Source organism: Melozone crissalis, unplaced genomic scaffold, assembly GCF_028551555.1.
Source record: "Melozone crissalis strain CALT ecotype California unplaced genomic scaffold, PUWL_Pcris_2 ptg000050l_1, whole genome shotgun sequence".
NCBI lineage: Eukaryota > Metazoa > Chordata > Aves > Passeriformes > Passerellidae > Melozone > Melozone crissalis.
In genome coordinates, this window is record NW_026535828.1 from 1,824,373 (window position 1) to 1,894,507 (window position 70,135).

The following is a 70,135-nucleotide window of genomic DNA, read 5'->3' on the forward strand; positions in this document are numbered from 1 at the left end:
AGCTTGCAATCGAATGTTCATGTGAATAGAAAAGGCAGGAGAGTGGTCAGGTACTGTTTTCTCTCAGTTGGCAAGCTGCGCACACAATCGCAGTGTTGTACTGCTTGTTTCATCACCTTTGCGAAGTTGCCGCTCTCTCCGGCTCCCGGAGACGAAGAAGCTGCTTCTTCGCGCAAAAACGATTCTACCGCTCATAGTGCTCTGCGGTGTGCGCCTTCTGCCGAAAGAGGCACGGGAGCTGTGCTTAGCTCTGCAGAGCACCGTACCTTCGTCTTTAGCCTCTCTTCTCGTCTACATCTTAGCAAAAAGCTTTTCCAATCTGTCTGGCATGGAGAAACTGTGCAAGCATAGAAAACATCTCCCATCGTGTTCTAGAGGCTGCACTGAGGTCTGCGGAGTGTTCTGCAGAAGAGAAAGAAAGTTGTCCAAAACAGCTTGCAATCGAATGTTCATGTGATTATAAAAGGCAGGAGAGTGGTCAGGTACTGTTTTCTCTCAGTTGGCAAGCTGCGCACACAATCGCAGTGTTGTACAGCTTGTTTCATCACCTTTGCGAAGCTGCCGCTCTCTCCGGCTCCCGGAGACGAAGAAGCTGCTTCTTCGCGCAAAAACGATTCTACCGCTCATAGTGCTCTGCGGTGTGCGGCTTCTGCCGAAAGAGGCACGGGAGCGGTGCTTAGCTCTGCAGAGCACCGTACCTTCGTCTTTAGCCTCTCTTCTCGTCTACATCTTAGCAAAAAGCTTTTCCACTCTGTCTGGCAAAGAGAAACTGTTCCAGCACAGAAAACACCTCCCATCGTGTTCTAGAGACTGCACGCAGGTCTGCCGAGTGTTTTGCAAGAAGAGAAAGAAAGTTGTCCAAAACAGCTTGCAATCGAATGTTCATGTGATTACAAAAGGCAGGAGAGTGGTCAGGTACTGTTTTCTCTCAGTTGGCAAGCTGCGCACACAATCGCAGTGTTGTACAGCTTGTTTCATCACCTTTGCGAAGTTGCCGCTCTCTCTGGCTCCCGGAGACGAAGAAGCTGCTTCTTCGCGCAAAGACGATTCTGCCGCTCACAGTGCTCTGCGGTGTGCGCCTTCTGCCGAAAGACGCCCGGGAGTGGTGCTTAGCTCTGCAGAGCACCGTACCTTCGTCTTTAGCCTCTCTTCTCGTCTTCATCTTAGCAAAAAGCTTTTCCACTCTGTCTGGCAAGGAGAAACTGTGCCAGCACAAAAATCATCTCCCATCCTGTTCTAGAGGCTGCACGGAGGTCTGCCGAGTGTTTTGCAAGAAGAGAAAGAAAGTTGTCCATAACAGCTTGCAATCGAATGTTCATGTGATTACAAAAGTCAGGAGAGTGGTCAGGTACTGTTTTCTCTCAGTTGGCAAGCTGCACACACAATCGCAGTGTTGTACAGCTTGTTTCATCACCTTTGCGAAGTTGCCGCTCTCTCCGGCTCCCGGAGACGAAGAAGCGGCTCCTTCGCGCAAAGAGGATTCTGCCGCTCACAGTGCTCTGCGGTGTGCGCCTTCTGCCGAAAGAGGCCCGGGAGCTGTGCTTAGCTCTGCGGAGCACCGTACCTTCGTCTTTAGCCTCTCTTCTCGTTACATCTTAGCAAAAAGCTTTTCCACTCTGTCTGGCAAGGAGAAACTGTGCCAGCACAAAAAACATCTCCCATCGTGTTCTAGAGGCTGCACGGAGGTCTGCCGAGTGTTTTGCAAGAAGAGAAAGAAAGTTGTCCAAAACAACTTGCAATCCAATGTTCATGTGATTACAAAAGTCAGGAGAGCGGTCAGGTACTGTTTTCTCTCAGTTGGCAAGCTGCGCACACAATCGCAGTGTTGTACAGCTTGTTTCATCACCTTTGCGAAGTTGCCGCTCTCTCCGGCTCCCGGAGACGAAGAAGCTGCTTCTTCGCGCAAAGACGATTCTGCCGCTCATAGTGCTCTGCGGTGTGCGCCTTCTGCCGAAAGAGGCCCGGGAGCGGTGCTTAGCTCTGCAGAGCACCGTACCTTCGTCTTTAGCCTCTCTTCTCATCTACATCTTAGCAAAAAGCTTTTCCACTCTGTCTGGCAAGGAGAAATTGTACCAGCACAAAAAAAATCTCCCATCGTGTTCTAGAGGCTGCACGCAGGTCAGCCGAGTGTTTTGCAGGAAGAGAAAGAAAGTTGTCCAAAACAGCTTGCAATCGAATATTTATGTGAATAGAAAAGGCAGGAGAGTGGTCAGGTACTGTTTTCTCTCAGTTGGCAAGCTGCGCACACAATCGCAGTGTTGTACAGCTTGTTTCATCACCTTTGCGAAGCTGCCGCTCTCTCCGGCTCCCGGAGACGAAGAAGCTGCTTCTTCGCGCAAAGACGATTCTGCCGCTCATAGTGCTCTGCGGTGTGCGCCTTCTGCCGAAAGAGGCCCGGGAGCGGTGCTTAGCTCTGCAGAGCACCGTACCTTCGTCTTTAGCCTCTCTTCTCGTCTACATCTTAGCAAAAAGCTTTTCCACTCTGTCTGGCATGGAGAAACTGTGCAAGCATAGAAAACATCTCCCATCGTGTTCTAGAGGCTGCACTGAGGTCTGCGGAGTGTTCTGCAGAAGAGAAAGAAAGTTGTCCAAAACAGCTTGCAATCGAATGTTCATGTAATTATAAAAGGCAGGAGAGTGGTCAGGTACTGTTTTCTCTCAGTTGGCAAGCTGCGCACACAATCGCAGTGTTGTACAGCTTGTTTCATCACCTTTGCGAAATTGCCGCTCTCTCCGGCTCCCGGAGACGAAGAAGCTGCTTCTTCGCGCAAAGACGATTCTGCCGCTCACAGTGCTCTGCGGTGTGCGGCTTCTGCCGAAAGACGCCCGGGAGCTGTGCTTAGCTCTGCAGAGCACCGTACCTTCGTCTTTAGCCTCTCTTCTCGTCTACATCTTAGCAAAAAGCTTTTCCACTCTGTCTGGCAAGGAGAAACTGTTCCAGCACAGAAAACACCTCCCATCGTGTTCTAGAGACTGCACGCAGGTCTGCCGAGTGTTTTGCAAGAAGAGAAAGAAAGTTGTCCAAAACAACTTGCAATCCAATGTTCATGTTATTACAAAAGTCAGGAGAGCGGTCAGGTACTGTTTTCTCTCAGTTGGCAAGCTGCGCACACAATCGCAGTGTTGTACAGCTTGTTTCATCACCTTTGCCAAGTTGCCGTTTTCTCCGGCTCCCGGAGACGAAGAAGCTGCTTCTTCGCGCAAAGACGATTCTGCCACTCACAGTGCTCTGCAGTGTGTGTCTTCTGCCGAAAGAGGCCCGGGAGCTGTGCTTATCTCTGCAGAGCACCGTACCTTCGTCTTTAGCCTCTCTTCTCGTCTACATCTTAGCAAAAAGCTTTTCCACTCTGTCTGGCAAGGAGAAACTGTGCCAGCACAAAAAACATCTCCCATCGTGTTCTAGAGGCTGCACGGAGGTCTGCCGAGTGTTTTGCAAGAAGAGAAAGAAAGTTGTCCAAAACAGCTTGCAATCGAATATTCATGTGATTATAAAAGGCAGGAGAGTGGTCAGGTACTGTTTTCTCTCAGTTGGCAAGCTGCGCACACAATCGCAGTGTTGTACAGCTTGTTTCATCACCTTTGCGAAGCTGCCGCTCTCTCCGGCTCCCGGAGACGAAGAAGCTGCTTCTTCGCGCAAAAATGATTCTACCGCTCATAGTGCTCTGCGGTGTGCGGCTTCTGCCGAAAGAGGCACGGGAGCGGTGCTTAGCTCTGCAGAGCACCGTACCTTCGTCTTTAGCCTCTCTTCTCGTCTACATCTTAGCAAAAAGCTTTTCCACTCTGTCTGGCAAAGAGAAACTGTTCCAGCACAGAAAACACCTCCCATCGTGTTCTAGAGACTGCACGCAGGTCTGCCGAGTGTTTTGCAAGAAGAGAAAGAAAGTTGTCCAAAACAGCTTGCAATCGAATGTTCATGTGATTACAAAAGGCAGGAGAGTGGTCAGGTACTGTTTTCTCTCACTTGGCAAGCTGCGCACACAATCGCAGTGTTGTACAGCTTGTTTCATCACCTTTGCGAAGTTGCCGCTCTCTCTGGCTCCCGGAGACGAAGAAGCTGCTTCTTCGCGCAAAGACGATTCTGCCGCTCACAGTGCTCTGCGGTGTGCGCCTTCTGCCGAAAGACGCCCGGGAGCGGTGCTTAGCTCTGCAGAGCACCGTACCTTCGTCTTTAGCCTCTCTTCTCGTCTTCATCTTAGCAAAAAGCTTTTCCACTCTGTCTGGCAAGGAGAAACTGTGCCAGCACAAAAATCATCTCCCATCGTGTTCTAGAGGCTGCACGGAGGTCTGCCGAGTGTTTTGCAAGAAGAGAAAGAAAGTTGTCCAAAACAACTTGCAATCCAATGTTCATGTGATTACAAAAGTCAGGAGAGTGGTCAGGTACTGTTTTCTCTCAGTTGGCAAGCTGCGCACACAATCGCAGTGTTGTACAGCTTGTTTCATCACCTTTGCGAAGTTGCCGCTCTCTCCGGCTCCCGGAGACGAAGAAGCTGCTTCTTCGCGCAAAGAAGCTTCTGCCGCTCATAGTGCTCTGCGGTGTGCGCCTTCTGCCGAAAGAGGCCCGGGAGCGGTGCTTAGCTCTGCAGAGCACCGTACCTTCGTCTTTAGCCTCTCTTCTCATCTACATCTTAGCAAAAAGCTTTTCCACTCTGTCTGGCAAGGAGAAACTGTACCAGCACAAAAATCATCTCCCATCGTGTTCTAGAGGCTGCACGCAGGTCAGCCGAGTGTTTTGCAGGAAGAGAAAGAAAGTTGTCCAAAACAGCTTGCAATCGAATATTTATGTGAATAGAAAAGGCAGGAGAGTGGTCAGGTACTGTTTTCTCTCAGTTGGCAAGCTGCGCACACAATCGCAGTGTTGTACAGCTTGTTTCATCACCTTTGCGAAGCTGCCGCTCTCTCCGGCTCCCGGAGACGAAGAAGCTGCTTCTTCGCGCAAAGACGATTCTGCCGCTCATAGTGCTCTGCGGTGTGCGCCTTCTGCCGAAAGAGGACCGGGAGCGGTGCTTAGCTCTGCAGAGCACCGTACCTTCGTCTTTAGCCTCTCTTCTCGTCTACATCTTAGCAAAAAGCTTTTCCACTCTGTCTGGCATGGAGAAACTGTGCAAGCATAGAAAACATCTCCCATCGTGTTCTAGAGGCTGCACTGAGGTCTGCGGAGTGTTCTGCAGAAGAGAAAGAAAGTTGTCCAAAACAGCTTGCAATCGAATGTTCATGTGATTATAAAAGGCAGGAGAGTGGTCAGGTACTGTTTTCTCTCAGTTGGCAAGCTGCGCACACAATCGCAGTGTTGTACAGCTTGTTTCATCACCTTTGCGAAGTTGCCGCTCTCTCCGGCTCCCGGAGACGAAGAAGCTGCTTCTTCGCGCAAAGACGATTCTGCCGCTCACAGTGCTCTGCGGTGTGCGCCTTCTGCCGAAAGACGCCCGGGAGCTGTGCTTAGCTCTGCAGAGCACCGTACCTTCGTCTTTAGCCTCTCTTCTCGTCTACATCTTAGCAAAAAGCTTTTCCACTCTGTCTGGCAAGGAGAAACTGTTCCAGCACAGAAAACACCTCCCATCGTGTTCTAGAGACTGCACGCAGGTCTGCCGAGTGTTTTGCAAGAAGAGAAAGAAAGTTGTCCAAAACAGCTTGCAATCGAATGTTCATGTGATTACAAAAGGCAGGAGAGTGGTCAGGTACTGTTTTCTCTCAGTTGGCAAGCTGCGCACACAATCGCAGTGTTGTACAGCTTGTTTCATCACCTTTGCGAAGTTGCCGCTCTCTCCGGCTCCCGGAGACGAAGAAGCTGCTTCTTCGCGCAAAGACGATTCTGCCGCTCACAGTGCTCTGCGGTGTGCGCCTTCTGCCGAAAGACGCCCGGGAGCGGTGCTTAGCTCTGCAGAGCACCGTACCTTCGTCTTTAGCCTCTCTTCTCGTCTACATCTTAGCAAAAAGCTTTTCCACTCTGTCTGGCAAGGAGAAACTGTGCCAGCACAAAAATCATCTCCCATCGTGTTCTAGAGGCTGCACGGAGGTCTGCCGAGTGTTTTGCAAGAAGAGAAAGAAAGTTGTCCAAAACAGCTTGCAATCGAATGTTCATGTGATTACAAAAGGCAGGAGAGTGGTCAGGTACTGTTTACTCTCAGTTGGCAAGCTGCACACACAATCGCAGTGTTGTACAGCTTGTTTCATCACCTTTGCGAAGTTGCCGCTCTCTCCGGCTCCCGGAGACGAAGAAGCGGCTCCTTCGCGCAAAGACGATTCTGCTGCTCATAGTGCTCTGCGGTGTGCGCCTTCTGCCGAAAGAGGCCCGGGAGCTGTGCTTAGCTCTGCGGAGCACCGTACCTTCGTCTTTAGCCTCTCTTCTCGTTACATCTTAGCAAAAAGCTTTTCCACTCTGTCTGGCAAGGAGAAACTGTGCCAGCACAAAAAACATCTCCCATCGTGTTCTAGAGGCTGCACGGAGGTCTGCCGAGTGTTTTGCAGGAAGAGAAAGAAAGTTGTCCAAAACAACTTGCAATCCAATGTTCATGATATTACAAAAGGCAGGAGAGCGGTCAGGTACTGTTTTCTCTCAGTTGGCAAGCTGCGCACACAATCGCAGTGTTGTACAGCTTGTTTCATCACCTTTGCGAAGTTGCCGCTCTCTCCGGCTCCCGGAGACGAAGAAGCTGCTTCTTCGCGCAAAGACGATTCTGCCGCTCACAGTGCTCTGCGGTGTGCACCTTCTGCCGAAAGACGCCCGGGAGCGGTGCTTAGCTCTGCAGAGCACCGTACCTTCGTCTTTAGCCTCTCTTCTCGTCTACATCTTAGCAAAAAGCTTCTCCACTCTGTCTGGCAAGGAGAAACTGTGCCAGCACAAAAATCATCTCCCATCGTGTTCTAGAGGCTGCACGGAGGTCTGCCGAGTGTTTTGCAAGAAGAGAAAGAAAGTTGTCCAAAACAGCTTGCAATCGAATGTTCATGTGATTACAAAAGGCAGGAGAGTGGTCAGGTACTGTTTTCTCTCAGTTGGCAAGCTGCACACACAATCGCAGTGTTGTACAGCTTGTTTCATCACCTTTGCGAAGTTGCCGCTCTCTCCGGCTCCCGGAGACGAATAAGCGGCTCCTTCGCGCAAAGACGATTCTGCCGCTCATAGTGCTCTGCGGTGTGCGCCTTCTGCCGAAAGAGGCCCGGGAGCTGTGCTTAGCTCTGCGGAGCACCGAACCTTCGTCTTTAGCCTCTCTTCTCGTTACATCTTAGCAAAAAGCTTTTCCACTCTGTCTGGCAAGGAGAAACTGTGCCAGCACAAAAAACATCTCCCATCGTGTTCTAGAGGCTGCACGGAGGTCTGCCGAGTGTTTTGCAAGAAGAGAAAGAAAGTTGTCCAAAACAACTTGCAATCCAATGTTCATGTTATTACAAAAGTCAGGAGAGCGGTCAGGTACTGTTTTCTCTCAGTTGGCAAGCTGCGCACACAATCGCAGTGTTGTACAGCTTGTTTCATCACCTTTGCCAAGTTGCCGTTTTCTCCGGCTCCCGGAGACGAAGAAGCTGCTTCTTCGCGCAAAGACGATTCTGCCACTCACAGTGCTCTGCAGTGTGTGTCTTCTGCCGAAAGAGGCCCGGGAGCTGTGCTTATCTCTGCAGAGCACCGTACCTTCGTCTTTAGCCTCTCTTCTCGTCTACATCTTAGCAAAAAGCTTTTCCACTCTGTCTGGCAAGGAGAAACTGTGCCAGCACAAAAAACATCTCCCATCGTGTTCTAGAGGCTGCACGGAGGTCTGCCGAGTGTTTTGCAAGAAGAGAAAGAAAGTTGTCCAAAACAGCTTGCAATCGAATATTCATGTGATTACAAAAGGCAGGAGAGTGGTCAGGTACTGTTTTCTCTCAGTTGGCAAGCTGCACACACAATCGCAGTGTTGTACAGCTTGTTTCATCACCTTTGCGAAGTTGCCGCTCTCTCCGGCTCCCCGAGACGAAGAAGCTGCTTCTTCGCGCAAAGACGATTCTGCCGCTCACAGTGCTCTGCGGTGTGTGTCTTCTGCAGAAAGAGGTCCGGGAGCTGTGCTTAGCTCTGCGGAGCACCGTACCTTCGTCTTTAGCCTCTCTTCTCGTCTACATCTTAGCAAAAAGCTTTTCCACTCTGTCTGGCAAGGAGAAACTGTGCCAGCACAAAAAATATCTGCCATAGTCTTCTAGAGGCTGCACGGAGGTCTGCCGAGTGTTTTGCAAGAAGAGAAAGAAAGTTGTCCAAAACAGCTTGCAATCGAATGTTCATGTGAATAGAAAAGGCAGGAGAGTGGTCAGGTACTGTTTTCTCTCAGTTGGCAAGCTGCGCACACAATCGCAGTGTTGTACTGCTTGTTTCATCACCTTTGCGAAGTTGCCGCTCTCTCCGGCTCCCGGAGACGAAGAAGCTGCTTCTTCGCGCAAAGACGATTCTGCCGCTCATAGTGCTCTGCGGTGTGCGCCTTCTGCCGATAGAGGTCCGGGAGCGGTGCTTAGCTCTGCAGAGCACCGTACTTTGTCTTTAGCCTCTCTTCTCGTCTACATCTTAGCAAAAAGCTTTTCCACTCTGTCTGGCAAGGAGAAACTGTGCCAGCACAGAAAACATCTCCCATCGTGTTCTAAAGGCTGCACGGAGGTCTGCCGAGTGTTTTGCAAGAAGAGAAAGAAAGTTGTCCAAAACAGCTTGCAATCGAATGTTCATGTGAATAGAAAAGGCAGGAGAGTGGTCAGGTACTGTTTTCTCTCAGTTGGCAAGCTGCGCACACAATCGCAGTGTTATACAGCTTGTTTCATCACCTTTGCGAAGTTGCCGCTCTCTCCGGCTCCCGGAGACGAAGAAGCGGCTCCTTCGCGCAAAGACGATTCTGCCGCTCATAGTGCTCTGCGGTGTGCGCCTTCTGCCGAAAGACGCCCGGGAGCGGTGCTTAGCTCTGCAGAGCACTGTACCTTCGTCTTTAGCCTCTCTTCTCGTCTACATCTTAGCAAAAAGCTTTTCCACTCTGTCTGGCAAGGAGAAACTGTGCCAGCACAGAAAACATCTCCCATCGTGTTCTAGAAGCTGCACGGAGGTCTGCCGAGTGTTTTGCAAGAAGAGAAAGAAAGTTGTCCGAAACAGCAGGCAATCGAATGTTCATGTAAATAGAAAAGGCAGTAGAGTGGTCAGGTACTGTTTTCTCTCAGTTGGCAAGCTGCGCACACAATCGCAGTGTTGTACAGCTTGTTTCATCACCTTTGCCAAGTTGCCGATTTCTCCGGCTCCCGGAGACGAAGAAGCTGCTTCTTCGCGCAAAGACGATTCTGCCGCTCACAGTGCTCTGCGGTGTGCGCCTTCTGCCGAAAGACGCCCGGGAGCGGTGCTTAGCTCTGCAGAGCACCGTACCTTCGTCTTTAGCCTCTCTTCTCGTCTACATCTTAGCAAAAAGCTTCTCCACTCTGTCTGGCAAGGAGAAACTGTGCCAGCACAAAAATCATCTCCCATCGTGTTCTAGAGGCTGCACGGAGGTCTGCCGAGTGTTTTGCAAGAAGAGAAAGAAAGTTGTCCAAAACAGCTTGCAATCGAATGTTCATGTGATTACAAAAGGCAGGAGAGTGGTCAGGTACTGTTTTCTCTCAGTTGGCAAGCTGCACACACAATCGCAGTGTTGTAAAGCTTGTTTCATCACCTTTGCGAAGTTGCCGCTCTCTCCGGCTCCCGGAGACGAATAAGCGGCTCCTTCGCGCAAAGACGATTCTGCCGCTCATAGTGCTCTGCGGTGTGCGCCTTCTGCCGAAAGAGGCCCGGGAGCTGTGCTTAGCTCTGCGGAGCACCGAACCTTCGTCTTTAGCCTCTCTTCTCGTTACATCTTAGCAAAAAGCTTTTCCACTCTGTCTGGCAAGGAGAAACTGTGCCAGCACAAAAAACATCTCCCATCGTGTTCTAGAGGCTGCACGGAGGTCTGCCGAGTGTTTTGCAAGAAGAGAAAGAAAGTTGTCCAAAACAACTTGCAATCCAATGTTCATGTTATTACAAAAGTCAGGAGAGCGGTCAGGTACTGTTTTCTCTCAGTTGGCAAGCTGCGCACACAATCGCAGTGTTGTACAGCTTGTTTCATCACCTTTGCCAAGTTGCCGTTTTCTCCGGCTCCCGGAGACGAAGAAGCTGCTTCTTCGCGCAAAGACGATTCTGCCACTCACAGTGCTCTGCAGTGTGTGTCTTCTGCCGAAAGAGGCCCGGGAGCTGTGCTTATCTCTGCAGAGCACCGTACCTTCGTCTTTAGCCTCTCTTCTCGTCTACATCTTAGCAAAAAGCTTTTCCACTCTGTCTGGCAAGGAGAAACTGTGCCAGCACAAAAAATATCTGCCATAGTCTTCTAGAGGCTGCACGGAGGTCTGCCGAGTGTTTTGCAAGAAGAGAAAGAAAGTTGTCCAAAACAGCTTGCAATCGAATGTTCATGTGAATAGAAAAGGCAGGAGAGTGGTCAGGTACTGTTTTCTCTCAGTTGGCAAGCTGCGCACACAATCGCAGTGTTGTACTGCTTGTTTCATCACCTTTGCGAAGTTGCCGCTCTCTCCGGCTCCCGGAGACGAAGAAGCTGCTTCTTCGCGCAAAGACGATTCTGCCGCTCATAGTGCTCTGCGGTGTGCGCCTTCTGCCGATAGAGGTCCGGGAGCGGTGCTTAGCTCTGCAGAGCACCGTACTTTGTCTTTAGCCTCTCTTCTCGTCTACATCTTAGCAAAAAGCTTTTCCACTCTGTCTGGCAAGGAGAAACTGTGCCAGCACAGAAAACATCTCCCATCGTGTTCTAAAGGCTGCACGGAGGTCTGCCGAGTGTTTTGCAAGAAGAGAAAGAAAGTTGTCCAAAACAGCTTGCAATCGAATGTTCATGTGAATAGAAAAGGCAGGAGAGTGGTCAGGTACTGTTTTCTCTCAGTTGGCAAGCTGCGCACACAATCGCAGTGTTATACAGCTTGTTTCATCACCTTTGCGAAGTTGCCGCTCTCTCCGGCTCCCGGAGACGAAGAAGCGGCTCCTTCGCGCAAAGACGATTCTGCCGCTCATAGTGCTCTGCGGTGTGCGCCTTCTGCCGAAAGACGCCCGGGAGCGGTGCTTAGCTCTGCAGAGCACTGTACCTTCGTCTTTAGCCTCTCTTCTCGTCTACATCTTAGCAAAAAGCTTTTCCACTCTGTCTGGCAAGGAGAAACTGTGCCAGCACAGAAAACATCTCCCATCGTGTTCTAGAAGCTGCACGGAGGTCTGCCGAGTGTTTTGCAAGAAGAGAAAGAAAGTTGTCCGAAACAGCAGGCAATCGAATGTTCATGTAAATAGAAAAGGCAGTAGAGTGGTCAGGTACTGTTTTCTCTCAGTTGGCAAGCTGCGCACACAATCGCAGTGTTGTACAGCTTGTTTCATCACCTTTGCCAAGTTGCCGATTTCTCCGGCTCCCGGAGACGAAGAAGCTGCTTCTTCGCGCAAAGACGATTCTGCCACTCACAGTGCTCTGCAGTGTGTGTCTTCTGCCGAAAGAGGCCCGGGAGCTGTGCTTATCTCTGCAGAGCACCGTACCTTCGTCTTTAGCCTCTCTTCTCGTCTACATCTTAGCAAAAAGCTTTTCCACTCTGTCTGGCAAGGAGAAACTCTGCCAGCACAAAAACATCTCCCATCGTCTTCTCGAGGCTGCACGGAGGTCTGCCGAGTGTTTGGCAAGAAGAGAAAGAAAGTTGTCCAAAACAGCTTGCAATCGAATGTTCATGTGAATAGAAAAGGCAGGAGAGTGGTCAGGTACTGTTTTCTCTCAGTTGGCAAGCTGCGCACACAATCGCAGTGTTGTACAGCTTGTTTCATCACCTTTGCCAAGTTGCCGCTCTCTCCGGCTCCCGGAGACGAAGAAGCTGCTTCTTCGCGCAAAGACGATTCTGCCGCTCATAGTGCTCTGCGGTGTGCGCCTTCTGCCGAAAGAGGCCCGGGAGCGGTGCTTAGCTCTGCAGAGCACCGTACCTTCGTCTTTAGCCTCTCTTCTCGTCTACATCTTAGCAAAAAGCTTTTCCACTCTGTCTGGCATGGAGAAACTGTGCAAGCATAGAAAACATCTCCCATCGTGTTCTAGAGGCTGCACTGAGGTCTGCTGAGTGTTCTGCAAGAAGAGAAAGAAAGTTGTCCAAAACAGCTTGCAATCGAATATTCATGTGATTACAAAAGGCAGGAGAGTGGTCAGGTACTGTTTTCTCTCAGTTGGCAAGCTGCGCACACAATCGCAGTGTTGTACAGCTTGTTTCATCACCTTTGCGAAGTTGCCGCTCTCTCCGGCTCCCGGAGACGAAGAAGCTGCTTCTTCGCGCAAAGACGATTCTGCCGCTCACAGTGCTCTGCGGTGTGCGGCTTCTGCCGAAAGAGGTCCGGGAGGGGTGCACAGCTCTCCAGAGCACCGTACCTTCGTCTTTAGCCTCTCTTCTCGTCTACATCTTAGCAAAAAGCTTTTCCACTCTGTCTGGCAAGGAGAAACTGTGCCAGCACAGAAAACATCTCCCATCGTCTTCTAGAAGCTGCACGGAGGTCTGCCGAGTGTTTTGCAAGAAGAGAAAGAAAGTTGTCCAAAACAGCTTGCAATCGAATGTTCATGTGAATAGAAAATGCAGGAGAGTGGTCAGGTACTGTTTTCTCTCACTTGGAAAGCTGCGCACACAATCGCAGTGTTGTACAGCTTGTTTCATCACCTTTGCGAAGTTGCCGCTCTCTCCGGCTCCCGGAGACGAAGAAGCTGCTTCTTTGCGCAAAGACGATTCTGCCGCTCACAGTGCTCTGCGGTGTGCGCCTTCTGCCGAAAGAGGTCCGGTAGCGGTGCTAAGCTCTCCCTAGCACCGTACCTTCGTCTTTAGCCTCTCTTCTCGTCTACATCTTAGCAAAAAGCTTTTCCACTCTGTCTGGCAAGGAGAAACTGTGGCAGCACGCAAAACATCTCCCATCGTGTTCTAGAAGCTGCACGGAGGTCTGCCGAGTGTTTTGCAAGAAGAGAAAGGAAGTTGTCCAAAACAGCTTGCAATCGAATGTTCATGTGAATAGAAAAGGCAGGAGAGTGGTCAGGTACTGTTTTCTCTCAGTTGGCAAGCTGCGCACACAATCGCAGTGTTGTAGAGCTTGTTTCATCACCTTTGCGAAGCTGCCGCTCTCTCCGGCTCCCGCAGACGAAGAAGCTGCTCCTTCGCGCAAAGACGATTCTGCCGCTCACAGTGCTCTGCGGTGTGCGCCTTCTGCCGAAAGAGGTCCGGGAGCGGTGCTAAGCTCTGCAGAGCACCGTACCTTCGTCTTTAGCCTCTCTTCTCGTCTACATCTTAGCAAAAAGCTTTTCCACTCTGTCTGGCAAGGAGAAACTGTGCCAGCACAGAAAACATCTCCCATCGTGTTCTAGAAGCTGCACGGAAGTCTGCAGAGTGTTTTGCAAGAAGAGAAAGAAAGTTGTCCAAAACAGCTTGCAATCGAATGTTCATGTGAATAAAAAAGGCAGGAGAGTGGTCAGGTACTGTTTTCTCTCAGTTGGCAAGCAGCGCACACAATCGCAGTGTTGTACAGCTTGTTTCATCACCTTTGCGAAGCTGCCGCTCTCTCCGGCTCCCGGAGACGAAGAAGCTGCTTCTTCGCGCAAACACGATTCTGCCGCTCACAGTGCTCTGCGGTGTGCGCCTTCTGCCGAAAGAGGCCTGGGAGCGGTGCTAAGCTCTGCAGAGCACCGTACCTTCGTCTTTAGCCTCTCTTCTAGTCTACATCTTAGCAAAAAGCTTTTCCACTCTGTCTGGCAAGGAGAAACTTTGCCAGCGCAAAAAACATCTCCCATCGTGTTCTAGAGGCTGCACGGAGGTCTGGCGAGTGTTTTGCAAGAAGAGAAAGAAAGTTGTCCAAAACAGCTTGCAATCGAATGTTCATGTGAATAGAAAAGGCAAGAGAGTGGTCAGGTACTGTTTTCTCTCAGTCGGCAAGCTGCGCACACAATCGCAGTGTTGTACAGCTTGTTTCATCACCTTTGCGAAGCTGCCGCTCTCTCCGGCTCCCGCAGATGAAGAAGCTGCTTCTTCGCGCAAAGACGATTCTAGCGCTCACAGTGCTCTGCGGTGTGCGCCTTCTGCCGAAAGAGGTCCGGGAGCTGTGCTTAGCTCTGCAGAGCACCGTACCTTCGTCTTTAGCCTCTCTTCTCGTCTACATCTTAGCAAAAAGCTTTTCCACTCTGTCTGGCTAGGAGAAACTGTGCCAGCACAAAAAACATCTCCCATCGTGTACTAGAGGCTGCACGGAGGTCTGCCGAGTGTTTTGCAAGAAGAGAAAGAAAGTTCTCCAAAACAGCTTGCAATCGAATGTTCAAGTGAATAGAAAAGGCAGGAGAGTGGTCAGGTACTGTTTTCTCTCAGTTGGTAAGCTGCGCACACAATCGCAGTGTTGTACAGCTTGTTTCATCACCTTTGCGAAGCTGCCGCTCTCTCCGGCTCCCGCAGACGAAGAAGCTGCTTCTTCGCGCAAAGACGATTCTGCCGCTCACAGTGCTCTGCGGTGTGCGTCTTCAGCCGAAAGAGGCCCGGGAGCTGTGCTTAGCTCTGCAGAGCACCGTACCTTCGTCTTTAGCCTCTCTTCTCGTCTACATCTTAGCAAAAAGCTTTTCCACTCTGTCTGGCAAGGAGATACTGTGCCAGCACAAAAAACATCTCCCATCGTCTTCTAGAGGCTGCACGGAGGTCTGCCGAGTGTTTTGCAAGAAGAGAAAGAAAGTTGTCAAAACAGCTTGCAATCGAATATTCATGTGATTACAAAAGGCAGGAGAGTGGTCAGGTACTGTTTTCTCTCAGTTGGCAAGCTGCGCACACAATCGCAGTGTTGTACAGCTTGTTTCATCACCTTTGCGAAGTTGCCGCTCTCTCCGGCTCCCGGAGACGAAGAAGCTGCTTCTTCGCGCAAAGACGATTCTGCCGCTCACAGTGCTCTGTAGTGTGTGTCTTCTGCCGAAAGAGGCCCGGGAGCTGTGCTTAGCTCTGCAGAGCACCGTACCTTCGTCTTTAGCCTCTCTTCTCGTCTACATCTTAGCAAAAAGCTTTTCCACTCTGTCTGGCAAGGAGAAACTGTGCCAGCACAAAAACATCTCCCATCGTCTTCTCGAGGCTGCACGGAGGTCTGCCGAGTGTTTTGCAAGAAGAGAAAGAAAGTTGTCCAAAACAGCTTGCAATCGAATGTTCATGTGAATAGAAAAGGCAGGAGAGTGGTCAGGTACTGTTTTCTCTCAGTTGGCAAGCTGCGCACACAATCGCAGTGTTGTACAGCTTGTTTCATCACCTTTGCCAAGTTGCCGCTCTCTCCGGCTCCCGGAGACGAAGAAGCTGCTTCTTCGCACAAAGACGATTCTGCCGCTCATAGTGCTCTGCGGTGTGCGCCTTCTGCCTAAAGAGGCCCGGGAGCGGTGCTTAGCTCTGCAGAGCACCGTACCTTCGTCTTTAGCCTCTCTTCTCGTCTACATCTTAGCAAAAAGCTTTTCCACTCTGTCTGGCATGGAGAAACTGTGCAAGCATAGAAAACATCTCCCATCGTGTTCTAGAGGCTGCACTGAGGTCTGCTGAGTGTTCTGCAAGAAGAGAAAGAAAGTTGTCCAAAACAGCTTGCAATCGAATATTCATGTGATTACAAAAGGCAGGAGAGTGGTCAGGTACTGTTTTCTCTCAGTTGGCAAGCTGCGCACACAATCGCAGTGTTGTACAGCTTGTTTCATCACCTTTGCGAAGTTGCCGCTCTCTCCGGCTCCCGGAGACGAAGAAGCTGCTTCTTCGCGCAAAGACGATTCTGCCGCTCACAGTGCTCTGCGGTGTGCGGCTTCTGCCGAAAGAGGTCCGGGAGGGGTGCACAGCTCTCCAGAGCACCGTACCTTCGTCTTTAGCCTCTCTTCTCGTCAACATCTTAGCAAAAAGCTTTTCCACTCTGTCTGGCAAGGAGAAACTGTGCCAGCACAGAAAACATCTCCCATCGTCTTCTAGAAGCTGCACGGAGGTCTGCCGAGTGTTTTGCAAGAAGAGAAAGAAAGTTGTCCAAAACAGCTTGCAATCGAATGTTCATGTGAATAGAAAATGCAGGAGAGTGGTCAGGTACTGTTTTCTCTCACTTGGCAAGCTGCGCACACAATCGCAGTGTTGTACAGCTTGTTTCATCACCTTTGCGAAGTTGCCGCTCTCTCCGGCTCCCGGAGACGAAGAAGCTGCTTCTTTGCGCAAAGACGATTCTGCCGCTCACAGTGCTCTGCGGTGTGCGCCTTCTGCCGAAAGAGGTCCGGTAGCGGTGCTAAGCTCTCCCTAGCACCGTACCTTCGTCTTTAGCCTCTCTTCTCGTCTACATCTTAGCAAAAAGCTTTTCCACTCTGTCTGGCAAGGAGAAACTGTGCCAGCACGCAAAACATCTCCCATCGTGTTCTAGAAGCTGCACGGAGGTCTGCCGAGTGTTTTGCAAGAAGAGAAAGAAAGTTGTCCAAAACAGCTTGCAATCGAATGTTCATGTGAATAGAAAAGGCAGGAGAGTGGTCAGGTACTGTTTTCTCTCAGTTGGCAAGCTGCGCACACAATCGCAGTGTTGTACAGCTTGTTTCATCACCTTTGCGAAGCTGCCGCTCTCTCCGGCTCCCGCAGACGAAGAAGCTGCTCCTTCGCGCAAAGACGATTCTGCCGCTCACAGTGCTCTGCGGTGTGCGCCTTCTGCCGAAAGAGGTCCGGGAGCGGTGCTAAGCTCTGCAGAGCACCGTACCTTCGTCTTTAGCCTCTCTTCTCGTCTACATCTTAGCAAAAAGCTTTTCCACTCTGTCTGGCAAGGAGAAACTGTGCCAGCACAGAAAACATCTCCCATCGTGTTCTAGAAGCTGCACGGAAGTCTGCCGAGTGTTTTGCAAGAAGAGAAAGAAAGTTGTCCAAAACAGCTTGCAATCGAATGTTCATGTGAATAAAAAAGGCAGGAGAGTGGTCAGGTACTGTTTTCTCTCAGTTGGCAAGCAGCGCACACAATCGCAGTGTTGTACAGCTTGTTTCATCACCTTTGCGAAGCTGCCGCTCTCTCCGGCTCCCGGAGACGAAGAAGCTGCTTCTTCGCGCAAACACGATTCTGCCGCTCACAGTGCTCTGCGGTGTGCGCCTTCTGCCGAAAGAGGCCTGGGAGCGGTGCTAAGCTCTGCAGAGCACCGTACCTTCGTCTTTAGCCTCTCTTCTCGTCTACATCTTAGCAAAAAGCTTTTCCACTCTGTCTGGCAAGGAGAAACTTTGCCAGCGCAAAAAACATCTCCCATCGTGTTCTAGAGGCTGCACGGAGGTCTGGCGAGTGTTTTGCAAGAAGAGAAAGAAAGTTGTCCAAAACAGCTTGCAATCGAATGTTCATGTGAATAGAAAAGGCAAGAGAGTGGTCAGGTACTGTTTTCTCTCAGTCGGCAAGCTGCGCACACAATCGCAGTGTTGTACAGCTTGTTTCATCACCTTTGCGAAGCTGCCGCTCTCTCCGGCTCCCGCAGATGAAGAAGCTGCTTCTTCGCGCAAAGACGATTCTAGCGCTCACAGTGCTCTGCGGTGTGCGCCTTCTGCCGAAAGAGGTCCGGGAGCTGTGCTTAGCTCTGGAGAGCACCGTACCTTCGTCTTTAGCCTCTCTTCTCGTCTACATCTTAGCAAAAAGCTTTTCCACTCTGTCTGGCTAGGAGAAAATGTGCCAGCACAAAAAACATCTCCCATCGTGTACTAGAGGCTGCACGGAGGTCTGCCGAGTGTTTTGCAAGAAGAGAAAGAAAGTTCTCCAAAACAGCTTGCAATCGAATGTTCAAGTGAATAGAAAAGGCAGGAGAGTGGTCAGGTACTGTTTTCTCTCAGTTGGTAAGCTGCGCACACAATCGCAGTGTTGTACAGCTTGTTTCATCACCTTTGCGAAGCTGCCGCTCTCTCCGGCTCCCGCAGACGAAGAAGCTGCTTCTTCGCGCAAAGACGATTCTGCCGCTCACAGTGCTCTGCGGTGTGCGTCTTCAGCCGAAAGAGGCCCGGGAGCTGTGCTTAGCTCTGCAGAGCACCGTACCTTCGTCTTTAGCCTCTCTTCTCGTCTACATCTTAGCAAAAATCTTTTCCACTCTGTCTGGCAAGGAGAAACTGTGCCAGCACAGAAAACATCTCCCATCGTCTTCTAGAAGCTGCACGGAGGTCTGCCGAGTGTTTTGCAAGAAGAGAAAGAAAGTTGTCCAAAACAGCTTGCAATCGAATGTTCATGTGATTACAAAAGGCAGGAGAGTGGTCAGGTACTGTTTTCTCTCAGTTGGCAAGCTGCGCACACAATCGCAGTGTTGTACAGCTTGTTTCATCACCTTTGCCAAGTTGCCGCTCTCTCCGGCTCCCGGAGACGAAGAAGCTGCTTCTTCGCGCAAAGACGATTCTGCCGCTCATAGTGCTCTGCAGTGTGTGTCTTCTGCCAAAAGAGGCCCGGGAGCTGTGCTTAGCTCTGCAGAGCACCGTACCTTCGTCTTTAGCCTCTCTTCTCGTCTACATCTTAGCAAAAAGCTTTTCCACTCTGTCTGGCAAGGAGAAACTGTGCCAGCACAGAAAACACCTCCCATCGTGTTCTAGAGGCTGCACGCAGGTCTGCCGAGTGTTTTGCAAGAAGAGAAAGAAAGTTGTCCACAACAGCTTGCAATCGAATGTTCATGTGAATAGAAAAGGCAGGAGAGTGGTCAGGTACTGTTTTCTCTCAGTTGGCAAGCTGCGCACACAATCGCAGTGTTGTACAGCTTGTTTCATCACCATTGCGAAGTTGCCGCTCTCTCCGGCTCCCGGAGACGAAGAAGCTGCTTCTTTGCGCAAAGACGATTCTGCCGCTCATAGTGCTCTGCGGTGTGCGCCTTCTGCCGAAAGAGGCCCGGGAGCGGTCCTTAGCTCTGCAGAGCACCGTACCTTCGTCTTTTGCCTCTCTTCTCGTCTACATCTTTGCAAAAAGCTTTTCCACTCTGTCTGGCAAGGAGAAACTGTGCCAGCACAGAAAACACCTCCCATCGTGTTCTAGAGGCTGCACGCAGGTCTGCCGAGTGTTTTGCAAGAAGAGAAAGAAAGTTGTCCAAAACAGCTTGCAATCGAATGTTCATGTGATTACAAAGGCAGGAGAGTGGTCAGGTACTATTTTCTCTCAGTTGGCAAGCTGCGCACACAATCGCAGTGTTGTACAGCTTGTTTCATCACCTTTGCGAAGTTGCCGCTCTCTCCGGCTCCCGGAGACGAAGAAGCTGCTTCTTCGCGCAAAGACGATTCTGCCGCTCACAGTGCTCTGCAGTGTGCGCCTTCTGCCGAAAGAGGCCCGGGGGCTGTGCTTATCTCTGCAGAGCACCGTACCTTCGTCTTTAGCCTCTCTTCTCGTCTACATCTTAGCAAAAAGCTTTTCCACTCTGTCTGGCAAGGAGAAACTGTGCCAGCACAGAAAACATCTCCCATCGTCTTCTAGAAGCTGCACGGAGGTCTGTCGAGTGTTTTGCAAGAAGAGAAAGAAAGTTGTCCAAAACAGCTTGCAATCGAATGTTCATGTGAATAGAAAATGCAGGAGAGTGGTCAGGTACTGTTTTCTCTCACTTGGAAAGCTGCGCACACAATCGCAGTGTTGTACAGCTTGTTTCATCACCTTTGCGAAGTTGCCGCTCTCTCCGGCTCCCGGAGACGAAGAAGCTGCTTCTTTGCGCAAAGACGATTCTGCCGCTCACAGTGCTCTGCGGTGTGCGCCTTCTGCCGAAAGAGGTCCGGTAGCGGTGCTAAGCTCTCCCTAGCACCGTACCTTCGTCTTCAGCCTCTCTTCTCGTCTACATCTTAGCAAAAAGCTTTTCCACTCTGTCTGGCAAGGAGAAACTGTGCCAGCACGCAAAACATCTCCCATCGTGTTCTAGAAGCTGCACGGAGGTCTGCCGAGTGTTTTGCAAGAAGAGAAAGAAAGTTGTCCAAAACAGCTTGCAATCGAATGTTCATGTGAATAGAAAAGGCAGGAGAGTGGTCAGGTACTGTTTTCTCTCAGTTGGCAAGCTGCGCACACAATCGCAGTGTTGTACAGCTTGTTTCATCACCTTTGCGAAGCTGCCGCTCTCTCCGGCTCCCGCAGACGAAGAAGCTGCTCCTTCGCGCAAAGACGATTCTGCCGCTCACAGTGCTCTGCGGTGTGCGCCTTCTGCCGAAAGAGGTCCGGGAGCGGTGCTAAGCTCTGCAGAGCACCGTACCTTCGTCTTTAGCCTCTCTTCTCGTCTACATCTTAGCAAAAAGCTTTTCCACTCTGTCTGGCAAGGAGAAACTGTGCCAGCACAGAAAACATCTCCCATCGTGTTCTAGAAGCTGCACGGAAGTCTGCAGAGTGTTTTGCAAGAAGAGAAAGAAAGTTGTCCAAAACAGCTTGCAATCGAATGTTCATGTGAATAAAAAAGGCAGGAGAGTGGTCAGGTACTGTTTTCTCTCAGTTGGCAAGCAGCGCACACAATCGCAGTGTTGTACAGCTTGTTTCATCACCTTTGCGAAGCTGCCGCTCTCTCCGGCTCCCGGAGACGAAGAAGCTGCTTCTTCGCGCAAACACGATTCTGCCGCTCACAGTGCTCTGCGGTGTGCGCCTTCTGCCGAAAGAGGCCTGGGAGCGGTGCTAAGCTCTGCAGAGCACCGTACCTTCGTCTTTAGCCTCTCTTCTCGTCTACATCTTAGCAAAAAGCTTTTCCACTCTGTCTGGCAAGGAGAAACTTTGCCAGCGCAAAAAACATCTCCCATCGTGTTCTAGAGGCTGCACGGAGGTCTGGCGAGTGTTTTGCAAGAAGAGAAAGAAAGTTGTCCAAAACAGCTTGCAATCGAATGTTCATGTGAATAGAAAAGGCAAGAGAGTGGTCAGGTACTGTTTTCTCTCAGTCGGCAAGCTGCGCACACAATCGCAGTGTTGTACAGCTTGTTTCATCACCTTTGCGAAGCTGCCGCTCTCTCCGGCTCCCGCAGATGAAGAAGCTGCTTCTTCGCGCAAAGACGATTCTAGCGCTCACAGTGCTCTGCGGTGTGCGCCTTCTGCCGAAAGAGGTCCGGGAGCTGTGCTTAGCTCTGGAGAGCACCGTACCTTCGTCTTTAGCCTCTCTTCTCGTCTACATCTTAGCAAAAAGCTTTTCCACTCTGTCTGGCTAGGAGAAAATGTGCCAGCACAAAAAACATCTCCCATCGTGTACTAGAGGCTGCACGGAGGTCTGCCGAGTGTTTTGCAAGAAGAGAAAGAAAGTTCTCCAAAACAGCTTGCAATCGAATGTTCAAGTGAATAGAAAAGGCAGGAGAGTGGTCAGGTACTGTTTTCTCTCAGTTGGTAAGCTGCGCACACAATCGCAGTGTTGTACAGCTTGTTTCATCACCTTTGCGAAGCTGCCGCTCTCTCCGGCTCCCGCAGACGAAGAAGCTGCTTCTTCGCGCAAAGACGATTCTGCCGCTCACAGTGCTCTGCGGTGTGCGTCTTCAGCCGAAAGAGGCCCGGGAGCTGTGCTTAGCTCTGCAGAGCACCGTACCTTCGTCTTTAGCCTCTCTTCTCGTCTACATCTTAGCAAAAAGCTTTTCCACTCTGTCTGGCTAGGAGAAAATGTGCCAGCACAAAAAACATCTCCCATCGTGTACTAGAGGCTGCACGGAGGTCTGCCGAGTGTTTTGCAAGAAGAGAAAGAAAGTTCTCCAAAACAGCTTGCAATCGAATGTTCAAGTGAATAGAAAAGGCAGGAGAGTGGTCAGGTACTGTTTTCTCTCACTTGGCAAGCTGCGCACACAATCGCAGTGTTGTACAGCTTGTTTCATCACCTTTGCCAAGTTGCCGCTCTCTCCGGCTCCCGGAGACGAAGAAGCTGCTTCTTCGCGCAAAGACGATTCTGCCGCTCATAGTGCTCTGCAGTGTGTGTCTTCTGCCAAAAGAGGCCCGGGAGCTGTGCTTAGCTCTGCAGAGCACCGTACCTTCGTCTTTAGCCTCTCTTCTCGTCTACATCTTAGCAAAAAGCTTTTCCACTCTGTCTGGCAAGGAGAAACTGTGCCAGCACAGAAAACACCTCCCATCGTGTTCTAGAGGCTGCACGCAGGTCTGCCGAGTGTTTTGCAAGAAGAGAAAGAAAGTTGTCCACAACAGCTTGCAATCGAATGTTCATGTGAATAGAAAAGGCAGGAGAGTGGTCAGGTACTGTTTTCTCTCAGTTGGCAAGCTGCGCACACAATCGCAGTGTTGTACAGCTTGTTTCATCACCATTGCGAAGTTGCCGCTCTCTCCGGCTCCCGGAGACGAAGAAGCTGCTTCTTTGCGCAAAGACGATTCTGCCGCTCATAGTGCTCTGCGGTGTGCGCCTTCTGCCGAAAGAGGCCCGGGAGCGGTCCTTAGCTCTGCAGAGCACCGTACCTTCGTCTTTTGCCTCTCTTCTCGTCTACATCTTTGCAAAAAGCTTTTCCACTCTGTCTGGCAAGGAGAAACTGTGCCAGCACAGAAAACACCTCCCATCGTGTTCTAGAGGCTGCACGCAGGTCTGCCGAGTGTTTTGCAAGAAGAGAAAGAAAGTTGTCCAAAACAGCTTGCAATCGAATGTTCATGTGATTACAAAGGCAGGAGAGTGGTCAGGTACTGTTTTCTCTCAGTTGGCAAGCTGCGCACACAATCGCAGTGTTGTACAGCTTGTTTCATCACCTTTGCGAAGTTGCCGCTCTCTCCGGCTCCCGGAGACGAAGAAGCTGCTTCTTCGCGCAAAGACGATTCTGCCGCTCACAGTGCTCTGCAGTGTGCGGCTTCTGCCGAAAGAGGCCCGGGAGCTGTGCTTATCTCTGCAGAGCACCGTACCTTCGTCTTTAGCCTCTCTTCTCGTCTACATCTTAGCAAAAAGCTTTTCCACTCTGTCTGGCAAGGAGAAACTGTGCCAGCACAAAAAACATCTCCCATCGTCTTCTAGAGGCTGCACGGAGGTCTGCCGAGTGTTTTGCAAGAAGAGAAAGAAAGTTGTCAAAACAGCTTGCAATCGAATATTCATGTGATTACAAAAGGCAGGAGAGTGGTCAGGTACTGTTTTCTCTCAGTTGGCAAGCTGCGCACACAATCGCAGTGTTGTACAGCTTGTTTCATCACCTTTGCAAAGTTGCCGCTCTCTCCGGCTCCCGGAGACGAAGAAGCTGCTTCTTCGCGCAAAGACGATTCTGCCGCTCACAGTGCTCTGTAGTGTGTGTCTTCTGCCGAAAGAGGCCCGGGAGCTGTGCTTAGCTCTGCAGAGCACCGTACCTTCGTCTTTAGCCTCTCTTCTCGTCTACATCTTAGCAAAAAGCTTTTCCACTCTGTCTGGCATGGAGAAACTGTGCCAGCACAAAAACATCTCCCATCGTCTTCTCGAGGCTGCACGGAGGTCTGCCGAGTGTTTGGCAAGAAGAGAAAGAAAGTTGTCCAAAACAGCTTGCAATCGAATGTTCATGTGAATAGAAAAGGCAGGAGAGTGGTCAGGTACTGTTTTCTCTCAGTTGGCAAGCTGCGCACACAATCGCAGTGTTGTACAGCTTGTTTCATCACCTTTGCCAAGTTGCCGCTCTCTCCGGCTCCCGGAGACGAAGAAGCTGCTTCTTCGCGCAAAGACGATTCTGCCGCTCATTGTGCTCTGCGGTGTGCGCCTTCTGCCGAAAGAGGCCCGGGAGCGGTGCTTAGCTCTGCAGAGCACCGTACCTTCGTCTTTAGCCTCTCTTCTCGTCTACATCTTAGCAAAAAGCTTTTCCACTCTGTCTGGCATGGAGAAACTGTGCAAGCATAGAAAACATCTCCCATCGTGTTCTAGAGGCTGCACTGAGGTCTGCTGAGTGTTCTGCAAGAAGAGAAAGAAAGTTGTCCAAAACAGCTTGCAATCGAATATTCATGTGATTACAAAAGGCAGGAGAGTGGTCAGGTACTGTTTTCTCTCAGTTGGCAAGCTGCGCACACAATCGCAGTGTTGTACAGCTTGTTTCATCACCTTTGCGAAGTTGCCGCTCTCTCCGGCTCCCGGAGACGAAGAAGCTGCTTCTTCGCGCAAAGACGATTCTGCCGCTCACAGTGCTCTGCGGTGTGCGGCTTCTGCCGAAAGAGGTCCGGGAGGGGTGCACAGCTCTCCAGAGCACCGTACCTTCGTCTTTAGCCTCTCTTCTCGTCTACATCTTAGCAAAAAGCTTTTCCACTCTGTCTGGCAAGGAGAAACTGTGCCAGCACAGAAAACATCTCCCATCGTCTTCTAGAAGCTGCACGGAGGTCTGCCGAGTGTTTTGCAAGAAGAGAAAGAAAGTTGTCCAAAACAGCTTGCAATCGAATGTTCATGTGAATAGAAAATGCAGGAGAGTGGTCAGGTACTGTTTTCTCTCACTTGGAAAGCTGCGCACACAATCGCAGTGTTGTACAGCTTGTTTCATCACCTTTGCGAAGTTGCCGCTCTCTCCGGCTCCCGGAGACGAAGAAGCTGCTTCTTTGCGCAAAGACGATTCTGCCGCTCACAGGGCTCTGCGGTGTGCGTCTTCAGCCGAAAGAGGCCCGGGAGCTGTGCTTAGCTCTGCAGAGCACCGTACCTTCGTCTTTAGCCTCTCTTCTCGTCTACATCTTAGCAAAAAGCTTTTCCACTCTGTCTGGCAAGGAGAAACTGTGCCAGCACAGAAAACATCTCTCATCGTGTTCTAGAGGCTGCACGCAGGTCTGCCGAGTGTTTTGCAAGAAGAGAAAGAAAGTTGTCCAAAACAGCTTGCAATCGAATGTTCATGTGATTAGAAAAGGCAGGAGAGTGGTCAGGTACTGTTTTCTCTCAGTTGGCAAGCTGCGCACACAATCGCAGTGTTGTACAGCTTGTTTCATCACCTTTGCGAAGTTGCCGCACTCTCCGGCTCCCGGAGACGAAGAAGCTGCTTCTTCGCGCATAGACGATTCTGCCGCTCACAGTGCTCTGCGGTGTGTGTCTTCTGCCGAAAGAGGCCCGGGAGCGGTGCTTAGCTCTGCAGAGCACCGTACCTTCGTCTTTAGCCTCTCTTCTCGTCTACATCTTAGCAAAAAGCTTTTCCACTCTGTCTGGCAAGGAGAAACTGTGCCAGCACAAAAAATATCTCCCATCGTCTTCTAGAGGCTGCACGGAGGTCTGCCGAGTGTTTTGCAAGAAGAGAAAGAAAGTTGTCCAAAACAGCTTCCAATCGAATGTTCATGTGATTACAAAAGTCAGGAGAGTGGTCAGGTACTGTTTTCTCTCAGTTGGCAAGCTGCGCACACAATCGCAGTGTTGTACAGCTTGTTTCATCACCTTTGCGAAGCTGCCGCTCTCTCCAGCTCCCGGAGACGAAGAAGCTGCTTCTTCGCGCAAAGACGATTCTGCCGCTCACAGTGCTCTGCGGTGTGCGCATTCTGCCGAAAGAGGTCCGGTAGCGGTGCTAAGCTCTCCCTAGCACCGTACCTTCGTCTTTAGCCTCTCTTCTCGTCTACATCTTAGCAAAAAGCTTTTCCACTCTGTCTGGCAAGGAGAAACTGTGCCAGCACGCAAAACATCTCCCATCGTGTTCTAGAAGCTGCACGGAGGTCTGCCGAGTGTTTTGCAAGAAGAGAAAGAAAGTTGTCCAAAACAGCTTGCAATCGAATGTTCATGTGAATAGAAAAGGCAGGAGAGTGGTCAGGTACTGTTTTCTCTCAGTTGGCAAGCTGCGCACACAATCGCAGTGTTGTACAGCTTGTTTCATCACCTTTGCGAAGCTGCCGCTCTCTCCGGCTCCCGCAGACGAAGAAGCTGCTCCTTCGCGCAAAGACGATTCTGCCGCTCACAGTGCTCTGCGGTGTGCGCCTTCTGCCGAAAGAGGTCCGGGAGCGGTGCTAAGCTCTGCAGAGCACCGTACCTTCGTCTTTAGCCTCTCTTCTCGTCTACATCTTAGCAAAAAGCTTTTCCACTCTGTCTGGCAAGGAGAAACTGTGCCAGCACAGAAAACATCTCCCATCGTGTTCTAGAAGCTGCACGGAGGTCTGCAGAGTGTTTTGCAAGAAGAGAAAGAAAGTTGTCCAAAACAGCTTGCAATCGAATATTCATGTGAATAAAAAAGGCAGGAGAGTGGTCAGGTACTGTTTTCTCTCAGTTGGCAAGCAGCGCACACAATCGCAGTGTTGTACAGCTTGTTTCATCACCTTTGCGAAGCTGCCGCTCTCTCCGGCTCCCGGAGACGAAGAAGCTGCTTCTTCGCGCAAACACGATTCTGCCGCTCACAGTGCTCTGCGGTGTGCGCCTTCTGCCGAAAGAGGCCTGGGAGCGGTGCTAAGCTCTGCAGAGCACCGTACCTTCGTCTTTAGCCTCTCTTCTCATCTACATCTTAGCAAAAAGCTTTTCCACTCTGTCTGGCAAGGAGAAACTTTGCCAGCGCAAAAAACATCTCCCATCGTGTTCTAGAGGCTGCACGGAGGTCTGCCGAGTGTTTTGCAAGAAGAGAAAGAAAGTTGTCCACAACAGCTTGCAATCGAATGTTCATGTGAATAGAAAAGGCAGGAGAGTGGTCAGGTACTGTTTTCTCTCAGTCGGCAAGCTGCGCACACAATCGCAGTGTTGTACAGCTTGTTTCATCACCTTTGCGAAGCTGCCGCTCTCTCCGGCTCCCGCAGATGAAGAAGCTGCTTCTTCGCGCAAAGACGATTCTAGCGCTCACAGTGCTCTGCGGTGTGCGCCTTCTGCCGAAAGAGGTCCGGGAGCTGTGCTTAGCTCTGCAGAGCACCGTACCTTCATCTTTAGCCTCTCTTCTCGTCTACATCTTAGCAAAAAGCTTTTCCACTCTGTCTGGCTAGGAGAAACTGTGCCAGCACAAAAAACATCTCCCATCGTGTACTAGAGGCTGCACGGAGGTCTGCCGAGTGTTTTGCAAGAAGAGAAAGAAAGTTGTCCAAAACAGCTTGCAATCGAATGTTCATGTGATTACAAAGGCAGGAGAGTGGTCAGGTACTGTTTTCTCTCAGTTGGTAAGCTGCGCACACAATCGCAGTGTTGTACAGCTTGTTTCATCACCTTTGCGAAGCTGCCGCTCTCTCCGGCTCCCGCAGACGAAGAAGCTGCTTCTTCGCGCAAAGACGATTCTGCCGCTCATTGTGCTCTGCGGTGTGCGCCTTCTGCCGAAAGAGGCCCGGGAGCGGTGCTTAGCTCTGCAGAGCACCGTACCTTCGTCTTTAGCCTCTCTTCTCGTCTACATCTTAGCAAAAAGCTTTTCCACTCTGTCTGGCATGGAGAAACTGTGCAAGCATAGAAAACATCTCCCATCGTGTTCTAGAGGCTGCACTGAGGTCTGCTGAGTGTTCTGCAAGAAGAGAAAGAAAGTTGTCCAAAACAGCTTGCAATCGAATATTCATGTGATTACAAAAGGCAGGAGAGTGGTCAGGTACTGTTTTCTCTCAGTTGGCAAGCTGCGCACACAATCGCAGTGTTGTACAGCTTGTTTCATCACCTTTGCGAAGTTGCCGCTCTCTCCGGCTCCCGGAGACGAAGAAGCTGCTTCTTCGCGCAAAGACGATTCTGCCGCTCACAGTGCTCTGCGGTGTGCGGCTTCTGCCGAAAGAGGTCCGGGAGGGGTGCACAGCTCTCCAGAGCACCGTACCTTCGTCTTTAGCCTCTCTTCTCGTCTACATCTTAGCAAAAAGCTTTTCCACTCTGTCTGGCAAGGAGAAACTGTGCCAGCACAGAAAACATCTCCCATCGTCTTCTAGAAGCTGCACGGAGGTCTGCCGAGTGTTTTGCAAGAAGAGAAAGAAAGTTGTCCAAAACAGCTTGCAATCGAATGTTCATGTGAATAGAAAATGCAGGAGAGTGGTCAGGTACTGTTTTCTCTCACTTGGAAAGCTGCGCACACAATCGCAGTGTTGTACAGCTTGTTTCATCACCTTTGCGAAGTTGCCGCTCTCTCCGGCTCCCGGAGACGAAGAAGCTGCTTCTTTGCGCAAAGACGATTCTGCCGCTCACAGGGCTCTGCGGTGTGCGTCTTCAGCCGAAAGAGGCCCGGGAGCTGTGCTTAGCTCTGCAGAGCACCGTACCTTCGTCTTTAGCCTCTCTTCTCGTCTACATCTTAGCAAAAAGCTTTTCCACTCTGTCTGGCAAGGAGAAACTGTGCCAGCACAGAAAACATCTCTCATCGTGTTCTAGAGGCTGCACGCAGGTCTGCCGAGTGTTTTGCAAGAAGAGAAAGAAAGTTGTCCAAAACAGCTTGCAATCGAATGTTCATGTGATTAGAAAAGGCAGGAGAGTGGTCAGGTACTGTTTTCTCTCAGTTGGCAAGCTGCGCACACAATCGCAGTGTTGTACAGCTTGTTTCATCACCTTTGCGAAGTTGCCGCACTCTCCGGCTCCCGGAGACGAAGAAGCTGCTTCTTCGCGCATAGACGATTCTGCCGCTCACAGTGCTCTGCGGTGTGTGTCTTCTGCCGAAAGAGGCCCGGGAGCGGTGCTTAGCTCTGCAGAGCACCGTACCTTCGTCTTTAGCCTCTCTTCTCGTCTACATCTTAGCAAAAAGCTTTTCCACTCTGTCTGGCAAGGAGAAACTGTGCCAGCACAAAAAATATCTCCCATCGTCTTCTAGAGGCTGCACGGAGGTCTGCCGAGTGTTTTGCAAGAAGAGAAAGAAAGTTGTCCAAAACAGCTTCCAATCGAATGTTCATGTGATTACAAAAGTCAGGAGAGTGGTCAGGTACTGTTTTCTCTCAGTTGGCAAGCTGCGCACACAATCGCAGTGTTGTACAGCTTGTTTCATCACCTTTGCGAAGCTGCCGCTCTCTCCAGCTCCCGGAGACGAAGAAGCTGCTTCTTCGCGCAAAGACGATTCTGCCGCTCACAGTGCTCTGCGGTGTGCGCATTCTGCCGAAAGAGGTCCGGTAGCGGTGCTAAGCTCTCCCTAGCACCGTACCTTCGTCTTTAGCCTCTCTTCTCGTCTACATCTTAGCAAAAAGCTTTTCCACTCTGTCTGGCAAGGAGAAACTGTGCCAGCACGCAAAACATCTCCCATCGTGTTCTAGAAGCTGCACGGAGGTCTGCCGAGTGTTTTGCAAGAAGAGAAAGAAAGTTGTCCAAAACAGCTTGCAATCGAATGTTCATGTGAATAGAAAAGGCAGGAGAGTGGTCAGGTACTGTTTTCTCTCAGTTGGCAAGCTGCGCACACAATCGCAGTGTTGTACAGCTTGTTTCATCACCTTTGCGAAGCTGCCGCTCTCTCCGGCTCCCGCAGACGAAGAAGCTGCTCCTTCGCGCAAAGACGATTCTGCCGCTCACAGTGCTCTGCGGTGTGCGCCTTCTGCCGAAAGAGGTCCGGGAGCGGTGCTAAGCTCTGCAGAGCACCGTACCTTCGTCTTTAGCCTCTCTTCTCGTCTACATCTTAGCAAAAAGCTTTTCCACTCTGTCTGGCAAGGAGAAACTGTGCCAGCACAGAAAACATCTCCCATCGTGTTCTAGAAGCTGCACGGAGGTCTGCAGAGTGTTTTGCAAGAAGAGAAAGAAAGTTGTCCAAAACAGCTTGCAATCGAATATTCATGTGAATAAAAAAGGCAGGAGAGTGGTCAGGTACTGTTTTCTCTCAGTTGGCAAGCAGCGCACACAATCGCAGTGTTGTACAGCTTGTTTCATCACCTTTGCGAAGCTGCCGCTCTCTCCGGCTCCCGGAGACGAAGAAGCTGCTTCTTCGCGCAAACACGATTCTGCCGCTCACAGTGCTCTGCGGTGTGCGCCTTCTGCCGAAAGAGGCCTGGGAGCGGTGCTAAGCTCTGCAGAGCACCGTACCTTCGTCTTTAGCCTCTCTTCTCGTCTACATCTTAGCAAAAAGCTTTTCCACTCTGTCTGGCAAGGAGAAACTTTGCCAGCGCAAAAAACATCTCCCATCGTGTTCTAGAGGCTGCACGGAGGTCTGCCGAGTGTTTTGCAAGAAGAGAAAGAAAGTTGTCCACAACAGCTTGCAATCGAATGTTCATGTGAATAGAAAAGGCAGGAGAGTGGTCAGGTACTGTTTTCTCTCAGTCGGCAAGCTGCGCACACAATCGCAGTGTTGTACAGCTTGTTTCATCACCTTTGCGAAGCTGCCGCTCTCTCCGGCTCCCGCAGATGAAGAAGCTGCTTCTTCGCGCAAAGACGATTCTAGCGCTCACAGTGCTCTGCGGTGTGCGCCTTCTGCCGAAAGAGGTCCGGGAGCTGTGCTTAGCTCTGCAGAGCACCGTACCTTCATCTTTAGCCTCTCTTCTCGTCTACATCTTAGCAAAAAGCTTTTCCACTCTGTCTGGCTAGGAGAAACTGTGCCAGCACAAAAAACATCTCCCATCGTGTACTAGAGGCTGCACGGAGGTCTGCCGAGTGTTTTGCAAGAAGAGAAAGAAAGTTGTCCAAAACAGCTTGCAATCGAATGTTCATGTGATTACAAAGGCAGGAGAGTGGTCAGGTACTGTTTTCTCTCAGTTGGTAAGCTGCGCACACAATCGCAGTGTTGTACAGCTTGTTTCATCACCTTTGCGAAGCTGCCGCTCTCTCCGGCTCCCGCAGACGAAGAAGCTGCTTCTTCGCGCAAAGACGATTCTGCCGCTCACAGTGCTCTGCGGTGTGCGTCTTCAGCCGAAAGAGGCCCGGGAGCTGTGCTTAGCTCTGCAGAGCACCGTACCTTCGTCTTTAGCCTCTCTTCTCGTCTACATCTTAGCAAAAAGCTTTTCCACTCTGTCTGGCAAGGAGAAACTGTGCCAGCACAGAAAACATCTCCCATCGTCTTCTAGAAGCTGCACGGAGGTCTGCCGAGTGTTTTGCAAGAAGAGAAAGAAAGTTGTCCAAAACAGCTTGCAATCGAATGTTCATGTGATTACAAAAGGCAGGAGAGTGGTCAGGTACTGTTTTCTCTCAGTTGGCAAGCTGCGCACACAATCGCAGTGTTGTACAGCTTGTTTCATCACCTTTGCCAAGTTGCCGCTCTCTCCGGCTCCCGGAGACGAAGAAGCTGCTTCTTTGCGCAAAGACGATTCTGCCGCTCATAGTGCTCTGCGGTGTGCGCCTTCTGCCGAAAGAGGCCCGGGAGCGGTCCTTAGCTCTGCAGAGCACCGTACCTTCGTCTTTTGCCTCTCTTCTCGTCTACATCTTTGCAAAAAGCTTTTCCACTCTGTCTGGCAAGGAGAAACTGTGCCAGCACAGAAAACACCTCCCATCGTGTTCTAGAGGCTGCACGCAGGTCTGCCGAGTGTTTTGCAAGAAGAGAAAGAAAGTTGTCCAAAACAGCTTGCAATCGAATGTTCATGTGATTACAAAGGCAGGAGAGTGGTCAGGTACTGTTTTCTCTCAGTTGGCAAGCTGCGCACACAATCGCAGTGTTGTACAGCTTGTTTCATCACCTTTGCGAAGTTGCCGCTCTCTCCGGCTCCCGGAGACGAAGAAGCTGCTTCTTCGCGCAAAGACGATTCTGCCGCTCACAGTGCTCTGCAGTGTGCGCCTTCTGCCGAAAGAGGCCCGGGAGCTGTGCTTATCTCTGCAGAGCACCGTACCTTCGTCTTTAGCCTCTCTTCTCGTCTACATCTTAGCAAAAAGCTTTTCCACTCTGTCTGGCAAGGAGAAACTGTGCCAGCACAAAAAACATCTCCCATCGTCTTCTAGAGGCTGCACGGAGGTCTGCCGAGTGTTTTGCAAGAAGAGAAAGAAAGTTGTCAAAACAGCTTGCAATCGAATATTCATGTGATTACAAAAGGCAGGAGAGTGGTCAGGTACTGTTTTCTCTCAGTTGGCAAGCTGCGCACACAATCGCAGTGTTGTACAGCTTGTTTCATCACCTTTGCAAAGTTGCCGCTCTCTCCGGCTCCCGGAGACGAAGAAGCTGCTTCTTCGCGCAAAGACGATTCTGCCGCTCACAGTGCTCTGTAGTGTGTGTCTTCTGCCGAAAGAGGCCCGGGAGCTGTGCTTAGCTCTGCAGAGCACTGTACCTTCGTCTTTAGCCTCTCTTCTCGTCTACATCTTAGCAAAAAGCTTTTCCACTCTGTCTGGCAAGGAGAAACTGTGCCAGCACAAAAACATCTCCCATCGTCTTCTCGAGGCTGCACGGAGGTCTGCCGAGTGTTTGGCAAGAAGAGAAAGAAAGTTGTCCAAAACAGCTTGCAATCGAATGTTCATGTGAATAGAAAAGGCAGGAGAGTGGTCAGGTACAGTTTTCTCTCAGTTGGCAAGCTGTGCACACAATCGCAGTGTTGTACAGCTTGTTTCATCACCTTTGCCAAGTTGCCGCTCTCTCCGGCTCCCGGAGACGAAGAAGCTGCTTCTTCGCGCAAAGACGATTCTGCCGCTCATAGTGCTCTGCGGTGTGCGCCTTCTGCCGAAAGAGGCCCGGGAGCGGTGCTTAGCTCTGCAGAGCACCGTACCTTCGTCTTTAGCCTCTCTTCTCGTCTACATCTTAGCAAAAAGCTTTTCCACTCTGTCTGGCATGGAGAAACTGTGCAAGCATAGAAAACATCTCCCATCGTGTTCTAGAGGCTGCACTGAGGTCTGCTGAGTGTTCTGCAAGAAGAGAAAGAAAGTTGTCCAAAACAGCTTGCAATCGAATATTCATGTGATTACAAAAGGCAGGAGAGTGGTCAGGTACTGTTTTCTCTCAGTTGGCAAGCTGCGCACACAATCGCAGTGTTGTACAGCTTGTTTCATCACCTTTGCGAAGTTGCCGCTCTCTCCGGCTCCCGGAGACGAAGAAGCTGCTTCTTCGCGCAAAGACGATTCTGCCGCTCACAGTGCTCTGCGGTGTGCGGCTTCTGCCGAAAGAGGTCCGGGAGGGGTGCACAGCTCTCCAGCGCACCGTACCTTCGTCTTTAGCCTCTCTTCTCGTCTACATCTTAGCAAAAAGCTTTTCCACTCTGTCTGGCAAGGAGAAACTGTGCCAGCACAGAAAACATCTCCCATCGTCTTCTAGAAGCTGCACGGAGGTCTGCCGAGTGTTTTGCAAGAAGAGAAAGAAAGTTGTCCAAAACAGCTTGCAATCGAATGTTCATGTGAATAGAAAATGCAGGAGAGTGGTCAGGTACTGTTTTCTCTCACTTGGAAAGCTGCACACACAATCGCAGTGTTGTACAGCTTGTTTCATCACCTTTGCGAAGTTGCCGCTCTCTCCGGCTCCCGGAGACGAAGAAGCTGCTTCTTTGCGCAAAGACGATTCTGCCGCTCACAGGGCTCTGCGGTGTGCGTCTTCAGCCGAAAGAGGCCCGGGAGCTGTGCTTAGCTCTGCAGAGCACCGTACCTTCGTCTTTAGCCTCTCTTCTCGTCTACATCTTAGCAAAAAGCTTTTCCACTCTGTCTGGCAAGGAGAAACTGTGCCAGCACAGAAAACATCTCCCATCGTGTTCTAGAGGCTGCACGCAGGTCTGCCGAGTGTTTTGCAAGAAGAGAAAGAAAGTTGTCCAAAACAGCTTGCAATCGAATGTTCATGTGAATAGAAAAGGCAGGAGAGTGGTCAGGTACTGTTTTCTCTCAGTTGGCAAGCTGCGCACACAATCGCAGTGTTGTACAGCTTGTTTCATCACCTTTGCGAAGTTGCCGCACTCTCCGGCTCCCGGAGACGAAGAAGCTGCTTCTTCGCGCAAAGACGATTCTGCCGCTCACAGTGCTCTGCGGTGTGTGTCTTCTGCCGAAAGAGGCCCGGGAGCGGTGCTTAGCTCTGCAGAGCACCGTACCTTCGTCTTTAGCCTCTCTTCTCGTCTACATCTTAGCAAAAAGCTTTTCCACTCTGTCTGGCAAGGAGAAACTGTGCCAGCACAAAAAATATCTCCCATCGTCTTCTAGAGGCTGCACGGAGGTCTGCCGAGTGTTTTGCAAGAAGAGAAAGAAAGTTGTCCAAAACAGCTTCCAATCGAATGTTCATGTGATTACAAAAGTCAGGAGAGTGGTCAGGTACTGTTTTCTCTCAGTTGGCAAGCTGCGCACACAATCGCAGTGTTGTACAGCTTGTTTCATCACCTTTGCGAAGCTGCCGCTCTCTCCGGCTCCCGGAGACGAAGAAGCTGCTTCTTCGCGCAAAGACGATTCTGCCGCTCACAGTGCTCTGCGGTGTGCGCATTCTGCCGAAAGAGGTCCGGTAGCGGTGCTAAGCTCTCCCTAGCACCGTACCTTCGTCTTTAGCCTCTCTTCTCGTCTACATCTTAGCAAAAAGCTTTTCCACTCTGTCTGGCAAGGAGAAACTGTGCCAGCACGCAAAACATCTCCCATCGTCTTCTAGAGGCTGCACGGAGGTCTGCCGAGTGTTTTGCAAGAAGAGAAAGAAAGTTGTCCAAAACAGCTTGCAATCGAATGTTCATGTGAATAGAAAAGGCAGGAGAGTGGTCAGGTACTGTTTTCTCTCAGTTGGCAAGCTGCGCACACAATCGCAGTGTTGTACAGCTTGTTTCATCACCTTTGCGAAGCTGCCGCTCTCTCCGGCTCCCGCAGACGAAGAAGCTGCTCCTTCGCGCAAAGACGATTCTGCCGCTCACAGTGCTCTGCGGTGTGCGCCTTCTGCCGAAAGAGGTCCGGGAGCGGTGCTAAGCTCTGCAGAGCACCGTACCTTCGTCTTTAGCCTCTCTTCTCGTCTACATCTTAGCAAAAAGCTTTTCCACTCTGTCTGGCAAGGAGAAACTGTGCCAGCACAGAAAACATCTCCCATCGTGTTCTAGAAGCTGCACGGAGGTCTGCAGAGTGTTTTGCAAGAAGTGAAAGAAAGTTGTCCAAAACAGCTTGCAATCGAATGTTCATGTGAATAAAAAAGGCAGGAGAGTGGTCAGGTACTGTTTTCTCTCAGTTGGCAAGCTGCGCACACAATCGCAGTGTTGTACAGCTTGTTTCATCACCTTTGCGAAGCTGCCGCTATCTCCGGCTCCCGGAGACGAAGAAGCTGCTTCTTCGCGCAAACACGATTCTGCCGCTCACAGTGCTCTGCGGTGTGCGCCTTCTGCCGAAAGAGGCCTGGGAGCGGTGCTAAGCTCTGCAGAGCACCGTACCTTCGTCTTTAGCCTCTCTTCTCGTCTACATCTTAGCAAAAAGCTTTTCCAATCTGTCTGGCAAGGAGAAACTTTGCCAGCGCAAAAACCATCTCCCATCGTGTTCTAGAGGCTGCACGGAGGTCTGCCGAGTGTTTTGCAAGAAGAGAAAGAAAGTTGTCCAAAACAGCTTTCAATCGAATGTTCATGTGAAAAGAAAAGGCAGGAGAGTGGTCAGGAACTGTTTTCTCTCAGTCGGCAAGCTGCGCACACAATCGCAGTGTTGTACAGCTTGTTTCATCACCTTTGCGAAGCTGCCGCTCTCTCCGGCTCCCGCAGACGAAGAAGCTGCTTCTTCGCGCAAAGACGATTCTGCCGCTCACAGTGCTCTGCGGTGTGCGTCTTCAGCCGAAAGAGGCCCAGGAGCTGTGCTTAGCTCTGCAGAGAACCGTACCTTCGTCTTTAGCCTCTCTTCTCGTCTACATCTTAGCAAAAAGCTTTTCAACTCTGTCTGGCAAGGAGAAACTGTGCCAGCACAGAAAACATCTCCCATCGTCTTCTAGAAGCTGCACGGAGGTCTGCCGAGTGTTTTGCAAGAAGAGAAAGAAAGTTGTCCAAAACAGCTTGCAATCGAATGTTCATGTGATTACAAAAGGCAGGAGAGTGGTCAGGTACTGTTTTCTCTCACTTGGAAAGCTGCGCACACAATCGCAGTGTTGTACAGCTTGTTTCATCACCTTTGCCAAGTTGCCGCTCTCTCCGGCTCCCGGAGACGAAGAAGCTGCTTCTTCGCGCAAAGACGATTCTGCCGCTCATAGTGCTCTGCAGTGTGTGTCTTCTGCCAAAAGAGGCCCGGGAGCGGTGCTTAGCTCTGCAGAGCACCGTACCTTCGTCTTTAGCCTCTCTTCTCGTCTACATCTTAGCAAAAAGCTTTTCCACTCTGTCTGGCAAGGAGAAACTGTGCCAGCACAGAAAACACCTCCCATCGTGTTCTAGAGGCTGCACGCAGGTCTGCCGAGTGTTTTGCAAGAAGAGAAAGAAAGTTGTCCACAACAGCTTGCAATCGAATGTTCATGTGAATAGAAAAGGCAGGAGAGTGGTCAGGTACTGTTTTCTCTCAGTTGGCAAGCTGCGCACACAATCGCAGTGTTGTACAGCTTGTTTCATCACCATTGCGAAGTTGCCGCTCTCTCCGGCTCCCGGAGACGAAGAAGCTGCTTCTTTGCGCAAAGACGATTCTGCCGCTCATAGTGCTCTGCGGTGTGCGCCTTCTGCCGAAAGAGGCCCGGGAGCGGTCCTTAGCTCTGCAGAGCACCGTACCTTCGTCTTTTGCCTCTCTTCTCGTCTACATCTTAGCAAAAAGCTTTTCCACTCTGTCTGGCAAGGAGAAACTGTGCCAGCACAGAAAACACCTCCCATCGTGTTCTAGAGGCTGCACGCAGGTCTGCCGAGTGTTTTGCAAGAAGAGAAAGAAAGTTGTCCAAAACAGCTTGCAATCGAATGTTCATGTGATTACAAAGGCAGGAGAGTGGTCAGGTACTGTTTTCTCTCAGTTGGCAAGCTGCGCACACAATCGCAGTGTTGTACAGCTTGTTTCATCACCTTTGCGAAGTTGCCGCTCTCTCCGGCTCCCGGAGACGAAGAAGCTGCTTCTTCGCGCAAAGACGATTCTGCCGCTCACAGTGCTCTGCAGTGTGCGCCTTCTGCCGAAAGAGGCCCGGGAGCTGTGCTTATCTCTGCAGAGCACCGTACCTTCGTCTTTAGCCTCTCTTCTCGTCTACATCTTAGCAAAAAGCTTTTCCACTCTGTCTGGCAAGGAGAAACTGTGCCAGCACAAAAAACATCTCCCATCGTCTTCTAGAGGCTGCACGGAGGTCTGCCGAGTGTTTTGCAAGAAGAGAAAGAAAGTTGTCAAAACAGCTTGCAATCGAATATTCATGTGATTACAAAAGGCAGGAGAGTGGTCAGGTACTGTTTTCTCTCAGTTGGCAAGCTGCGCACACAATCGCAGTGTTGTACAGCTTGTTTCATCACCTTTGCAAAGTTGCCGCTCTCTCCGGCTCCCGGAGACGAAGAAGCTGCTTCTTCGCGCAAAGACGATTCTGCCGCTCATAGTGCTCTGTAGTGTGTGTCTTCTGCCGAAAGAGGCCCGGGAGCGGTGCTTAGCTCTGCAGAGCACCGTACCTTCGTCTTTAGCCTCTCTTCTCGTCTACATCTTAGCAAAAAGCTTTTCCACTCTGTCTGGCAAGGAGAAACTGTGCCAGCACAAAAACATCTCCCATCGTCTTCTCGAGGCTGCACGGAGGTCTGCCGAGTGTTTGGCAAGAAGAGAAAGAAAGTTGTCCAAAACAGCTTGCAATCGAATGTTCATGTGAATAGAAAAGGCAGGAGAGTGGTCAGGTACTGTTTATTCTCAGTTGGCAAGCTGCGCACACAATCGCAGTGTTGTACAGCTTGTTTCATCACCTTTGCCAAGTTGCCGCTCTCTCCGGCTCCCGGAGACGAAGAAGCTGCTTCTTCGCGCAAAGACGATTCTGCCGCTCATAGTGCTCTGCGGTGTGCGCCTTCTGCCGAAAGAGGCCCGGGAGCGGTGCTTAGCTCTGCAGAGCACCGTACCTTCGTCTTTAGCCTCTCTTCTCGTCTACATCTTAGCAAAAAGCTTTTCCACTCTGTCTGGCATGGAGAAACTGTGCAAGCATAGAAAACATCTCCCATCGTGTTCTAGAGGCTGCACTGAGGTCTGCTGAGTGTTCTGCAAGAAGAGAAAGAAAGTTGTCCAAAACAGCTTGCAATCGAATATTCATGTGATTACAAAAGGCAGGAGAGTGGTCAGGTACTGTTTCCTCTCAGTTGGCAAGCTGCGCACACAATCGCAGTGTTGTACAGCTTGTTTCATCACCTTTGCGAAGTTGCCGCTCTCTCCGGCTCCCGGAGACGAAGAAGCTGCTTCTTCGCGCAAAGACGATTCTGCCGCTCACAGTGCTCTGCGGTGTGCGGCTTCTGCCGAAAGAGGTCCGGGAGGGGTGCACAGCTCTCCAGAGCACCGTACCTTCGTCTTTAGCCTCTCTTCTCGTCTACATCTTAGCAAAAAGCTTTTCCACTCTGTCTGGCAAGGAGAAACTGTGCCAGCACAGAAAACGTCTCCCATCGTCTTCTAGAAGCTGCACGGAGGTCTGCCGAGTGTTTTGCAAGAAGAGAAAGAAAGTTGTCCAAAACAGCTTGCAATCGAATGTTCATGTGAATAGAAAATGCAGGAGAGTGGTCAGGTACTGTTTTCTCTCACTTGGAAAGCTGCGCACACAATCGCAGTGTTGTACAGCTTGTTTCATCACCTTTGCGAAGTTGCCGCTCTCTCCGTCTCCCGGAGACGAAGAAGCTGCTTCTTTGCGCAAAGACGATTCTGCCGCTCACAGGGCTCTGCGGTGTGCGTCTTCAGCCGAAAGAGGCCCGGGAGCTGTGCTTAGCTCTGCAGAGCACCGTACCTTCGTCTTTAGCCTCTCTTCTCGTCTACATCTGAGCAAAATCTTTTCCACTCTGTCTGGCAAGGAGAAACTGTGCCAGCACAAAAAACATCTCCCATCGTCTTCTAGAGGCTGCACGGAGGTCTGCCGAGTGTTTGGCAAGAAGAGAAAGAAAGTTGTCCAAAACAGCTTGCAATCGAATGTTCATGTGATTAGAAAAGGCAGGAGAGTGGTCAGGTACTGTTTTCTCTCAGTTGGCAAGCTGCGCACACAATCGCAGTGTTGTACAGCTTGTTTCATCACCTTTGCGAAGTTGCCGCTCTCTCCGGCTCCCGGAGACGAAGAAGCTGCTTCTTCGCGCAAAGACGATTCTGCCGCTCATAGTGCTCTGCGGTGTGCGCCTTCTGCCGAAAGAGGCCCGGGAGCGGTGCTTAGCTCTGCAGAGCACCGTACCTTCGTCTTTAGCCTCTCTTCTCGTCTACATCTTAGCAAAAAGCTTTTCCACTCTGTCTGGCATGGAGAAACTGTGCAAGCATAGAAAACATCTCCCATCGTGTTCTAGAGGCTGCACTGAGGTCTGCTGAGTGTTCTGCAAGAAGAGAAAGAAAGTTGTCCAAAACAGCTTGCAATCGAATATTCATGTGATTACAAAAGGCAGGAGAGTGGTCAGGTACTGTTTTCTCTCAGTTGGCAAGCTGCGCACACAATCGCAGTGTTGTACAGCTTGTTTCATCACCTTTGCGAAGTTGCCGCTCTCTCCGGCTCCCGGAGACGAAGAAGCTGCTTCTTCGCGCAAAGACGATTCTGCCGCTCACAGTGCTCTGCGGTGTGCGGCTTCTGCCGAAAGAGGTCCGGGAGGGGTGCACAGCTCTGCAGAGCACCGTACCTTCGTCTTTAGCCTCTCTTCTCGTCTACATCTTAGCAAAAAGCTTTTCCACTCTGTCTGGCAAGGAGAAACTGTGCCAGCACAGAAAACATCTCCCATCGTCTTCTAGAAGCTGCACGGAGGTCTGCCGAGTGTTTTGCTAGAAGAGAAAGAAAGTTGTCCAAAACAGCTTGCAATCGAATGTTCATGTGAATAGAAAAGGCAGGAGAGTGGTCAGGTACTGTTTTCTCTCACTTGGAAAGCTGCGCACACAATCGCAGTGTTGTACAGCTTGTTTCATCACCTTTGCGAAGTTGCCGCTCTCTCCGGCTCCCGGAGACGAAGAAGCTGCTTCTTTGCGCAAAGACGATTCTGCCGCTCACAGGGCTCTGCGGTGTGCGTCTTCAGCCGAAAGAGGCCCGGGAGCTGTGCTTAGCTCTGCAGAGCACCGTACCTTCGTCTTTAGCCTCTCTTCTCGTCTACATCTTAGCAAAAAGCTTTTCCACTCTGTCTGGCAAGGAGAAACTGTGCCAGCACAGAAAACATCTCCCATCGTGTTCTAGAGGCTGCACGCAGGTCTGCCGAGTGTTTTGCAAGAAGAGAAAGAAAGTTGTCCAAAACAGCTTGCAATCGAATGTTCATGTGATTACAAAAGGCAGGAGAGTGGTCAGGTACTGTTTTCTCTCAGTTGGCAAGCTGCGCACACAATCGCAGTGTTGTACAGCTTGTTTCATCACCTTTGCGAAGTTGCCGCTCTCTCCGGCTCCCGGAGACGAAGAAGCTGCTTCTTTGCGCAAAGACGATTCTGCCGCTCACAGTGCTCTGCGGTGTGCGTCTTCAGCCGAAAGAGGCCCGGGAGCTGTGCTTAGCTCTGCAGAGCACCGTACCTTCGTCTTTAGCCTCTCTTCTCGTCTACATCTTAGCAAAATCTTTTCCACTCTGTCTGGCAAGGAGAAACTGTGCCAGCACAAAAAACATCTCCCATCGTGTTCTAGAAGCTGCACGGAGGTCTGCCGAGTGTTTTGCAAGAAGAGAAAGAAAGTTGTCCAAAACAGCTTGCAATCGAATGTTCATGTGATTACAAAAGGCAGGAGAGTGGTCAGGTACTGTTTTCTCTCAGTTGGAAAGCTGCGCACACAATCGCAGTGTTGTACAGCTTGTTTCATCACCTTTGCGAAGTTGCCGCTCTCTCCGGCTCCCGGAGACGAAGAAGCTGCTTCTTCGAGCAAAGAGGATTCTGCCGCTCATAGTGCTCTGCAGTGTGTGTCTTCTGCCGAAAGAGGCCCGGGAGCTGTGCTTAGCTCTGCAGAGCACCGTACCTTCGTCTTTAGCCTCTCTTCTCGTCTACATCTTAGCAAAAAGCTTTTCCACTCTGTCTGGCAAGGAGAAACTGTGCCAGCACAAAAAACATCTCCCATCGTCTTCTAGAGGCTGCACGGAGGTCTGCCGAGTGTTTGGCAAGAAGAGAAAGAAAGTTGTCCAAAACAGCTTGCAATCGAATGTTCATGTGAATAGAAAAGGCAGGAGAGTGGTCAGGTACTGTTTTCTCTCAGTTGGCAAGCTGCGCACACAATCGCAGTGTTGTACAGCTTGTTTCATCACCTTTGCCAAGTTGCCGCTCTCTCCGGCTCCCGGAGACGAAGAAGCTGCTTCTTCGCGCAAAGACGATTCTGCCGCTCATAGTGCTCTGCGGTGTGCGCCTTCTGCCGAAAGAGGCCCGGGAGCGGTGCTTAGCTCTGCAGAGCACCGTACCTTCGTCTTTAGCCTCTCTTCTCGTCTACATCTTAGCAAAAAGCTTTTCCACTCTGTCTGGCATGGAGAAACTGTGAAAGCATAGAAAACATCTCCCATCGTGTTCTAGAGGCTGCACGGAGGTCTGCTGAGTGTTCTGCAAGAAGAGAAAGAAAGTTGTCCAAAACAGCTTGCAATCGAATGTTCATGTGATTACAAAAGGCAGGAGAGTGGTCAGGTACTGTTTTCTCTCAGTTGGCAATCTGCGCACACAATCGCAGTGTTGCACAGCTTGTTTCATCACCTTTGCGAAGTTGCCGCTCTCTCCGGCTCCCGGAGACGAAGAAGCTGCTTCTTCGCGCAAAGACGATTCTGCCGCTCACACTGCTCTGCGGTGTGTGTCTTCTGCCGAAAGAGGCCCGGGAGCTGTGCTTAGCTCTGCAGAGCACCGTACCTTCGTCTTTAGCCTCTCTTCTCGTCTACATCTTAGCAAAAAGCTTTTCCACTCTGTCTGGCACGGAGAAACTGTGCCAGCACAAAAATCATCTCCCATCGTGTTCTAGTGGCTGCACGGAGGTCTGCCGAGTGTTTTGCAAGAAGAGAAAGAAAGTTGTCCAAAACAGCTTGCAATCGAATGTTCATGTGATTACAAAAGTCAGGAGAGTGGTCAGGTACTGTTTTCTCTCAGTTGGCAAGCTGCGCACACAATCGCAGTGTTGTACAGCTTGTTTCATCACCTTTGCGAAGTTGCCGCTCTCTCCGGCTCCGGGAGACGAAGAAGCTGCTTCTTCGCCCAAAGACGATTCTGCCGCTCACAGTGCTCTGCGGTGTGCGCCTTCTGCCGAAAGAGGTCCGGGAGGGGTGCACAGCTCTGCAGAGCACCGTACCTTCGTCTTTAGCCTCTCTTCTCGTCTACATCTTAGCAAAAAGCTTTTCCACTCTGTCTGGCAAGGAGAAACTGTGCCAGCAAAGAAAACATCTCCCATCGTCTTCTAGAAGCTGCACGGAGGTCTGCCGAGTGTTTTGCAAGAAGAGAAAGAAAGTTGTCCAAAACAGCTTGCAATCGAATGTTCATGTGATTACAAAAGGCAGGAGAGTGGTCAGGTACTGTTTTCTCTCAGTTGGCAAGCTGCGCACACAATCGCAGTGTTGTACAGCTTGTTTCATCACCTTTGCGAAGTTGCCGCTCTCTCCGGCTCCCGGAGACGAAGAAGCTGCTTCTTCGCGCAAAGACGATTCTGCCGCTCACAGTGCTCTGCGGTGTGCGTCTTCAGCCGAAAGAGGCCCGGGAGCTGTGTATAGCTCTGCAGAGCACCGTACCTTCGTCTTTAGCCTCTCTTCTCGTCTACATCTTAGCAAAAAGCTTTTCCACTCTGTCTGGCAAGGAGAAACTGTGCCAGCACAGAAAACATCTCCCATCGTGTTCTAGAGGCTGCACGCAGGTCTGCCGAGTGTTTTGCAAGAAGAGAAAGAAAGTTGTCCAAAACAGCTTGCAATCGAATGTTCATGTGATTACAAAAGGCAGGAGAGTGGTCAGGTACTGTTTTCTCTCACTTGGAAAGCTGCGCACACAATCGCAGTGTTGTACAGCTTGTTTCATCACCTTTGCGAAGTTGCCGCTCTCTCCGGCTCCCGGAGACGAAGAAGCTGCTTCTTTGCGCAAAGACAATTCTGCCGCTCATAGTGCTCTGCGGTGTGCGCCTTCTGCCGAAAGAGGCCCGGGAGCTGTGCTTAGCTCTGCAGAGCACCGTACCTTCGTCTTTAGCCTCTCTTCTCGTCTACATCTTAGCAAAAAGCTTTTCCACTCTCTCTGGCAAGGAGAAACTGTGCCAGCACAGAAAACATCTCCCATCGTGTTCTAGAGGCTGCACGGAGGTCTGCCGAGTGTTTTGCAAGAAGAGAAAGAAAGTTGTCCAAAACAGCTTGCAATCGAATATTCATGTGATTACAAAAGGCAGGAGAGTGGTCAGGTACTGTTTTCTCTCAGTTGGCAAGCTGCGCACACAATCGCAGTGTTGTACAGCTTGTTTCATCACCTTTGCGAAGTTGCCGCTCTCTCCGGCTCCCGGAGACGAAGAAGCTGCTTCTTCGCGCAAAGACGATTCTGCCGCTCACAGTGCTCTGCGGTGTGTGTCTTCTGCCGAAAGAGGCCCGGGAACTGTGCTTAACTCTGCAGAGCACCGTACCTTCGTCTTTAGCCTCTCTTCTCGTCTACATCTTAGCAAAAAGCTTTTCCACTCTGTCTGGCAAGGAGAAACTGTGCCAGCACAAAAAACATCTCCCATCGTCTTCTAGAGGCTGCACGGAGGTCTGCCGAGTGTTTTGCAAGAAGAGAAAGAAAGTTGTCCAAAACAGCTTGCAATCGAATGTTCATGTGAATAGAAAAGGCAGGAGAGTGGTCAGGTACTGGTTTCTCTCAGTTGGCAAGCTGCACACACAATCGCAGTGTTGTACAGCTTGTTTCATCACCTTTGCGAAGCTGCCGCTCTCTCCGGCTCCCGGAGACGAAGAAGCTGCTTCTTCGCGCAAAGACGATTCTGCCGCTCACAGTGCTCTGCGTTGTGCGCCTTCTGCCGAAAGAGGCCCGGGAGCGGTGCTTAGCTCTGCAGAGCACCGTACCTTCGTCTTTAGCCTCTCTTCTCATCTACATCTTAGCAAAAAGCTTTTCCACTCTGTCTGGCATGGAGAAACTGTGCAAGCATAGAAAACATCTCCCATCGTGTTCTAGAGGCTGCACTGAGGTCTGCTGAGTTTTCTGCAAGAAGAGAAAGAAAGTTGTCCAAAACAGCTTGCAATCGAATGTTCATGTGATTACAAAAGGCAGGAGAGTGGTCAGGTACTGTTTTCTCTCAGTTGGCAAGCTGCGCACACAATCGCAGTGTTGTACAGCTTGTTTCATCACCTTTGCGAAGTTGCCGCTCTCTCCGGCTCCCGGAGACGAAGAAGCTGCTTCTTCGCGCAAAGACGATTCTGCCGCTCACAGTTCTGTGCAGTGTGTGTCTTCAGCCGAAAGAGGCCCGGGAGCTGTGCTTAGCTCTGCAGAGCACCGTACCTTCGTCTTTAGCCTCTCTTCTCGTCTACATCTTAGCAAAAAGCTTTTCCACTCTGTCTGGCAAGGAGAAACTGTGCCAGCACAAAAATCATCTCCCATCGTCTTCTAGAGGCTGCACGGAGGTCTGCCGAGTGTTTTGCAAGAAGAGAAAGAAAGTTGTCCAAAACAGCTTGCAATCGAATGTTCATGTGATTACAAAAGGCAGGAGAGTGGTCAGGTACTGTTTTCTCTCAGTTGGCAAGCTGCGCACACAATCGCAGTGTTGTACAGCTTGTTTCATCACCTTTGCGAAGTTGCCGCTCTCTCCGGCTCCGGGAGACGAAGAAGCTGCTTCCTCGCGCAAAGACGATTCTGCCGCTCACAGTGCTCTGCGGTGTGCGGCTTCTGCCGAAAGAGGTCCGGGAGCGGTGCTCAGCTCTGCAGAGCACCGTACCTTCGTCTTTAGCCTCTCTTCTCGTCTACATCTTAGCAAAAAGCTTTTCCACTCTGTCTGGCAAGGAGAAACTGTGCCAGCACAAAAAACATCTCCCATCGTGTTCTAGAAGCTGCACGGAGGTCTGCCGAGTGTTTTGAAAGAAGAGAAAGAAAGTTGTCCAAAACAGCTTGCAATCGAATGTTCATGTGATTACAAAAGGCAGGAGAGTGGTCAGGTACTGTTTTCTCTCAGTTGGCAAGCTGCGCACACAATCGCAGTGTTGTACAGCTTGTTTCATCACCTTTGCGAAGTTGCCGCTCTCTCCGGCTCCCGGAGACGAAGAAGCTGCTTCTTCGCGCAAAGACGATTCTGCCGCTCACAGTGCTCTGCAGTGTGCGTCTTCAGCCGAAAGAGGCCCGGGAGCTGTGCTTAGCTCTGCAGAGCACCGTACCTTCGTCTTTAGCCTCTCTTCTCATCTACATCTTAGCAAAAAGCTTTTCCACTCTGTCTGGCAAGGAGAAACTGTGCCAGCACAGAAAACATCTCCCATCGTGTTCTAGAGGCTGCACGGAGGTCTGCCGAGTGTTTTGCAAGAAGAGAAAGAAAGTTGTCCAAAACAGCTTGCAATCGAATATTCATGTGATTACAAAAGGCAGGAGAGTGGTCAGGTACTGTTTTCTCTCAGTTGGCAAGCTGCACACACAATCGCAGTGTTGTACAGCTTGTTTCATCACCTTTGCGAAGTTGCCGCTCTCTCCGGCTCCCGGAGACGAAGAAGCTGCTTCTTCGCGCAAAGACGATTCTGCCGCTCACAGTGCTCTGCTGTGTGCGTCTTCAGCCGAAAGAGGCCCGGGAGCTGTGCTTAGCTCTGCAGAGCACCGTACCTTCGTCTTTAGCCTCTCTTCTCATCTACATCTTAGCAAAAAGCTTTTCCACTCTGTCTGGCAAGGAGAAACTGTGACAGCACAGAAAACATCTCCCATCGTGTTCTAGAGGCTGCACGCAGGTCTGCCGAGTGTTCTGCAAGAAGAGAAAGAAAGTTGTCCAAAACAGCTTGCAATCGAATGTTCATGTGATTACAAAAGGCAGGAGAGTGGTCAGGTACTGTTTTCTCTCAGTTGGCAAGCTGCGCACACAATCGCAGTGTTGTACAGCTTGTTTCATCACCTTTGCGAAGTTGCCGCTCTCTCCGGCTCCCGGAGACGAAGAAGCTGCTTCTTCGCGCAAAGACGATTCTGCCGCTCACAGTGCTCTGCAGTGTGTGTCTTCAGCCGAAAGAGGCCCGGGAGCTGTGCTTAGCTCTGCAGAGCACCGTACCTTCGTCTTTAGCCTCTCTTCTCGTCTACATCTTAGCAAAAAGCTTTTCCACTCTGTCTGGCAAGGAGAAACTGTGCCAGCACAAAAAACATCTCCCATCGTGTTCTAGAAGCTGCACGGAGGTCTGCCGAGTGTTTTGAAAGAAGAGAAAGAAAGTTGTCCAAAACAGCTTGCAATCGAATGTTCATGTGATTACAAAAGGCAGGAGAGTGGTCAGGTACTGTTTTCTCTCAGTTGGCAAGCTGCGCACACAATCGCAGTGTTGTACAGCTTGTTTCATCACCTTTGCGAAGTTGCCGCTCTCTCCGGCTCCCGGAGACGAAGAAGCTGCTTCTTCGCGCAAAGACGATTCTGCCGCTCACAGTGCTCTGCAGTGTGCGTCTTCAGCCGAAAGAGGCCCGGGAGCTGTGCTTAGCTCTGCAGAGCACCGTACCTTCGTCTTTAGCCTCTCTTCTCATCTACATCTTAGCAAAAAGCTTTTCCACTCTGTCTGGCAAGGAGAAACTGTGCCAGCACAGAAAACATCTCCCATCGTGTTCTAGAGGCTGCACGCAGGTCTGCCGAGTGTTTTGCAAGAAGAGAAAGAAAGTTGTCCAAAACAGCTTGCAATCGAATGTTCATGTCAATACAAAAGGCAGGAGAGTGGTCAGGTACTGTTTTCTCTCAGTTGGCAAGCTGCGCACACAATCGCAGTGTTGTACAGCTTGTTTCATCACCTTTGCGAGGTTGCCGCTCTCTCCGGCTCCCGGAGACGAAGAAGCTGCTTCTTCGCGCAAAGACGATTCTGCCGCTCACAGTGCTCTGCAGTGTGCGTCTTCAGCCGAAAGAGGCCCGGGAGCTGTGCTTAGCTCTGCAGAGCACCGTACCTTCGTCTTTAGCCTCTCTTCTCATCTACATCTTAGCAAAAAGCTTTTCCACTCTGTCTGGCAAGGAGAAACTGTGCCAGCACAGAAAACATCTCCCATCGTGTTCTAGAGGCTGCACGCAGGTCTGCCGAGTGTTTTGCAAGAAGAGAAAGAAAGTTGTCCAAAACAGCTTGCAATCGAATGTTCATGTCAATACAAAAGGCAGGAGAGTGGTCAGGTACTGTTTTCTCTCAGTTGGCAAGCTGCGCACACAATCGCAGTGTTGTACAGCTTGTTTCATCACCTTTGCGAGGTTGCCGCTCTCTCCGGCTCCCGGAGACGAAGAAGCTGCTTCTTCGCGCAAAGACGATTCTGCCGCTCACAGTGCTCTGCAGTGTGTGTCTTCTGCCGAAAGAGGCCCGGGAGCTGTGCTTAGCTCTGCAGAGCACCGTACCTTCATCTTTAGCCTCTCTTCTGGTCTACATCTTAGCAAAAAGCTTTTCAACTCTGTCTGGCAAGGAGAAACTGTGCAAGCACAGAAAACACCTCCCATCGTCTTCTAGAGGCTGCACGGAGGTCTGCCGAGTGTTTTGCAAGAAGAGAAAGAAAGTTGTCCAAAACAGCTTGCAATCGAATGTTCATGTGATTACAAAAGGCAGGAGAGTGGTCAGGTACTGTTTTCTCTCAGTTGGCAAGCTGCGCACACAATCGCAGTGTTGTACAGCTTGTTTCATCACCTTTGCGAAGTTGCCGCTCTCTCCGGCTCCCGGAGACGAAGAAGCTGCTTCTTCGCGCAAAGACGATTCTGCCGCTCACAGTGCTCTGCAGTGTGCGTCTTCAGCCGAAAGAGGCCCGGGAACTGTGCTTAGCTCTGCAGAGCACCGTACCTTTGTCTTTAGCCTCTCTTCTCATCTACATATTAGCAAAAAGCTTTTCCACTCTGTCTGGCAAGGATAAACTGTGCCAGCACAGAAAACATCTCCCATCGTGTTCTAGAGGCTGCACGCAGGTCTGCCGAGTGTTCTGCAAGAAGAGAAAGAAAGTTGTCCAAAACAGCTTGCAATCGAATGTTCATGTGATTACAAAAGGCAGGAGAGTGGTCAGGTACTGTTTTCTCTCAGTTGGCAAGCTGCGCACACAATCGCAGTGTTGTACAGCTTGTTTCATCACCTTTGCGAAGTTGCCGCTCTCTCCGGCTCCCGCAGACGAAGAAGCTGCTTCTTCGCGCAAAGACGATTCTGCCGCTCACAGTGCTCTGCAGTGTGTGTCTTCAGCCGAAAGAGGCCCGGGAGCTGTGCTTAGCTCTGCAGAGCACCGTACCTTCGTCTTTAGCCTCTCTTCTCGTCTACATCTTAGCAAAAAGCTTTTCCACTCTGTCTGGCAAGGAGAAACTGTGCCAGCACAGAAAACATCTCCCATCGTGTTCTAGAAGATGCACGGAGGTCTGCCGAGTGTTTTGCAAGAAGAGAAAGAAAGTTGTCCAAAACAGCTTGCAATCGAATGTTCATGTGAATAGAAAAGGCAGGAGAGTGGTCAGGTAATGTTTTCTCTCAGTTGGCAAGCTGCGCACACAATCGCAGTGTTGTACAGCTTGTTTCATCACCTTTGCGAAGTTGCCGCTCTCTCCGGCTCCCGGAGACGAAGAAGCTGCTTCTTCGCGCAAAGACGATTCTGCCGCTCACAGTGCTCTGCAGTGTGCGTCTTCAGCCGAAAGAGGCCCGGGAGCTGTGCTTAGCTCTGCAGAGCACCGTACCTTCGTCTTTAGCCTCTCTTCTCGTCTACATCTTAGCAAAAAGCTTTTCCACTCTGTCTGGCAAGGAGAAACTGTGCCAGCACAGAAAACATCTCCCATCGTGTTCTAGAGGCTGCACGCAGGTCTGCCGAGTGTTTTGCAAGAAGAGAAAGAAAGTTGTCCAAAACAGCTTGCAATCGAATGTTCATGTGATTACAAAAGGCAGGAGAGTGGTCAGGTACTGTTAACTCTCAGTTGGCAAGCTGCGCACACAATCGCAGTGTTGTACAGCTTGTTTCATCACCTTTGCGAAGTTGCCGCTCTCTCCGGCTCCCGGCGACGAAGAAGCTGCTTCTTCGCGCAAAGACGATTCTGCCGCTCACAGTGCTCTGCGTTGTGCGCCATCTGCCGAAAGAGGCCCGGGAGCGGTGCTTAGCTCTGCAGAGCACCGTACCTTCGTCTTTAGCCTCTCTTCCCGTCTACATCTTAGCGAAAATCTTTTCCACTCTGTCTGGCAAGGAGAAACTGTGCCACCACAGAAAACATCTCCCATCGTCTTCTAGAGGCTGCACGGAGGTCTGCCGAGTGTTTTGCAAGAAGAGAAAGAAAGTTGTCCAAAACAGCTTCCAATCGAATGTTCATGTGAATAGAAAAGGCAGGAGAGTGGTCAGGTAATGTTTTCTCTCAGTTGGCAAGCTGCGCACACAATCGCAGTGTTGTACAGCTTGTTTCATCACCTTTGCGAAGTTGCCGCTCTCTCCGGCTCCGGGAGACGAAGAAGCTGCTTCTTCGCGCAAAGACGATTCTGCCGCTCACAGTGCTCTGCGGTGGGCGGCTTCTGCCGAATGAGGTCCGGGAGCGGTGCTTAGCTCTGCAGAGCACCGTACCTTCGTCTTTAGCCTCTCTTCTCGTCTACATCTTAGCAAAAAGCTTTTCCACTCTGTCTGGCAAGGAGAAACTGTGCCAGCACAGAAAACATCTCCCATCGTGTTCTAGAGGCTGCACAGAGGTCTGCCGAGTGTTTTGCAAGAAGAGAAAGAAAGTTGTCCAAAACAGCTTGCAATCGAATGTTCATGTGATTACAAAAGCAGGAGAGTGGTCAGGTACTGTTTTCTCTCAGTTGGCAAGCTGCGCACACAATCGCAGTGTTGTACAGCTTGTTTCATCACCTTTGCGAAGTTGCCACTCTCTCCGGCTCCCGGAGACGAAGAAGCTGCTTCTTCGCGCAAAGACGATTCTGCCGCTCACAGTGCTCTGCAGTGTGCGCCTTCTGCCGAAAGAGGTCCGGGAGCGGTGCTTAGCTCTGCAGAGCACCGTACCTTCGTCTTTACCGTCTGCTCACGTCTACATCTTAGCAAAAAGCTTTTCCACTCTGTCTGGCAAGGAGAAACTTTGCCAGCACAAAAAACATCTCCCATCGTGTTCTAGAGGCTGCACGGAGGTCTGCCGAGTGTTTTGCAAGAAGAGAAAGAAAGTTGTCCAAAACAGCTTGCAATCGAATGTTCATGTGAATAGAAAAGGCAGGAGAGTGGTCAGGTACTGTTTTCTCTCAGTTGGCAAGCTGCGCACACAATCGCAGTGTTGTACAGCTTGTTTCATCACCTTTGCGAAGTTGCCGCTCTCTCCGGCTCCCGGAGACGAAGAAGCTGCTTCTTCGCGCAAAGACGATTCTGCCGCTCATAGTGCTCTGCGGTGTGCGCCGTCTGCCGAAAGAGGTCCGGGAGGGGTGCTCAGCTCTGCAGAGCACCGTACCTTCGTCTTTAGCCTCTCTTCTCGTCTACATCTTAGCAAAAAGCTTTTCCACTCTGTCTGGCAAGGAGAAACTGTGCCAGCACAGAAAACATCTCCCATCGAGTTCTAGAGGCTGCACGGAGGTCTGCCGAGTGTTTTGCAAGAAGAGAAAGAAAGTTGTCCAAAACAGCTTGCAATCGAATGTTCATGTGATTACAAAAGGCAGGAGAGTGGTCAGGTACTGTTTTCTCTCAGTTGGCAAGCTGCGCACACAATCGCAGTGTTGTACAGCTTGTTTCATCACCTTTGCCAAGTTGCCGCTCTCTCCGGCTCCCGGAGACGAAGAAGCTGCTTCTTCGCGCAAAGACGATTCTGCCGCTCACAGTGCTCTGCAGTGTGTGTCTTCTGCCGAAAGAGGCCCGGGAGCTGTGCTTAGCTCTGCAGAGCACCGTACCTTCGTCTTTAGCCTCTCTTCTCGTCTACATCTTAGCAAAAAGCTTTTCCACTCTGTCTGGCAAGGAGAAACTGTGCCAGCACAAAAAACATCTCCCATCGTGTTCTAGAGGCTACACGGAGGTCTGCCGAGTGTTTTGCAAGAAGAGAAGGAAAGTTGTGCAAAACAGCTTGCAATCGAATGTTCATGTGATTACAAAAGGCAGGAGAGTGGTCAGGTACTGTTTTCTCTCAGTTGGCAAGCTGCGCACACAATCGCAGTGTTGTACAGCTTGTTTCATCACCTTTGCGAAGTTGCCGCTCTCTCCGGCTCCCGGAGACGAAGAAGCTGCTTCTTCGCGCAAAGACGATTCTGCCGCTCACACTGCTCTGCAGTGTGCGTCTTCTGCCGAAAGAGGCCCGGGAGCTGTGCTTAGCTCTGCAGAGCACCGTACCTTCGTCTTTAGCCTCTCTTCTCGTCTACATCTTAGCAAAAAGCTTTTCCACTCTGTCTGGCAAGGAGAAACTGTGCCAGCACAAAAATCATCTCCCATCGTCTTCTAGAGACTGCACGGAGGTCTGCCGAGTTTTTTGCAAGAAGAGTAAGAAAGTTGTCCAAAACAGCTTGCAATCGAATGTTCATGTGATTAGAAAAGGCAAGAGAATGGTCAGGTACTGTTTTCTCTCAGTTGGCAAGCTGCGCACACAATCGCAGTGTTGTACAGCTTGTTTCATCACCTTTGCGAAGTTGCCGCTCTCTCCGGCTCCCGGAGACGAAGAAGCTGCTTCTTCGCGCAAAGACGATTCTGCCGCTCATAGTGCTCTGCAGTGTGTGTCTTCTGCCGAAAGAGGCCCGGGAGCTGTGCTTAGCTCTGCAGAGCACCGTACCTTCGTCTTTAGCCTCTCTTCTCGTCTACATCTTAGCAAAAAGCTTTTCCACTCTGTCTGGCAAGGAGAAACTGTGCCAGCACAAAAAACATCTCCCATCGTGTTCTAGAGGCTGCACGGAGGTCTGCCGAGTGTTTTGCAAGAAGAGAAAGAAAGTTGTCCAAAACAGCTTGCAATCGAATGTTCATGTGATTACAAAAGGCAGGAGAGTGGTCAGGTACTGTTTTCTCTCACTTGGCAAGCTGCGCACACAATCGCAGTGTTGTACAGCTTGTTTCATCACCTTTGCGAAGTTGCCGCTCTCTCCGGCTCCCGGAGACCAAGAAGCTGCTTCTTCGCGCAAAGACGATTCTGCCGCTCACAGTGCTCTGCAGTGTGTGTCTTCTGCCGAAAGAGGCCCGGGAGCTGTGCTTAGCTCTGCAGAGCACCGTACCTTCGTCTTTAGCCTCTCTTCTCGTCTACATCTTAGCAAAAAGCTTTTCCACTCTGTCTGGCAAGGAGAAACTGTGCCAGCACAAAAAACATCTCCCATCGTGTTCTAGAGGCTGCACGGAGGTCTGCCGAGTGTTTTGCAAGAAGAGAAAGAAAGTTGTCCAAAGCAGCTTCCAATCGAATGTTCATGTGATTAGAAAAGGCAGGAGAGTGGTCATTTACTGTTTTCTCTCAGTTGGCAAGCTGCGCACACAATCGCAGTGTTGTACAGCTTGTTTCATCACCTTTGCGAAGTTGCCGCTCTCTCCGGCTCCCGGAGACGAAGAAGCTGCTTCTTCGCGCAAAGACGATTCTGCCGCTCAGAGTGCTCTGCAGTGTCTGTCTTCTGCCGAAAGAGGCCCGGGAGCTGTGCTTAGCTCTGCAGAGCACCGTACCTTCGTCTTTAGCCTCTCTTCTCGTCTACATCTTAGCAAAAAGCTTTTCCACTCTGTCTGGCAAGGAGAAACTGTGCCAGCACAGAAAACATCTCCCATCGTGTTCTAGAGGCTGCACGGAGGTCTGCCGAGTGTTTTGCAAAAGAGAAAGAAAGTTGTCCAAAACAGCTTGCAATCGAATGTTCATGTGATTAGAAAAGGCAGGAGAGTGGTCATGTACTGTTTTCTCTCAGTTGGCAAGCTGCGCACACAATCGCAGTGTTGTACAGCTTGTTTCATCACCTTTGCCAAGTTGCCGCTCTCTCCGGCTCCCGGAGACGAAGAAGCTGCTTCTTCGCGCAAAGACGATTCTGCCGCTCAAAGTGCTCTGCAGTGTGTGTCTTCTGCCGAAAGAGGCCCGGGAGCTGTGCTTAGCTCTGCAGAGCACCGTACCTTCGTCTTTAGCCTCTCTTCTCGTCTACATCTTAGCAAAAAGCTTTTCCACTCTGTCTGGCAAGGAGAAACTGTGCCAGCACAAAAAACATCTCCCATCGTGTTCTAGAGGCTGCACGGAGGTCTGCCGAGTGTTTTGCAAGAAGAGAAAGAAAGTTGTCCAAAACAGCTTGCAATCGAATGTTCATGTGATTAGAAAAGGCAGTAGAGTGGTCAGGTACTGTTTTCTCTCAGTTGGCAAGCTGCGCACACAATCGCAGTGTTGTACAGCTTGTTTCATCACCTTTGCAAAGTTGCCGCTCTCTCCGGCTCCCGGAGACGAAGAAGCTGCTTCTTCGCGCAAAGACGATTCTGCCGCTCACAGTGCTCTTCAGTGTGTTTCTTCTGCCGAAAGAGGCCCGGGAGCTGTGCTTAGCTCTGCAGAGCACCGTACCTTCGTCTTTAGCCTCTCTTCTCGTCTACATCTTAGCAAAAAGCTTTTCCACTCTGTCTGGCAAGGAGAAACTGTGCCAGCACAAAAAACATCTCCCATCGTGTTCTAGAGGCTGCACGCAGGTCTGCCGAGTGTTTTGCAAGAAGAGAAAGAAAGTTGTGCAAAACAGCTTGCAATCGAATGTTCATGTGATTAGAAAAGGCAGGAGAATGGTCAGGTACTGTTTTCTCTCAGTTGGCAAGCTGCGCACACAATCGCAGTGTTGTACAGCTTGTTTCATCACCTTTGCCAAGTTGCCGCTCTCTCCGGCTCCCGGAGACGAAGAAGCTGCTTCTTCGCGCAAAGACGATTCTGCCGCTCACAGTGCTCTGCAGTGTGTGTCTTCTGCCGAAAGAGGCCCGGTAGCTGTGCTTAGCTCTGCAGAGCACCGTACTTTCGTCTTTAGCCTCTCTTGTGGTAGACAGGGAAAGGCGCTGCGGAAGATCTTGCGATGTCACGGAAAGCCAGGACCCTCAGATCCCCTTAGATAAGACCATCTGCCTCCCATAGATAAGAAACTTACATAGGAATGTAACCCGCCTAACCAAATTCCAGTAACTTTCCAGCCCCTACCCAGTAACTGTCCACCTCTTACTAACCATAGAAGGTAAAGACAGACCCATGCTGATGTAGAGACCCCTTAGACTATAAAAACCCCAGAGACGACATAATAAACGCCTTTTGACCGTCCATCACATTGATGTCTGCGTGTGTCATTGGCCCGAGTGGCCCTAGTGAGAGGGCTGCCGTGCTGTTCGTCTGAACCAGGTCGCCTGCCTGGCATCAGAAGGCGACAAATTGGTGCCGAACCCGGGACTGCTGCAGCCCCCGGGGTTCGGGAACTCTCCTGGCCAGAGATCAGCGGCTGCTGGCAGCAGGTCTGACCACAGCGGGAGGGACGCCTCCGGACCAGCGTGGACCATGGAAGCCATTGCGAAGGTCGTAACAGAGATGCATGCACAATGGGGTATAGAATGTAAACTTAGGGATTTATCTCTCGCTTTGCCGAGACTGATTAAGCTTGGGGCTATTGAAAGCCCCGTGGACGTCCTACATTCGGACGTGTGGGATAATTGTACAAAAGCCCTGGCGGAGGACACCATGTCCTCGGGCTCAGGGAAAGCCCTAAAATCGTGGGGCAGGGTTGTCCAGGCTCTGCAAAAGGCTCGACAAGAGCAAGAAACCTGGATAGCCGCGCGAACTTGTTTATTAGCCGTGCCGCAGTTGGGGGTGGGCGCGGTGATACAAACCGCGGAGGGGCCTGACCCGGGCGGGCGCGTGGAGGCGCGAACGCCAAACCCCCCTCAGTGAGCGGATTCACCATCGGAGGGGGGGGAACACCCGCGGACGTTCTGGCGGGGGCTCGCGGAGGAGGCGCGGAACGCGGCCGAATTGGCGGACCCCGTAGGGACCGATAAAAACGCCCCCCCACCTTATGCGTTTGAAAATGGCGCCGAACCGCGTGGTCCGGGCGGAAAGGAGGAGGCGGGGGGCGGAAGCGCGGTCAGCCCGCTTAACAATGCATGCGCGGGCGAGCGGGGAGACGGGGCGGCCCCCGCGGAGACGCGTAAGATCAACCAGAGCCCTCAGTTCAAATTAGGTCCTTATAGGGCAAGGACCTCCCCCAGCAGGAGGTGGGGGGACCCCAGGGAGAGGGAACGGCCCGACTCCCGCAGGAGGGGGCGGGGTCGGAGTCCGGGGAAAAGGCAGAGCAGCCCGGAAGCGTCTCTTTATTCAACTTCCGGCTCGGACTCGGGCTCGAGCTCCGAGCCCGAGATAGGATCGGAGGATTCCGATCTGGATTACGGCTTTAACAGAGAGAGAGAAGCGGCATGTAAGGTCACTAGCCACAGTGCTCCCGCTTGGGTGAAGGGGTTACCAGAGAAAAACCAAACCCCGCTCACAAATTGGCGGAAAATAAAAATGGCTTGCGCGGAATGGGCTCCGTCTGCCACTTTAGTGTTGCCGGTTCGTGTGGGGGGGGCAGGCGGAAACCAAAGGACTTATTCACCAGTCAATCCGAAAGATGTGCAGGCAATTGTTAAAGCGATTGCGGATAAGGGAATTAATTCTGCCATGGTTTGCACACTTATAGACGGCCTTTTTGGTGGGGACGACATGCTTCCCTTCGATATTAAGCAGACATGTAGAATGATATTTGATGGTGCAGGGATGATCGTTTTCAAACAAGAATGGGAGGACAATTGCATGAAACAGCTAGCCTTGGTAACAGGGGCAGACCATCCACTGCACGGTTCCAGCATACAGAGGCTTATGGGCACAGACCCCACTATGATCACCCCCCAGCAACAGGCTGAGGGCCTGCGAGCCCATGAGGTCATGACAACGACCCGAGCTGCCCGAGAAGCCATCCGTGACGCTTCTAAAGTGGTAGCCAAACCCTCTCCATGGTCTTCCATAAAACAGGGTGAGAGTGAGAGCTTCACTCAATTCGTGGATAAGCTACAGGCTGCATTAGATTCCTCTGCATTACCCTCAGAGGCAAAGGGTCCCGTGCTGGCAGAGTGCTTACGCCAGCAATGCAACTCAGCCACTAAGGACATTTTAAGATCACTGCCACAGGGGTCCAATATAGCTGCCATGATCAGACACGTTGCAAAGGAGGAACACCTAGCTCCCATCCAAGCAGCAGTTCAAACTGCAATAACCAGCGTGATGGCGTGCCTTAAGTGTGGCCAGGCAGGCCACTTGGCAGCAAACTGCCCCCAGCCAAGCCGCCTATCAGCAGCTGTTCCACCACGTAAAGCGGGAGGCAGGGGACCGTGCTGGGGGTGTGGAAGGAAGGGGCATTTAGCTAAGGAATGCAGATCCAGGCCCCAGGGAAACGGGAGAGGGAGGGGGTGGCCGGGCCGTGTTCAGCCCCCTCCCACCTGGAATATGCAGCGGCCCAGCTACAGCAACCCCCAGTGGGGCAGGGGACTCTCATACCCTATGCCCCCACAGGGAGCAGTCACCTTTGCATCCCCCCTGGCAATACAATGGCAGAGCTGTGCAGCACCCTCAATACCTTCGCACCCCCCACCACCACAAGCCGTGCCGGAGTCACAGGGCCAGCAGGGGACGCCCCAGAGCGGGATCCCTGGGTGGCCTTGGTCATGAAAATAGGGAAGGAGCCCTTGATGGTGTGGGGGACATGCCGCCTTTACGGCAGCCAAGATCCTCACATCATAGGGCTTCAGTTTTGGGCGGACACGGGATCAGACTGCACGATTATTCCCCAAACGCATTGGCTCGGACATTGGCAATTCAAAGAAGTCCCCCCAGTGAACGGAGTGGGGGGGCAGTCCCGGGCGTGGAAAAGCACCCAGCTGGTGGCTATAACACTTCACACGAAAAAGGGACCAGAACAGACAGTAGCAATCTACCCCTACATTTTGCAGAATTCTCCACCCCTGTTAGGAAGGGATGTTCTCTCCTTGCTAGGATTCCGGATCACAAATTTATCATGAGGGCCACTGCCGTACACCCTCCGCTGCCAATCAAATTGACTTGGAAATCATCAGACCCTGTATGGGTTGAGCAGTGGCCCCTGACAGAGCCTCGAATGGCAGCTGTGGAGGATTTTATTAAGAGTTGGTTAATTGAGAAAGGCCATACTGATTTAATGCCGCTGGTTAAGCTTGAAAGGGAGGTCAGCAGTCTCTGATTCAGTGACTGCTGACAGGCAAGAATGCCGGATGGCCTTGCTGCAACATGAGGAAAGGGAGGTGAGATTAGTCCTGAATATCTGCAGAATGTAACAGAAGAATAAGCACAAGAATGTAGAAGTAGGTGTAGTTGCTGATATGTAACTAACCAATCCTGAGCTCAACTTTTGCAATATGTATGAAGCTTATTAAGAACCATATTTAACCCGCCGTATTCGATCAATAAATCGGACTTGGATGAACCAATTGGTGTCTGGGTCTCCTTCCTCCGACAAATGGTGGAGAATGCGGGCAAAGGCAGCATTCTGAACGTTCGCTCTTTTGGATTATAAATTCGCCACGGTCGAGGAAGTTGGGTGAGAGTCCTTGCAGCCGGGACGGTGCCGGATTTTAATAGCACCCTTGAGGATTACAATGGTATCTCAAGTCTCTACATGTCACAGGAGCCTGGAAGAGCTGCAACAGCGCGCGCTGATATATAGGTATGGATAGGCAAGCGACATACGACCTATTCTCCTCATATTTAGAAAAGCGAGGAGTAAAAGGGGTAGATTTAAAAAAGGAGTTACCAGGGTTATTAGCTTATGGTCATTCTAAAGGGATTTTTGCTAACCCACATACAGTTCATGAGATAGCAGAGTGGAAAAAGTTTGGGGATATCCTGTGGGATGCAGTGTTAGATGATGATAAGTCAGCAAAGAAATTTGGCAAGTTATGGCGGGTGGTGTATAATACGTTGCTTCAGCAGGTTTCTGAGAGAAAGGCAGCAGAAAGGGCAACAGAAGCTTATAAGAAGAATATAGGGTATGGTCGTGAGGATGATCCCCTGGCACCTTCTGTAACTCAGATACTTATGCCTAAGAGTCCCCAGCAGAGTGGTGTGCAGGATTTTCCTATAAATAGTGTGGAACCGTCTGCACCTTTACTGTTGGGGGAGGAGGGCAGGCTGGATGGTGGAGGTAAGAGCTCGCCTCCGCCGCCAGCTTCAGGCAGGTTGGATGGTGGGGGTGGGAGCAAGCCAGCTTCACCTCCGTCTCCAGCTTTGCCTCCGCCACTTCCCCCGCGAGAGTCGGCTTCGGTGGGGGGGGGGGGCCGCTTCCCCCGCGCGAGCCAGCTCCGGCTTCACCCTCGGCTTCGGTGGGGGGGGGGCCGCTTCCCCCGAGTGAGCCGGCTCCGGTTTCACCCTCGACTTCGGTAGGGGGGGGGCCGCTTCCCCCGCGCGAGCCAGCTCCGGTTTCACCGGCTTTGCCTCCGCCGCTTCCCCAGTATGAGTCAGCTCCGGCGGGGGGGCTGAATCCCCCGCCGGAAACCTCGGTCTCGGTACCGAAATGCCAGCAGCATAGCACCCTTAAAGAGTCAGATCCTATCCCGGGGGCACACAGTGACCTATGGGGGGAGATGGCTAAGCAGAGAAGGGAAGTTTGGGCTGCTGTGGCAAAAGAAGTAATGCAAATGGGGGATGGCGAGGCGATGGAAGTAGTCTCTAGTCTTGCATGTCCGGTTACATATACACCACAATATGATGCACAGGGGAACCTTACGCATAATATAGCAGCCTATGAGCCCTTAGACTGGAAGCTGCTAGCTCAGTTACGTTCTACAGTTAGTCAGTTTGGAGTAAAAAGTGAACCTGTTAGGCAAATGTTAGATTATCTTTTTAATACTCAGATTTTATGCCCAAATGATTTAAGAGGAATAGTTCGGTTGATATTTACTCAGCATCAGCAGTTACTGTTTAATGCACATTGGCACGCTTTGGTAAATGAGTCAGTTGCTGTACAGCGAGCTCAAGGAGATCCATTACATGGAGTGACAGTAGCTGAGCTTATGGGCTTAGGGGCATTTTTGCGTACAGAGGCACAGATGATATCGGGAGCAGATAAGCTTAGAGAGTCTATGCGGTTAGTGCGTGCTGCAATAGATATGGTTAAAGAACCAGGAGGGTTACCGACTTATATGGGCATTAAACAAGGTAGAGAAGAATCATTTGGGAATTTTATAGACAGGGCAGCTACTGCTATAGATCGGGCTGGTGTCGCAGACTACATGAAGGGGGCGCTATTGAAGCAGTGTGCTCTTCAAAATAGCAATCCAGCAACACAAAGAGTGTTAGCTACTTTGGGGGCAAATTGGACCATTGAGGAAGCATTAGAGCGAATGGCATTAATGCCAACAGCTTCACAGGCATTTATAGTAGATGCAATAAAGGAGCTAGGGTTAGGATTACAAAAGCAAGCAGAGTCTACTCAAAGTCAGGTGTTAGCTGCTCTTGCTCCTCTCCGAAATGGCTCACTGGCGGTCACGCAGAGCTCGAGACCATTCCTCAAGTGCTACAGATGCGGCAGTGAGGGACACACGCGACAAACATGTCAAGCAACCGGGATATGGTGTCACAACTGCCAATCCAGTTCCCACAACTCTACAGCTTGTAGGCGCCGGTCGGGAAACTATCCCAGGAGCGCGCAGCAGGCGAGCCACGCCCAGACACAAGTAGCCGCCGTGACATCGGAAACACCAGCTGCCGACGCAACATCGCTGCCACCCCCTGTCTGCAACCAGCCACAGAAGGCAGCCTCGGCTTGGACTTATCAGCAGCAGTAGACGTCACATTAATGACGAATCGGCCTGAGAGGATACCAACTGGAGTAAAGGGTCCTCTCATTTTGAATGAACAAAAATGTGGAGCATTGTTATTAGGACGTTCTTCAATAACTATGCTGGGATTATTTGTATTGCCTGGTGTTATCGATGCGGATTATACAGGGGAAATACAAATTATGGTTTACACCCTTTATCCTCCTATTAAAATAACAAAAGGACAACGCATTGCACAATTAATACCACTATGTCAAATGACATCTGGTATACCATCATTTACTGGACAAACGCGGGATGAAAAGGGTTTTGGTTCTACTGGTGTTACACTTTTAACTGTGGATTTACAAAATAGACCAAAACAAAAGGTGGAAATTACCCATGGACATCAAAGCATAACCCTTTATGGATTATTGGATACAGGAGCAGATACCAGCATTATCTCTCCAGAAGCATGGCCACAACATTGGCCTCTGTTCCCATCATCAAATATGCTCACCGGAGTAGGAGGATTTACATTAGCAAGTAGATCACCACTTTTGTTAGTGTGTATTGATGATCAACAAGTATCTGCTGTGTTTTCAGTTGTTCAATTACCACCTACAGTTTCTTGTTTAATTGGAAGGGATATTTTAACACAATTGGGAGTGGTGTTAACTAATCATCACCCTTTGGGGTAATTGCCATTGCTTGGACTTTCCCCATTCCACTCACCTGGAAAACGGATACACCGGTGATGGTTAAGCAATGGCCATTAAAAGGGGAGAGTCTTATGCATGCCCATGAATTGGTAAAGGAACAATATTCACAGGGACACTTACGACTTTCTACGAGCCCTTGGAATACACCTATTTTTGTTATCAAGAAGAAATCAGGGAAATATCGTTTGATACATGATTTACGGGCTGTAAATGAACAGATGGAATCAATGGGGGCCTTACAGCCTGGTCTTCCAAATCCAGCTATGATCCCAGAACACTGGCCACTTTTAATTATTGATCTAAAGGATTGTTTTTTCACTATTGGGCTGCATCCTGATGATATGAAGAGATTTGCTTTTACTTTACCGGCAATAAATCGTGGAGAGCCAGATAAAAGATTTGAATGGACGACTCTTCCGCAAGGCATGCGTAATTCCCCGATGTTGTGTCAGCTTTATGTTGATGCTGCATTACAGCCACTACGTCGTAAGTGGCCAGCAACTATAATATATCATTACATGGACAACATTTTGTTTGCCCAGCAACAACCATTCTCCTCTCTGCAGATTGACAGTATTAGAGATACTCTTTCAGCATATTCGCTTGTTATTGCTGCTGAGAAAATTCAGACCACCACACCGTGGAAATATCTGGGATGGACTTTAACAGATCAAAAAGTAATACCTCAAAAATTGGAATTACAATTGGACATTAAAACTTTGCATGATGCACAGAAGTTGCTGGGAGATTTACAGTGGTTAAAACCTATTGTGGGAATACCAAATCATTTATTAGAAACCCTGCGGCCTTTGTTAAAGGGTATTGATCCTACTACTCCTGTACACCTGACAAAGGAGCACTATCTTGCCTTGCAACAAATTAGTAATTGTGTACAACAGGGATATGTGTCTCGTCGACAACTCGACTGCCCTATTGACCTTACTATTTGGAATAGTCCTTGCCATTTGCTTGGTGCTCTCTCTCAACAACAGGAGAAAACGGGGGAGATACGAGTTCTGGAATGGTTGTCACCATCACTACAACATAAGAGAACAATATTCTCAAAAATTGAACAATTGGCTGTGTTAGTCAAAAAAGGGCGTCTCAGAATTATTGAAGTGGATGGTCGAGAACCTGCTACCATTAGATTGCCTATGGAGAAAGAGACTTTAGACTGGTACTTGATTAATTCAAAGAACTTGCAGGAAGCATTATTAGCATCACCTGCTAAAGTAGAAACCAGCAAATTAGTGCCTAAAGTTTTGCAATGGATGACAGAATGGAACTGGATTACTCGACCATTGAGGGAAGAACGCCCTATAGAAGGAGCTATTACAGCTTTTACAGATGCGGGAAAGAAATCAAGGCGTGCTGCTGTCACCTGGCAAGAAAAAGGACAATGGAAGCATCAACTTCTTACAGCAGATCCTGCAGATAGTTTACAAACTTTGGAATTGTTAGCAGTAGTATGGGCAGTGTCTAATTTACAGGAGCCTTTAAATGTGGTCACAGACTCTATGTATGTTGCCGGAGTAGCCAGACGAATAGAGGAAGCAGCAATTAAGGAAGTGAATAATAAACGATTGTATGAACTATTGATACAATTAAGGAAAGCTTTACGAGAAAGAAGTGCAGCGTATTCTGTGATTCATATTAGGAGCCATAAATGGTCTGAAGGTTTAGGAGAAGGGAATGAACGTGCAGACAAATTGGTTACTTTACCCATTGATAACTCTTGTCCTATTGACAAGCATACATTGGCCAGAGAAGCACATAGCAGATATCATCAAAATGCAAGAGGGCTTGCAAAACATTTTGAACTGAGTTTATCAGAAGCTAAAGCCATTGTTAGAGCATGTCCAATATGTAGTTATCATAATGAAGGAATAGGTTTAGGCGTGGGAGTTAATCCTCGAGGTTTGGAAATAAATGAAAAATGGCAAATGGATGTTACACAGGTACCTAGATTTGGTAAAGTTAAGTACGTGCATGTCACTGTAGATACATATAGTCACTACATATGGGCTACGGCTCAGGCAGGACAAAAAGCTACACATGTTATTAGGCACCTGTTAAGTTGCTTTGCTGTTATGGGAGTTCCAAGAAGCATCAAAACAGATAATGGTCGAGCTTATGTGTGTGCTAGGGTCCAGAAATTCTTAAATCGGTGGTCCATTAAGCATGTGACAGGTATTCCACACTCTTCTACTGGACAGGCAATAGTGGAAAGAGCAAACGGTACCCTTAAACGGTATATTGAGAAGCATCAAGACTTAACAGACCCACAATCATGTTTGGCCAAGGTTCTGTATGTGATCAATCATTTATGTATTTTTGGAGAAGATGATACCCCTCCTGCGATTAAACATCATCCAAGGTCAGGTCAGAAAAATACTGAGGAGACAGAGGTCTGGGTTAGGTATAAGAACCCGAGTACAGGATTATGGGAAAAACCTGCGAAAGTATTATATTGGGGTCGGGGGTATCTTTGTGTTTCTTCACCTACAGGACCTTTGTGGGTGCCTGCTAAGTGGACTAAACCTGTTTTTGATGCAGCCTCTAGTGGATCGCCTCACAGAGGAGGACAGGGAGCGACTGAGGGAGAAACTGCCTCTAGTCCTACAACCGCTGCTGCTACAGCTGAAGGGACACTCGAAAGTGTTGGACAGAGCACTGACATGTCACTATCGGACGGCCCAGGAGTTGATTGGTTTTACTGACTCATTATCAACTTTTCGTTTAACAAATCCAGCAAAGGAACATTGCCTTGACTGTTATGATCCACATTGTGCTGCCTGGATAGCTCTACGTTGTGGGGGCTGTGATAATACTTTTTGGATAGAACAATCATTATTACGGGATTTATGGTGTCATACTTGCGAGCACGAGCACACGTGGCGTAAAAACTGGCAAGATGAATTAAGGAGACAAACGGGACTAAATGCGTATGTCGCTTTAAATCTTTATGAGTCTCCTGAACAAAAAATTCTTGCTTATTATCGTTGGGAAGTACAATGTGTTGTAAGTAGAATTAAGGTTCAAAGTAAATCATGTATAATCTCTGTAAGGTGTAGAAAATTAGTACCTTTAACACAACGTTCTATTGTAGGGCCCTTCAGGGGGAATCCTGAAAGAGCATTAGATCATTGCATTGAAAAATTACAAAAATTAAGTTTGAAAGTGACGGGACCGGTGAAATTAGGAGCAGCAAAACTGAAAACTGATAAGAAAAAGAAGGCTAGAAAGGGAGCAACCTCTTCTAAATAAGGCTAATTAGTTTTCTATGATTAGGACAATTTTACATTTGTGGGACCCTCGGGAGGATACAGTTATTGAAGAAGATAACGAGCAGGAACAACGATTACGAAATAAAATACGCCTTGCACTAAAGAAAGAGCTTGAACTATTAGCCTTATATAGTAAGAAAGGTGAAGAGGCTTTGCAATCACCACCATTAAATTGGTTGCATTGGGTCGAAGAGACAGATTTTTATACTGGTCCCTACTTACATTCACTTCCTTGTTATGTTTGCAAAAGGGATGCTGATAAGTGCTATGCATGGATAGCTTTGCTTTGTGCAGGTTGTAATAAGATTTATTGGTACTCACAAAAGACAATAGCAAATTTATGGTGTGGACCTTGTTTCGGGAAGTGGATTCAAGATTTTGTCTGGGTTAGAGCTCTTGAACAAAATACTGGTCTGCCAGGAAGGGCAGGATTGGAGCTTTTTGAGAGTGCAGAACAAGTGGTTATAGCATATATTAGATGGAAGTTGCAGCAAGCACTTAGAGAGCTTGAAGTTACTAGTGCCTCACGCATTATAGCAGAAAGCTGATTTGCCTTTAAACTTGCCATATGCTATACCTGTGAGCAAGGATGCTGATTTGGGGTTAGATCAGTGTATTCAAAGACTGACTCAGGTCCATTTTAATCAGCCTAACAAGTCAAGTAAAAGACAGCAGAGGAAGAAAAAACAGGCAAAAAGGAAAGAAAAATGAAGTTTGTTTTTATTATACTGCTTAACGCTGTAGCAGTTAAAGCAGTAGGAATAACACACTTCAGTCAGCCAAGAGAAAATCTATGGGTAACACTTGCTAATCAAATTAATCAATCATCACTTTGTCTTAGTCTTGGAGGGGTTACTAATCCATTTCGAACATGCTTGGTAGGACTTCCAGTGTGGTCTCCTGGAGAATTTTGCAGTTTAATAAATAATCGAACCTTATGCATGCGTAACATGTCTAACATCACATTGCCAGCACAGCAAGGATATACTGCAGGTCAGAGTGATGGCTATCGCCAATGTTTACTAATCCAATCACTTAACACTTCCTTGCGTTCTCCTCCTGAAGAATTAGATCTTTTTGGAAGTGCAAATGCCAGTATGTCTAACACCACAGCTGGCGGATGGTTTAGTTTCAAACCCTTGGATGTCCAGAATTTAAATCAACCTAAAGACACATGGGCCACCTTGGATTCATCCCTGAATTTGAGTGAATTCTCTCCACAGCATTACAGTCAATGTAACGGCACAAACATTACGGCACCAATGAAATTACCTACAGGAATATTTCTAATTTGTGGAGACAGGGCGTGGAATGGTGTACCAGCTAAGCCACAGGGTGGACCCTGTTATTTGGGAAAATTGTCCTTGTTTCACCCTAATGTATCCTTGCTAATGCAGCTCAGTCAAACATCAAACAGGAAAAAGCGTAGTATACATGACTTGGACTGCAGCCAGATTGGAGATCCAAAGTTTTGGGGTACATTCAGACAAGTAGTAGTTTCAACTATCTTACCAGGAGGATCTGCCAATAAGGCTATGAATTTAGCAAAACAATTAGGGTGCTGGACAAGAAATGAGCTGAACCAGACATCCCAAATTCTGGACATGATGACTGCAGATGTGCAAAGTGTTAACCATGCTGTTTTACAAAATAGAGCTGCTGTAGACTTTTTGCTCTTAGCACAAGGGCATGGATGTGAAGAATTTGAGGGAATGTGTTGTATGAATTTGTCTGATCATTCGGTGTCCATTCATACTAAGATAAAAGAACTACAACAGGGACTTCACAATCTTAAAGAAGAAGAAGGTCTAGGAATTGACGAATGGCTTAAAGGCTTAGGGCTTGGACCATGGCTAAGGAACATTGTGACATATGCTATCGGCTTACTGGGTGTAATCTTAATGTTTTTGCTTATTTTGCCTTGTATTTTTACTTGTATTCAAAACATGGTTAGCCGTATGATAGCAAAAACCTGGCAAACTAATCTCCTTGCTCAAGAAGAAAGCGGGGGAAATGTGGAGGATTTTATTAAGAGTTGGTTAGCTGAGAAAGGCCATACTGACTTAATGCCGCTGGTTAAGCTTGAAAGGGAGGTCAGCAGTCTCTGATTCAGTGACTGCTGACAGGCAAGAATGCCGGATGGCCTTGCTGCAACATGAGGAAAGGGAGGTGAGATTAGTCCTGAATATCTGCAGAATGTAACAGAAGAATAAGCATAAGAATGTAGAAGTAGGTGTAGTTGCTGATATGTAACTAACCAATCCTGAGCTCAACTTTTGCAATATGTATGAAGCTTATTAAGAACCATATTTAACCCGCCGTATTCGATCAATAAATCGGACTTGGATGAACCAATTGGTGTCTGGGTCTCCTTCCTCCGACAGAGTTCATTGCAGTATCTGTCACATGGTTCTATTTTTTTGGTCTTTAGAGCTGACTGCTGTTAAGGGAGGATGGACTGGTGGGCAATGCATAATGAAGTAGCTCTGTAAAAAAAAATAGATTTTTTTCCCTTTTTAAAATTTATTTCTTTTCTGACTCTATTTAGCTTTATTGTTTCAGTGACAGGATCCCTTTTGGAGGCTGTAGGTCATGAATAACCTCAGGATCTCCTGTCATTGGGCATGTTTCCAATAAAGCCTCAAAGCAGTAACAAAGGCCATGACAAATCCACTGTCTATGGTGAATCCTCCATGCTGTCAGCCTTATCATCGTTCTGAGCTGGGCACAACACCTGTCACGTGTTTCTGACATTGAATACAAAATTTGACTCAGTGTGGCACACACTGTTTCCACTTGAAACGGTTAAGGATATTTCAGGGTGTCTTAGATAAAGTGCCTATCAAAAATCTCCCTGAAGCACGAGTTCAAAGAATGAATGATCTGGACAACAAGTATTGGGCTTTTGATGAGCCAATTATAAAGAAAATATCTCCTTTTTTAAAGAGCTGTTTGAGGACATTAAAAATGAGTGAGTTGAGGAGGAGGAATATCTGACCTCCACCACCTTTTCTTTTTTCTTTTAAAAGTATAAGCACAGTGCAAACAAAACTTTCGAAAGGCAAGCCTGACTTCCAGTATAGATTTTTACATCATTCTATGGCTCTTTAGAAACTTAACATCTCTATTTGGAGGTGGAAGCTGTAGATGATTTGCATCACCTGATGTGCTGATAGGAGCCTGGGCATTAAGTAACAGTAAGGTCCAGTTTTGGTGCTTTGAACTGCCATCCATCTTGTTTTCTAAAAGTTAATTCACCTGTTGTGATTAGACAAAGCTAGCATGCAAGTAGTTAGATTATTGTAAAATATTGTTTGGTGTTCACTTTTGAGGTTTTTCTAGTTGCTTATGGAAAACTTCATAAATTTTCTCATTCATCTAGTGCTTTATTGCTTATTAAGAGCTTCCATGAAAAACTCGGTCTTAGCAGAAATCAACAACCAGATGTTTATAATCACCAGACTGAGTAATACCAGGTTTCTTCCTGTTATATTTCACTTTGATTAAGATTTCCTGGAAGAGTGTGTGGGAAAAGTCCTGTATGCATGTTCATTATCTATTGAAAATCCAGTTCCTACAGCTGAATTACCATGGCTTTGGCCATGTTCAGCTAAATCTCAGGAAGAACAACACTGCCAAGTCTAAAATGTAGATAAGAAAGAAGCAGGAAATGAGAGTAAGAGGGCAGTAGTAGCATACAACAGCGAGTTAAAGCTATCAAACATGAAATTTCTTCTAGAAGTTACTGGCCTCTAAACCAGTGTTCTTCTCAGAGTGATATAACTTGGACAGGGAGGGCTCATAACTTCCTGTCTGCAGTCCCAGCAACCTACAGACTGTCCAAAGGTGGGAGGGGGCACACAAGGATGAAGCAACCAGCTGCTCTTCCAGACAAGGTGGTTTTGTGATAGCAGATCCTGCATTCCTTCAGGAGAAAGGTGACGGAGTGTCAGGCTATAGCTCTGGCTGCCTTGTAAAGGAAGCAGCTAAATACATTTCTAGGTTTATCTTTCCTCTCATTTTAGACTCCCTTGATCCCTTCATAAACTTAGTTTCCTATTGTAGGAATGCTCTCTGGCTCAGATAATCATCTTTTCTTGTCCAGCAGCCTGGTTTCAGGTTTTTTTTCCCTGAGTCCCATCCTTTGGGATGGAACACTGGCTCAGGGCCAGCCACCATCTCTGGGGGCTAGCCTAGTGCTTAAGATGTACATGACATGAGAGAATTCAGCATTCAATCTCCACATTATCTTTTTCCATTTTTTATTATGATGCATTCATAAGGTGACCAGGCACATTCTGTTATACAATTGTGCTTTCAAATAATTAGGGTCCTATTCAGCTTCAGACACTGGATCTGAATTTTTCTATCTCAGGTTCTTTAGGGAAGGAATCTAAAATCATATTGGATACCAAAATAAAAGGAGAGATGTAATTGTGTGTCATCATCAGCCCCTGTATTTTATAACCATAATTTGAGGAACTGTCTTTGATGTATGGGGGTTTTCTCCCTTCAGCCTGCTGCTTTTTCTTTTTCCAATGAGCATTTCCCTGTTTCTTACTCTCTTGCAGTAACATCTTAGTGTGTGGTATTTTTATAGAAACTCTTCTGACAGTGGCTTTTCTCAGCTTAGTTTTAGCAGTAGTTTCTACTTGTTGCTTTCTGTGGCAGCTCTGGTTTGGTGAGTGACATTTTGTAAGCGTGTCCTTACCATTACAGCAGCCACTGGTGACCTTTCACTGGAATCCCTGGCAGCAACAAGCTGTTTCTCAGTATTAACCTGCAATACAAGTCCTGGTAGCTGTTTGCAGTGCAGTGACCAGAGGAGTTTCCATTTGGATCATTATGTACCTATTATGTATTTCCTACTTTCATGATGTTGTCTGCAGTCAGCTGGAACTAAACCCAGGAATGGAGACAGCAGTATTATATTGCTATCCTATTCTCTAGATCATCCAGAGATAAAGCTGGGAGATAGTTTGGGGAATTTGCATTCTTAGTAGTGGAGGTCTCTGCTATAATTTGTATGAATAGAAAGCACATGTTTGTAAGGAAGTTAATGCAAAGGAAATGTTGGAGTCCTGCCAAAGTGCACAGCCCGCTCCACAGCTGACTCCTAATGATAGAACAGTTAAAGTAGTTTCTGCAGCCCTGGGACTTAGTGGTGCTGCAGTTGTCCTGTGGGTCTAACCAAACCCCTAATGCCACAATCCCTGGGCACTGGTTTGGCTGTGCATCTGCAGTGCTGTTCCCGTGCCCTGGTCTGGGTTTACTTCCCTGCCAGCCTGTCTCCTCTCCCCAGCCTGCAAGTTGCCATGTGTGTGTTGTCTTCCAGCAGTGGGAAAAGCCCTTGGCTTTTCTGCTCTGTTGGAGATGCTCCTAATGCCCCAGGAAGGTGCCAGAGCGCGTTTCTGCCTCTGCAGAGTCTTGTGATTCCAGACAAGGCTTAGCCAAGATCTACAGTCCCTTAGACCACGGAGATCAGCGCGTGGGAAGGGAATCACTGCTCCCTCTCTCTTCTGTTAAGGGATGACATCCTTTGGTATGTGAACCAGCCTCTTTTGTTAGGTTGCCTCTTGCTGAGGGAGACAATGCCTCTGTGTGTGCTGCTCAGGAACTTCACTTACTGCTCCGTGAAATTGTTGTGTAGTACATAGATAAGAAACCTTCCTTTGTGTCCCTCTCATTCATCCTATGGGTTTTCTGATGTATCATCAGCTTTAATTTCATGCTACAGCCTCCCCTTGGCTGCACGTCTCCTTACCCTTGTGGGAACACTGTAATGTGTGAGCCTTCTTATCCCACATTTCAGTTTAGCTGAACTCAGTCCTTGTGCCCAAAGAGGATATGTACACATTGCTGTTCCTTCCCCTCACACCGAGAGCTAGCATGTGCCCTTTGCTTTCTAGAGAAAGACAGGCTAAAAAGGCATCATATTATCTGCAATAGATCACTGAGATACACCTGACTTTAAAAAATATATATATTTACTCTTCAGCCCCTCTCCACTCAGCATTTTTCAGATTTGAGGAACTTGTTTAGATTACTGAAACATTGAAAAGACTGAGGTGCAATCTGATCACACAGTCATGTATTTTATAAAACCCCGTTGTAGGATCATCTGGTTAATAGTTTGTGTCCTGGGTGAACTGAAAATCTGATGAAAATACATAATTCCTGTCAAAATAGTGTTGGCTTTTATATTTGATTTGCAACCATCGTTCCAAAGTTGGTGGTTTTTTAATTTAAATTCCTTTATAATTCTTTCATAACTGTTGATAGCAGAGCATCTACAGAATACAAAGTAATCAGCTCAGAAAGGTTTGCAGCTTCCAACAAACTGCCTTGTGGTGTGTAGTAAGTAAAATATGTGAGGGTCCAGAGTAGTTTGTTGTGGAGTGTTTTTCACATGGTTTTGGTTTGGTTTCTTTAGGGTTTTAGCTCATGGTGTTTAACCAAGACTGGCATGGTCTCTGTTCTAAGTTTATTTCTCCTAAATGGTTGTTACATTGAAAGCCTCAGGAAAGCAAATGAAAATGGGTAAACTGGCACTGTGGCAGAGGCATTATTGGCTGGTTTTGAAGTGATCAAAGTAGCATCAGGCAGAGGCAAGCAGCTACAACAATATCTCATTCTCAAAGATCCATTAAATTATTCTTAAAATCCACAAGAGACTGCTTTGATAATATTGGCTATAACTGGTTTGAGTATTTATTCCACTTGCACTTTTTAAAGTCAAATGTTTTTTGATTTAAAAAGCTTATAATTGACAACCAAAGGG